This window comes from Balearica regulorum, chromosome 6 (genome assembly GCF_011004875.1).
Source record: "Balearica regulorum gibbericeps isolate bBalReg1 chromosome 6, bBalReg1.pri, whole genome shotgun sequence".
Taxonomy (NCBI): Eukaryota; Metazoa; Chordata; class Aves; order Gruiformes; family Gruidae; genus Balearica; species Balearica regulorum.
The window spans coordinates 34,640,514-34,701,612 of NC_046189.1; the positions used below are offsets into that span (position 1 = coordinate 34,640,514).

Consider the following 61,099-nt stretch of genomic DNA (forward strand, 5'->3'; position numbering starts at 1 on the left):
TCTAATCAGCCTCACCTCCAGCCTCCACCTTATGCTCCCTGCCGGAGGGCACAGAGACTCATTCAAGCTCAGTCTTGGGTCTTCAGTTGTGTCTGAGCTCTGCTGTAGGTGTGTGTGTTGTCCTCACCTTGCTTTCTGGCTTGGTATTAGACCTGGCTTGGTATTAGACCTCCCTGGTTGCCATCACTGGCCCTAGTCCTGATCTGCAGACTGACATCCTGGCTACACCTCAGACCTGTTTCACCACCATGAACTTGTCTGACAATCTGGACTGTTGGTTGAGCCTGGCCACTATCTTTGGGTCTGCCCACCTCACCTCAACCATATACTGTGGGACATGGTGGGTCCCCAGCCCTGCTGGCTGCGTTACTGCTGGTGGCTCTATGTTCCTCAGGGAGCCACTAGCTGTCAAGGTGTCCTCACAGTGGTCTTGCTTCCTTGTTCAAGCATTGGTCTTCTCACTCAGTTTAAGCCATCTCTAATTAATAGGCTCATCCCCTGAGCTCACTGTAGGGTTAGATAAGAGCCAGTGGAACAGAAGGGCTAGGTGCATGCCCTTCAGGTTGAGATAGGAGGGAGCAAAACCATCCCTTTTTGTAGCAGCAGCTAGACAGTTCAGTTGTGAAGTTCAAAGCCACCATCTGGCTTCTGTGGGCTGCCAGATCTTCCTGAGGAACATAAGCAAGGAAAGGAGGTATTGAGAATATTAACATTTTTATTATAATGTCAAAGCAAATTATGAATAGAACATTATGAGACAGTTTATAGATATAGAAAGGGATTTCTGCAGGATATTGTGTAGCCTGTGAGCTATGCTGTACTAGAATATGAAAGATTAATATCTCTGAAAGCTTTCCAGAGAAAGTGCAAATAGCCTATTTTTTCATGCACATGCCTCTGTGTGTGTGCATAGGTACGTATTTATCTAAAACAAATACAGCTAGTGTATAAAGTACCATGTGGACTTTTCACTTTCCTCTTGGTTTTATTACGTGGTATTAAGGGTTATACATGCAGCAGGTTCAACTGCTGCGTCTAGCAGATGGAGTCCTGGAACAAGAGACCGGCTTAGCACGCCAGTTGCAGGACTTCAAGTAATACCCCCCAGAGAAGCGTGAGACAAGGGCCAAAAACCCTGTGGCATGCAAAAAGCCTGGAGCTGGCAGGTCTTGTCCTGGCTATACAGCTCGTAGAGCCGGCACAGAGGGGATCAGCACCACTGAGTTAGTATGCCCAGCTGTGGTGAGTTTTGTGCAGCACAGTATTAGAGTACCATAGCTGACTGTTCTTTATTACCTAATATTTCCAAATAATGCTCCTGATTAGTCTAGCTAAGCTTTAATAGCAAAGTCAAAAGACAGAGAGTAGAACTGCTGTAAAAGTATGCTGATGACTTTTTGCTAACAGAAGCATCATTTCACTATAAAACATTAAATCACACCCACAAGCACTTACTGTCATGCACTCTACAGAAAATACCCCATAGCTAGATTTACTTTTTTTCTCCTTGTGAGTACAAGTGTTTTCTGCAAAATGGTAGGACACTGAGCAGGAAAAAAAAAAAGACTGCAATTTATATGGAAAGTGAAACAAATCTTTTAAGTAACTCCATTGCTATCTCTTCTATCACTTTCTGTTCTTCCTGAGTCTACATTAAGAATGACATTGAAAAAGAGCAGTGCTGGTGCATTTTGTTTTATTGAATTAGAATGGAATTTACATGTAAGAACCAAAAAGCATAGGATTTCTCTCAATATCAAGGTGCCAAGTCAACCAGTTTTGCAAGGGAAGGAGTTGAAAGACTAAACTCCCTGGCCATGAGATCTCACGTTTCATTTTATTAGTCTTGCCAGATGCAATTCTTCAGGTGGCTGTGGACCCAGGCCCCAGGCCAATAAAATAAAGGTGCGAGATTTCTCTTTAAGCAATATTATCTCCCATTGTTGTACCATAAACACAGGTTTGGCATATTACTCATCAAAATTCAAATAGATCAATCTAAATTTCAACACTGCTTCCTTTATAGAACCTTTGTAGTTTCATGCCTTGGCATCCACATTATCTTGGTGGATATTTTTAGCGTAGAAGTCTTGTGCTCAAATTACAAAATTGAGCTTATAAAGCTAAAATTCAGCTAGATCCAGCAGGATTGCAGTACTGACTGATATATTTCAAAACTTTCTTGCATTGAAATGTTTTCCAACCCTTACTTATTTCTTCAGTACAGGAGCAGTAGGAAAAGTCTCCTGTCTGTTTTCATGGTGGAATTTTCTATATCTTTTCATCCTCATTTGGCCAGAAGTCAGTTCCAAATTTATGCAAAGCTTTGCACTGTTTCGGGGCGTACCAGAAATCAAATTTTTAATGTGTAGAGGCAACGTCTTAGTATGTTCTTAATCTTACCAGTGGAATGGGAGTGAATAAAACCCCAAATTGCGTTTATTTGGTACCATCCTATACAGCAGACATAATCCAGCAATATCATCATTCTCTGATGCATCACAGTCCAGCTTTTATAAGCACAGTTGGGTTGCAGGTGATCTTTTCCTGAATATCCATGATAACAGAAGTAATTACCATTGCAGATCATCCTCCTTCTGTTGCTGTCTGCCTCCAGGCAGTTTACAATGTAAATATAAAACAAGAGAATGCAGATGAATACAAATGCTTAAGGAATGAGAAGATAAAAGTTCAGAAGGAAAGTATTTCTATTAGTCAACAGGTAAACACAGGAGCAGTCTAACAGTTTGATTCAGATGGAGGGAATTTTCAGACCACTTTCTGCAATTCTTATGTAAGTCAGTCTTGGGGCCCCAAATTTTTCCATGATGATTTACTAGCTCCGGCAATAGTACATATTAAAATTTCACAAGTCCTTCAGCCTGAAGAAGTACAAACCTAGACCAAAGCATTACAAATCACTTGCTAAGCTACGCAGGAAGCTTTTCAGCATCCTGTTCATTCGGGATCGTTTTTATGCAGTTAATGGCCTGCCCTTGAGCATGCAGAAAGAACAACTCTGTGAATCCATATATATAGATAGAGGCCAGGGAAGCACCCTAAAGTGCAAGGAACAAGAAAAAACAAAAGGAAGTAAAAGTTGCAGGGGTGAAGGAGTTTTGGAAATGCCCAGGAGGACTAAGAATCTGATCTTTCCCAGGTCAGCATGTTGCCATTTCGATTGGTATAAACTGAATTTAAAAGGCAGGTTAATATTTAGTACATTACACTGAATATCCCTTAAACCCAGGGAAAGCTGACAATAAAAGCTAGAGAAACAGCCAAGGAAAATCAGGTCGAGATTATCCATTAGACAATATTCACTTTATTGTAAGTATTATAAAGTACATTGCTTAATAATTTATCCATCATGTTCTAAGTATTTTAATATAGGTAAGTTTTACCAATAATTGGTGGAATACTACAGAGCGCTAAACAAGAAAACATTTATCTACCCTCATATAAGACATATGTAGATTTCTTCCAGGAAGGGCCACAAGCAAAATTATAGTGTTATTGGTTGATTTTGGCATAGCTATAGCAACAGCCATATGGGAGGCATGTAATTTCATGGAGCTGCGCATGGTGAAGTCATGGCAAATTACCAGGATCTCTTTTGATGTGGCTGCTCTCCAAGAGTTCTCACTTAGATCAACTAAAACCATTAACTTTCAAAATATAATTAGTCCAACCATATTTTTTCTTAAATAACAAAATGGGGAAAACCCAACTATGATTCTTTGTACACTGAAACAAAGTATGTGAGGAGAGAGAAACTTATAAACTGGGGGTTATTTGTATCCTTGGACTATTATGATGATAACACCACTATTGCCCATTATATTTGCTAGGAATAACAACAAAATGTGTGTCAAAAGATAAACGCAGAAAATATAAAGGAAGAGTTTGACTGAAAATGCAATGACTTAAATAGGAACTTGATGTTCTGGACAGAGGCAAAATCTGCAAAAGTCATGCTGTCCAGGGAAATGCTGCATTCCTATTTACAGCTCGCTTTTCCATTCAAAATTGTTGATGCTGCTATTCTGTGCTTCCTCATAACAAATACGTCTTGTTCCTTTATAAATCTTCTGTAAGTGAATTAACAGAATGATGGCAGCAGGGGTCCTACAACAGCAAAACAGGATACGATTCTCTGTCTTGCATCTATACTGCACAGGCTCCACACCACCACACCTGGGAGCAAAGAAATAGTAATACATAGCTTGGCCATGATCAGAAAATCTGCTCTCGTGTAATAAAAGCACTATTATGTGGTCTCAATTGTACCTAGTTAGTTTCTTGGCTGGAACAAATGTATATTGCTACCTTTTTCATATGACTTATTATACACTTCAACAGAACTGGGAACCTAAATCTATCACAGCTGTATCTGACTTGCCTTAGCAGTTGTATTTTAGGCGTCAACTTTCATGTTCACCATGTCATGAACCATTAATTTGAGTAAAACCCATGATAACTTGCAAACATATGTAAAACCACTCTTTTTTAATTTAGTGATCTTTTAATTTTTATTCAAAGATGTCATCCACACGCTAAATCAAATCAGTATGTCACTACTTGATAAGTTTGCAGTTTAGCGGTCATTGCAGGTATCCATAACCGACAAGGCTTCCAGCAGAGCACAGAAGCTCACTGGGGTAAAACCAAATCTTAAAAAAAGGGCAAGTATCAGAATAAGAAAAGTGCCAGATCATTGATGCTTAGAACAGAGGATCAAGATGATCCACGTGGGTCATTTCACAAAAGTAGTAGCATGAAGAGTCATAGAGCGTGCAATGGCACCATGCGTTTTTGAGCTATTCAAACACTTGAAACTGCAAGCAATTGAATGTGTAATAGGTAAACAAGTTAGTTTCTGTTCTGAGACACTTGTTCAGAGTTTAATAGATGTTTACCAACTTTTGAGAGGGTTTTGCTGCTAATATTTGACCTCCCATTCTAAATACCTTTTCATAAGAAGATTGTTTAGAAACACTTGTATTATACCTTTTGGGGGTTTTACCTTGTGTTGTGACTTTTGAAAAAAAAAAATATTTTCTTCAGTTGATCCACATTCCTCAGATTAACTCTTAGAAGACAACAGATGTTGTCTACTATATCACAGCTATGTTACTCTTACTGTACTTAGTTCACGATAACATGAGGAGAACGTGGAACTTGCATAGACAGATGTCCTCCTCTGGATGCAGCGGAGTGCTTGAAAGTGGTACCAGCCTTTCCAGTCAGCTGGATATTACAGCCTCCACAGTTCTATTGGCAGAAGCGTGAATAAGCACTCCCTAATTGTCTCCAGACAAAAGGAGACATAACTAAAAATATCCTCTCTGATGGGTTAAATAATTTGGCTGCCTTCTCTCTAGCAGAATAAGGAACGCTCTCTCCAGCAGCGCTGGGGGATAGCAATGAAGAGCTTGTGCAGTATCTTTTTCAATTATCACAGCTACCTGGAGCCCATGTTTCTTGTTAAGATGCATGATTTATTTAGAAACAATGAACAATAACAGTCAAATTAGTCAACAGTGGAAACACTTAAAAAATACTGTGTTAATTTATTTTAATAAATAAATGAATTAATCTACCTATTTGTAATGACAATGCTGCATATATAAAAAATGGAAACAATTTCAAAGCACTCATTCTGAATGCTGGGTACCTCCATACTAGGTTTATTCAGTCTGTTTGGTGATAATGTAGAGCAAGAAACTGTTAACCCATTTCTGTAAAGTTGAGGTTTCTTGCTTGTCCTGCTGAAAGACAGTCGGAAATTCTCCTGAAATAATAGTTAATGGATCATCACAAAGTATAAAAGCTGATTTGCAACTCTACAGTGCTGTGTCGGGATTATATGGACGTCTTTGAGGAAGACCACAATCAATTTGCAAGAACATGCTCTTCGCATGTCTAATATCAGAAATATATCAAAACTAACAGAAACGCTGTATCCAGGCATTTCACTCACTCTACTGCTTTTAAAAAGTGTACTAAAAGTAAACACTGTGGCAAATAATGCTAATGAATATGTAAAATGTCCTATAGACAAACAGATGACATAAATTATGTTAGGCCTTATTGCAAGAATAGGGGTATTAAAATACCTATTTGGAGCACTATATGCTTTTTCAAGTTGGTGTGCCATCCTAGCAAGCTAACCAACTTGACATTTAAGGCCAACGTATTTTGAAACTTTACTATCTGAAAACAATGCACTGGCAAAACCCAAAATCAGTAGCTCTGTCAGTGCAATTTCTCATCTGATAAATTTTCATTTTTGGTGCAGTTTAAGAGAGTCTGCACTGAAAAGACCACAGGTACTTGATAACGTTACAAGGCATGAAAACCAGAAACTTTCTCTCCTGTATTTCCCTGCAGAATAACTTCCAGTTTAATCCATTTGCGTGTTCTATATATAAAACCTATATACACACAGTATGTCTCCCGTGTCAATAATGTAAGAATCAGTATGGGGCATTTGTTCCTTTGCTTTAGGTCCTTCTGATGAGAACACCTGACTTATCTTGAATATTATGCATGCCCAGCAAGGGATCAGTTAACTATTACCATATTGGGCAATACTGCATTTCACTCTGAACAGCACCTTACGTTGCAATGAGCCTCAGTGAATCATTGTGATTATTCATACAGGAATGTGCAAAAGCACAAATATCAAAATCTGTTCTGTGTTCTCCTGAACATACAGGGTCAGATTACAGACAATTCTAACTGTTTAGCTGGGAAAACTGTCTGACTTGACCTTTATAAAGTTGCTTTTATGGGAATATTCAGTGTAAGTAAAAATGCTGCTTAACTCTATGTTAAGGCCTGTCTGGGTTTTTGGATTGCACCTCCAGAGCGAGCAGGTACTCCTGCTCACACGTGCATTTCTGCTAGCTATAGTATTCAAATGACTCTCTATTTGCCCACGTACGTGAAGGTTACGTGTGCAGACCCCTCCTGCATATGATTTTTCTCAATGGCATGGTAATTCTGTAATTCAGAACACTTCTGAAGGTTTACTTTCCATTTACTTTTTCTTTTGCTTGGATAGGCTTCCAAATGGTTTTTTAAATTGTCTTTTTTTAACAAATTATGATCACAGTTCATCTGCTGAAAGTAATTGAGTGATAGCAATTTAGTAATTTTCAGTCTTGAAAATCCCATTGCCAATTAAGATTCCTGTTTTCTTTACTATTTTAAATCAGCAAAGTAAAGAGACTGAAATAAGTGATGACAAGTTCCCCAAACGAGTTGTTTTATTAGTCTGTAATCTTATTACTAGCTAATATTTGCAAGTAGTGTTCAGTAGGAAGCAGAAAAAGCTCTCAATTAATTTCCTACAGCTATGAAAAATAATGGTTGATAAAAAGCTACATTGCAAAAATATTTGTGGTTTTTGCCACTAATACATTTACAGCATAACATTTTTCCTGTAAGTGCTGGTAGTTTTCATAGTAATCAGCATAACTGTAATTCAAAATAATACAGTTTTAAGCACTTAAGTTTCTTACAGCCTTGTCGTAATTAAGAAAACAACTGTGTAACAGCTCAGCAAGGGTCAAAACTACAAAATGTTTGTAAACAGACAAAAGAAGATAGAGAGCAAAATGGAAATTGTAACCATCACAGTCTAACTCATCACATATCCAAATTTTGATGTTTTCATTTCAGCATCTCAAGAATCGGGTCGGGAGCAGGGGAAGGCAGTGAAGATAGTCGAGCAGTAGAACTGTCCCCTCATTCACAAGTGGCTTCATGCCAAGTGGGATATAGGATGCGAGGACCCATCAAGGGCAGTTGAGGACAACTATAAGACACATTAAAACTCAAATGGTGCAAAGAAGGTGACATGGAACAACTATTACAAGTTATATGATAAGATTATTAACCAGTGGGCTAAACCCAAGAAAAACAAAGCATTTTCTTTTACGCCACAAGACTCTACCTAAATGAATCTGTAACAGCTGTCTTAGAGCGTAACTGGGTTCACAGAAGGGATTAGCCAACTTCATAGGTCCATCACGATCTATTGCTATTAAATATATTGCCTGAATTACAGACTTCCAAGTAAGGATACTGTGAACCATTTATTTCTTTTTACTACAAGGATGTGCCATGGAAACAACTCCTCTGTAAGCGCCTTGTTTCCAATACCTGTTTCCCAGGATCCACTACCAGTCATCATGGAGGCACAATTCTGAGCTACACGGACGTTGGTCTAGCAGCAGAACAGGGGAAAACTTTGCTGTCATGCATCCTACGCCAAGTCTAGTCCTGAACACTCAGATTAGATCCTTCCTCTAAGCAGGACAAAGGTTGATCAAAACTGACTTTGTCAGTTACATTTCAATACAGTTTCTTCTGCTGCTTTGTCTTGTTCATCAACATGAACATCTTGTTCATCAAAGATCTGATCCAAATCCTTCTGAAGGAAGCATTTCTCTAAAATAAGTATATTCAATTCCTTTGCAGAAATCTGAGACTTGAGTATTAAGTTTCCTTCTTGGGATCTGATCTATTTCATCCAAATCAGCTATTACGTTCTCGTAAGTAGAACATACGTGAGCAGAAACTAAATTCTAAGTGCAATTTAGCAGGTCTGTAAAATAAAATTGAGGATGTTTTCTCTTATGAAAATATTACAGTGCTGCTGGGAAGTAGATATAATTTTGCTTTGCCTATAAAGTGCTATTTATGTAACTAAAATATTCACAGCAAGAAAAATAAATATGCAATATGTGTGTATTTGCAATATACATTAGCTTTATTACATGTGATTACTCAAACCCTAATTCCTAAAAAAGGAACAGTAAAAAAAAAAAAAAAGATGAAAAATCATTCTTAGAATAGTTTCTTTCAGAGAAGACACAAGATCGTCATGTGAACTTTTACAATAGGAAGCAAATTACTTAGTCAAGAGCTAAAAATACAGGAGTCCTGTAATATTTCTAAGTGTAGAAAGTACAAACTTTTAGGCTTCTGACAATGCTGACCAATTTTCTTCAAATGTTTCAGGAACCACAGCGTAACTGCCTCATCCTGTGATGAAGAGAAACTTGACACTCCACCTTAAGAACCACAGTTTGCCTGCCTCAAAATGTTTAAAATCAAAACATTACCAAGTTGGATTTAGCTGTGTGACCACATTGAGATGCAAACTGCATAGCCTCATAAAAAAATAAAGAAAACTCACATACAAGAAAGGACATGTGGAGCTACACTCAGAAAGATGGTTTTAATTCACAGTTGGGATTTCATATACTTTCCACCGTCAAAGAAGACTGAAGGAAAAAAAAACATATAAAATCAGTGCACGTCCAGGTATTTTTCCATCTCTAGCACCAGCTACTGCCACTCATGGTGGGACAGCACTTGCCAGGGGCAGCAAACCAAGCTGAGCTTTGTTATGCTAGCTTTCAAAGGTGGATTCCGCTTTTCCAGAGCTTTTCTATCACTGCGTGATCAGGCAAGACACAAGAGGCTGAGAATCTGCACCTTCCCTGTCGCCTTATTTATTCTCCCTGTTCTCAAGAATACATGCAGCTTTTTAAAAATATAAAACATTCACGCAATCTTAATATAAATTATGCATAATAATTTTAAAGATATTATTTAGTAAAAGCACTACTAGCTATAAAAAAGTATTATGTGTAGTTTCTCTGTCAGTGTACTGTAGTCATAACTCTGGTTGTCTTCTCAGGTTTCACCGCTTATTAACTAACTGACCTTGGATAAGCCATGTACGTTTACCGAGTCTCAGTAAAAATACTTAGAGCAAAGATGTGCAAGATCTAAGAAATGTGGATGCTGTGAGATGCATACACATTTTTGTAATTACATTTTATATAATTTTCAGCTCCTCCAAATTCCACCGAAAGCACTATTTCAAGAGGACTGCTATTTTCCTGCAGTTGTGTCTAGGAGATTTGTTTTATCTGAAATCTCTTTCCGAAGTTGTAAAGTCACAATTTCATATAAAAGCACTATATTGCATATTTTGGCAATTTGGGCTTCAAGGCAGAAGATAGTGAGGACGGAAGCACAACAAATCAATACAGTATCATTTATAATATATACTCAGAATACATCCAAAAAAGACAGTTTGAACCAAGAGTATAACTCACCGCATTTCCTTGTGTTGTTTAAACTGTAAATGCTTCAGGGTAGGGACTGTATCTTACTACTAACAACCAGTTTTATAAGGCATCAAGGTTGTTGGATATCTCTCAGTGTTACTATATGCAAATAAAAATACAGCTATAAGAATACAATAAAAATACAAAAGTGAAGGCTCACAAAAAAACCCAAACCAATTTCAAACTAAAAGTTCTTAAAAGGTATTTCTTTTCTTCTGAAGAAGTAACTTTTATTTATATACAGGAAATAATTCAAGTCCAACAGTAACACTCACCCAGACATATGATAAGACGTAACAAATTTTCTGTGAGAGATAATGGATCTCTTCAATCACTAACTTGTAGGAAGGGTGAAATATCTTGTTTTATTTCAACAGTTTGTAAGCGTGAATAGCACTTAAACTGATTTCACAGCTATATCATATGTATCACCTAATTACAATTAAATATCATTTACCTTTCCACTCATCCATATACATCACTTACTATTATTTCCTAGCAGTTTTTACTCTAAAATTCCCAAAATATGTAATAGTTGAATTTTGCAAAAAGATGCATTTATGTTAGCAGGTGACTACTGAATAATCTGCAACACATTACATATGCCATTGATTACCTTTAGGTTGGTATCATAAGCTCAGTTCTTAAATGCTAATCAATGCTGAGTTGATTACAAAGAGGTAATGTGGACTACAAAACAGAAACAAGACCAGAACCTGATTTTGCAATTTCATCAAAGCCTATGCTAGTTTATTTTAATCACTATTTTTGGTAGATTTGAGGTTTGCCTAATATTTCCTTTTACAGCTTTGTTAGTCAATAACTTCTGCATCTCAAAATGAAATTAAGGTAACTCTCCTTTAATGTAGCTTATACTTCTATGCAATTTCACTCTTTTATGCTATTAAAACTGTGTTGATAGCAAAGCAGTCATCTATTTTGAGAATTTAATTAGTTGCCACCACTTCGCAGCCCTGTGAGATTTCAATATCGCAGAGTGTAAAGATCACGGTAATTATGAAACAAAGATTCCACCATCTCACTGTATTTTAGGACATTTCTCAAGGGTCTTGCTCACTTTGGTTTTTCTTTCTTCCCCCTTTTTGACAGCCTAGTTTCAAGCTCCATCCCACTTCTCCATCGCTAGTTCTTCAGCTCGTGCTCTCTGCCTTCTCTGTTCCTCCATCTTTTGGTTTCTTTCTTTTTCGATTTGCTTATCTCACTGCCTTGAAAGACTGTACAAACGCGAGGAGACGCCTCGCCCATCAGAAGGAAACTGTTCTCTGTCATAGCCTGGTTATCGGTAACCCACGGCCGATCTAGACCAACAGCCGCGGTCAGCACTGCTCCCCCGGAGCCAAGGCAGACCTGCCCCACGGCGGGGGGATACCCACGTTCCTCACGAAACGAGAAAAAGCTCGGCTTTACGACACTTTTTCCCCTGCCCGCTGGCGGCTTTTCACCATTGTAAGGAGCAGCGACTCGGCGTCCCTCACCGCCCCCGGCCGCCCCCCACCCGCCTCCGGGCCGGGCTCCGCGGCTGCCCGTGCGGGCGGGGCCCTCAGCTGCCCCCCCTCCGGAGGCGAGCCCAGCACCGGCGCCACGCAAAGTGTTTTCAAGTGAGAAGTGAAGTCAAGCTGCGTTACGCCTCCTCGCGGCCCTGGCTGCTGCCCGTCCCCGTGGGGCCAGCGGCCGCTACCAGCTGCACGGTACTGCAGGCACCTCAAGCCTTTACGCGCCGAAACCTTTAGGCTCAGTGTCCGAACAGACGGAAGGGAGGGGGAGGGAGAACCGCCCCCTCAGCAGCACCCAAACCGCCCTCCGGTGCCAGGCCGCGGAGCGGAAGCTCCCGCCGCGGTCCCGCCCGCCCGCTGAGGGCCGGGGGAGGGGGGGGGCCGGCAGGAGCGGCGAGCGGCTGGCCGAGCGGCTCGATGGGGCTGGCCTGCGGGCGGGGCGGGGCCGGGCCGGCGGTCGCTCGCTCGCGGCCTCGGGGATGGATTCTCGACGCGCGGCGTAGCTGCCACCGCTCGCGCACGCCACCATCTTAGAGGGCGGGAAGGACGGAGGGAGAGGGGCGGGACGGGACGGGACGGGAAGCGGGAGGTGCTGCCGCCGGACGGAGCTCCGGGCCCCTTCGCGGCCTCAGGTACCGCCGCTGTCGCGGGGACGGGGCCGCGGCGAGCCTCAAGCGGCTGAGCGCGGCGGGAGGCGGGCCGCGGGTTCCGCGGCTGCTGCCCCCTCAGCCCAGCCGCGCCTGTTCAGCCCTCGCCGGGGATGTCGCGGGCAGGAGGCCTCGCCAGCCCCGGCCCGCAGGGCTGAGGGGGGCGAGACCTGGGCCCGCCTCGCTTCGGGCGGAGAACTTTGTCCCCTCACGTCGTGCGTGGGCGGGTGGGCCGCGCCCGCCCGTGCCGGGCTGGGGAGTGCCGCGGCGGTGCGCCCGCGTCTGTAACCAGTCTCCCGGCGGCCGTTGCCGGCGTTCAGCGGTGGTCGGAGGCAGCCTGTGTCGCTCTCTCCCCTCCGTCTGCCGGACTTCGGCCCCATCCCACGCACGTTTGTGTCAGCGGTGTTGGAGAAAGCGCTTTCCTCTCCCCGCCTCAGCCAGCCGAGGGCGCCCGCCCTGCCCGGGGAAGGCGGGGATGTGTGTGGAGGGATTCCGCTTTCCCGGGAGCGAGCTGGCAGGTGACGAGCTCTGTCCTGCCTCGCCTGAGGTGCGAGGGAGGTTCGAGCTTCCCCCTCCTAGGGCTGCGTCTCTCTTCCCCCCTGCGGTCGCCAGTGTTTGTTTTACGTTCGAGTGCAGGACGGATACTCCTTCTTCCTCCTCTGTGATCCCCAGGGCTCGAGCCATATTTCTTTTTCCTCAGGCATCTCCTTTTTCTGAGTGCGTTAAGGAGATTTATTCATTTCCTTCTCTTTGTTCCTGTTACTTTTCCCCAAAGATACCTGCGGGCAGGAAGGAAGGAAGGAGAAGCCCCCATTCACTCTGAAGGCGCGTTTCTGAACGCGCTGATTTTGCCGATTTCTAGCATGCCTGGAAGGCTCAGCTTTCAGAGGCAATGGAGAGTGACGTGCAGTTTTGAAGGCTGCAGTGCTTGTTCTTATCTGTGGCTGTTTATCCTGTGACAAAGCGTGATATGTTTAGATCTTGCCCTAGACAAGATTAGATGGGTAGCATGTGAAATGGATGTCACTTGTAATTTTTAGCTAATATTAAATGTGTAGCCACTAGTGGCTAAAGATTGCTCTGTATATGGTAACACTTAGAGGCCTTGGCAGCCTGACATTTAAGTTTTTTTCTTCCAGTGTTACTGGAAGAGGGTAGGAAGGAGGGCAATGTCAATACCACTTGTCAACCTTCACTCTGCTAACCTGAAACTAGTGTTTCTAATTCCGCGTGGTCACAGATGTTCATGTCCAACAGGGTTGTAGTCATGCTGGGATGCTCTGTGAATGAACCTGAGAATTACATCATTAGATACTCTGGTAGCTGGTAAAGACTCCTAAGTATGCTGTAGATTAATATTCTGCATTACTATTTTTGTATAAGAAAATGTTTGAAACTTTGTTTCATTAATTTTGAGTAAGTGCTGAATAGGAAGTTTTCAAGTGTTCCTCTTACTCCTTAGATACCAGAATCCAGCTGTGCCGTGACAGTTTGCTACTATGACTGTTAACATTGTGCACTGCCAAATTCCTAAAATGTCCCTTTATGTTAAGCTAAATTCTTTTATTTTGGTACTAAAATTAATGTGTTTTCTGTGCAAACTTTGGTCTTGTATAACTTTTTATTTGGCTAGGAACAGTGATGTTTACTTGCAGTACTCAGTACTGGCATGGAAAACTTGGCTTCAGTTTCTTTTTTTTGGGTCGTTTGTTTCACTGTATTCAACAGATTTTACAGGAAACTTCCCTTGAGTGAAGCTTACAGGGCTGTAGTGAATATAATTGTTATGTTGCATAAGGCTCACCTTTCCATCTCTTGTGAGGATTCTTGCTTTTGCTCTCATCCTGTGATACCCCTTGAAAGTTGAGGGGAGGTCAAAGTTGTGTTAAATGAACATTGTTTTAATGTACATTTCCAAATTTAGAAGGATGAGTCTCAAATGTCACTTTCAGCTTTTTTTCTGATTAGAGTCAAAGCAATGTCTCTGTGTACCTTATCTTGAAAGGGATCAAATATGAAATGAGAATCACCTGATGACATACATGTTAAGGGGAGGGGGTGTTGGATCCCAGAACTTGTATTATTGGAGCAGCCGGTATAACTGGAAAAACTAAAACCATTTCTTCTGTGTGCAAACCTTATCTTGGTATGTTGTCTTTCAAATTGTATGTGAAATAATCTTGAGTAAATATAAGGAAGAATTTCAAGTTGATTTGCACCATGGTTTGTGACTGAGCTGCTGTTCTGGGTCTCTTGTTATTCTTGTTATGATGCATTTCGTTTTGAGGGTGAGTTCCTCATAGAACAGCTAGAGGCAATACTCCTGTTTTGCAATAATTTGGGAGTTCTCTTACTCATAAGGCTTTCTTCCCTAATTGTCAATGTATTAAAGGTTACTTGATATTTTGTGAATTTCATATGATTTTCTCATTTAGCTTTGAACTTTTAATGTGAAGAAAGTGATAATCTGCACAAAGAAACATTTAGTGCTATAGAAATAAGATTGCACAGGAAGTGTCAGTGGTAGAGTTGTGACTACTGAGGGCAGAATGTATTTATTGCATGTTCAGAACAGTAGAACTAGACAGGCTATTGAGCATGTTGGCTTTAGCATAATCAGCTAGGGGAACATACATTGTAGACTATGTAGTGAGACTATTTTTTACCTTTTTGTGTGTCATAAATTAAAGTGGTTAAGTGATCTAGGATACTGTAGTATTTTAAAAACAAAATACAGTGTCATGACGAGGAACTTCAATTCTTTTTCATCGGTTTTTGCAGAAGATCTTCATGTAACTGGCTGAAAAATGGTTCCACAAGATGACAGCTCCAACTCTAACACTGTTAAAATGGTAAATAAAATAAGAAAGACTTAAAAAATCTCCATGCTATTTGCTGAACATTATAATGATACTAAGAAATGCCTTTTAAATTAATATTCCTTCAAATGTGAAATTTCAGCTGGTACATTAAATATGCTTTTCACATGGTATAACTTTTATTTCCTTATAGTGGAAACAAAAGGCAAACATACACTGAAGTTTCTGTTATATTTAATAGGGTAGAATATTGTATTTACTTTTATACCATCATTTCTATTTCAGTGTATATGTCTTCTGGTGGCTTAAATTTATCATCACTCTGTGCATTTGGTTTAATTAAATGTTTTGTGAGGGCGAAACCGTGCTCTTCCAGAGAATTGTCTTGTACAGTTCTCATTTTAGGTGTGAGATGTTATATTAATATGCTGAACTTTTATCCTTAACCTGAAGTGGGTTAATTATTGGTAATAAGCATTGAACAAGGTTCCATGTGATCAGATCCAGTCAGGACCACAGCCCACAGCAGATCTTGCATGCTGATAGAGGGTAAGATATATGTCTTGCATGATAACTGAATTAAGGTACAAGTTCTGCACCTGGTTACTTGAGTATAGCTAATATGGATTAAGTCGAGGCTGAAAGTAAGCAACTTTCTCTTAGTGATATTTGGCTTAGTGTGCATGGAGAGAGGAATTTTTAAGCATCTTTTTTGCTTTCTATTTATATTTTTTTATTGTTATATTTTGGGTGCCTAAATTAGCATGCACAAACCGTTTCAGCTTTATGTGAATAAAAGTCTTCTGGTTTAAGTCTTGGTTATCTGTAATACTGATCTTAATCTCTAATTAGGTTGCTAGTGTGAGAAAAATATGACCAGCAGCTACTGTTTGTATGTGAGGGCCTTGAACTGAATAGGTGTTCAGGATCTACAGTGAGCATAGACTTTGTCGTATGCAAGGTGGATAACCACATGCCTGTGTTTTAAAACTACATCTTTTTTTTTTTTTTTTTTTTTTAAAAGTAATTTGGCAAACTGTGTAGTAAAGGACTTGGACTTGGTGGATGCTAAGCAGTGTCTAAATCTTGATGAGTTCAGCAGAGGCTGAATCATAGGCTTGTGTGGTCCATCTTTATAGTCTACCTCTTAATCTAATTTGATATAGGTGGAAAGCATCAATTTAACTTTTGCCTCCTATTCACAGTTTATAAACTTTTAGCCATGCTTGATGGGTAAGCAAAGGCAAAATTTAGGGTGAACATTTAGTTTTGCCCTTACTGCTACCTCTGTTTTATGCACTAATTTGTGACTCATTAATACAGGGTATGGCTCCTGTTCATACAGGATATCGTTAAACCAGTGTTTAACAAAGTTTCACATGAGTAAGAAAATTTTTTTAAAATTCCAGCACTTCTGGGCAATAAAACCGATGGCTTTATTCTTGATTGTCAATTCCAGTTTTTTTGTGCCTTCTTCTAGAGCACTGTATACTGACATATACTTGTCAGCATCTGGATTTGCAAATAGTTGCAGATTAGATGGACTTACGATACGTCTGATAGACATTTCTTTCCTGAAGGCCCTTATGTATAATGTTTCTTTCCCTATATAACAATTTTAAAGTGGGTTTTGTTGGATGTCTTTATAGGATCTGAGCTTAAAATTAAAAGAAAAAAGTTTTATGTAAGTTTTTATATCTGTATATCCCTAACATTTAGGACTTGAGCTGTGGTAGATACTTGTTGAACTTGAAATTTTAGAAAATACTTGGCAAAGGTAAGTGCATAATATACACGTGCACACAATTTTTCAAACTTTGGGGTTTTTTTGTTTTTTCTTTTTAGGAGCCTATCTTCACTTTGACATGATGTGTGAAGTTTGTTAGCCAGCTTTTTTTGTTTGTTTTTTTACAGTTATTGTGGAAGGTAGGTATGAGAAAAGTAAATCTTGTTCTTTCTATGTTCATTTTTATCAGAGCATGCTGCTGTCAATGTACAGAAACGAAATATAAAGAAATGTGTGGAATTGTATTTCACTACAAGTTTGTGAATACTGAGGCTTTGTCAGTAAGTGGGATAATGTGTCTGTCTAAAACATCTCAAAATAGTAGTTTCTATCTGTCTTCACATTCTGTGTGAAGTTTTACAGGTATTAATTCTGTCTAAAAACTTACATACTAAGTTTTAATAGGGTTCTGGTTTTCTGCTGAACATTACAGGCATTTTAGTATTGCCACTTCGTAATTTTTTTAGTCAGCTGCTAGCTTGAAGGTGCATCTTGCTGCATGATAAGACTTTGTAGTCACCCTTTCTTAAGCTTTTTTTCTTTGTTATGGAAAAACCAAGCAAAGGGCTGTATCAGGCACACAGAAGTGCTAAACAGACGCTTTGCAGTCAGATGAGAAAGTAATAGCTGCTATTACTGTAACATATAAAAAACTTCAACACATAAGTATGAGCTTTTTAATTAGAGTTTTAAAATATTCTTATCATAGGCAGAAAAGAAATTGTGCAACGTGTGCTTATATTTGGAATACCTTCATATGTAACCTCTTATCTAGGAAGTACTAGATATTTTATCATCCTTTACTTCCCTCGTGCTGAGGGATTTTAAAGCAAGGGATTTGTACAAGCCTAATGTAGACGACTACAATATAAAGTAACTACAGAATGCTATAGGCAGTGCTACATTAATGGTTGGTCTTGATGATCTTAAAGGTCTTTTCTAACCAAAACGATTCTATGATTCTAATGTGCATGATCTCTATGCACAACGTGTATGTGCTGTGAGCTTTGGAACAATTTGTTGTGAGAACAGAAGAACTAGGAATGCAAGCATGTGATGTAGAGATGTCAAATTGATCAGGCTACTGTGATTCCTTCCTGTCTCCAGCTACCTCTCCCCCTCCTACCTGTAGCACATAACTGGTGGAGGGCTGAAGTGTTTTCCATTTCTGGTATACCTTACCACTTCACATGTCGTGCTGTAGCCTGACAAGGAATGAGATTTCTTCTAGCTCCTTTGGAACTCTTTTGTGCTTGGCTTCTGTTTTTTGCTTTATATTACGTAAATACACGAGCAATCTGTAGGCTATATATAATATAACTTAATATAATGGCTTGCAGTCTATTCGTCATAATAAAATGGAGGCAAAGTTTTTAGAGTATAATATGTAGTATCTATTAGACCAATTCATAAAAACTGAAAAAACCCTTATAAGCTTTCAAGCACGAAAACCTTTCTGCTAGCTTACTCAAGTTTAAGATAATATCCCTATTTATTCTCTCTTTGGGAACAAATGGGTTTTCCTTTATTCCATATGAAATAAAAACTGCCATTCCTTGCTGAGTCTTTCATATCTTTGCCCCTCCCTACTTACAGACTTCTGCTTTCTTTTGTCAATCCAACCATTTTATCAGAAAAGCGGAACAATAACCCAGACCTGATGCCCACACATGGAATATTTCAGCATAGATCCAGTGGTATAATTATACTTCAGGAACTGTGCCTGTTTATTTTTCTTTGGAAAGAAGCCCTTTGAGAAATGGAGGAAAAATGGCAAGATTTGAACATGGCAGAGACTGTATTACAAAGGAGAGGCATGAGTCACAGACAGGAAACAGTGTAGTGATCTGAAATGCACTTCTGCATATCTAGGCATTTAAATTATTAATCTTAGGAACAGACTAGTCTGGAAAAAAGAAATTGTGTAGCTTCCTCAGTGAAGACATTGTGGCACTGTCTTCTTCATAAATAATTTATAAATAATGAAAAGGCAGTAAGTGTTTTTGTATGTTAACGTGTGTGGAAAAAACAAAGTGTAATTTAAATTCACCAAACTGTATTAGCAAAGCTGATCACCTCTATTTACTGGGAGAGTCAGGATTTGCTCCATAAAGGTGAATTGGATTTCAGTTCCTTGAGGAATTATCTCAAAGGTAGTGAGTGTTTGAGTCTATTATGATAAATAGCAAGGTACGTTCTGTATTCTGTAGCAAATTAACTCTTAATAAATTGGTTCTTAAAATACATACATAAATAAGTATTAATCATAGAACTACCATATGCATATCTTACTGAGGTTCATTAGAAAGTATTTAAAAGATCCTAGTACGAGTAGACCAATGAATGAGACATCAGTCTCTGTCACTTGTATTTGAAGCTTTCTAACCATAAAATTGAAGGTTTTCCTGTATTTAGGTCTTCTAACAGGTGGTCGTAAAGCTGTATCTCAAATCTGAATCCCCTTCTAGTAGCATTAGTGGATATAAAAATGCTTGTAGGTCTGATATGCTCGTGATTAGCACTTGTTTGGAGCAGGTCCAGTGAATCTTTTTGAGTTAAAACACAACATTTTTAAAACACAAGCTTGTTTGCCTTGCCTTTCTTATTTTTTGGAAAGTGCTTTAGTGATCTCTTAACTTTTAGTGTTTTCAGGAATTTTAATACTTATTTTCAGTGAAAGTTGTGCAAAGTCAAGCCCTCTAAAGTCACAGTGTACCGCAGTTTTGACCAACCCAAACAATACCAGTTCTGTTCTCTTGCGTTTACTCTGTGCATTGAATAGAGCAGAAGTACTCTGCCTACTGAAAGAAAAGGAAAGCAAGTTGGTCATGATCTATTTACACACTGCTGTACAGCTCATCTCCTGCATAAATTTTAATGCTTTAACTGCAAATAGTCTTCTTCCTAATAGGAATTTTTTCAGCTCAAGCCATATCTTCAGAATTTTCTGTTGAGCAGTATACTCTTCCTTTTCCAGTATGTAAAAGCAGTTGGCTATAAGCATTTAAACCCAGCTGTGCTTTTCTGATAATTCACTAGAATTGCTTAAATTGAGGTCTTTCTATTACTGCCTTGAACAAAGACTTCTAGGAGCTATGAGGCGTTTATATGAAAAGGAAAATAGGTTTGTGTGTGTCAAAATCTGAATTTGTTTATGCTGTAATTTCTGGCAAGTCTGCCTGAGTTTTGTACTAGATGACAAGCTTAAATCTAGTTTACTGCTGTAGTTTTGATTTCTCAGAATGTGAAGTGTTCTTAATTGATTATTCCTATGTGTAATATATTGGGGCACAGTCAAAATCATTATCAATGTTTTGAGGGTTTTTTAATAGGCAAAGCTTTCTGTTGCATATATTATATACTTACTCTTAACTTGATAGGTTTTCACTAGAATTGATGCATGCCTGTATTTCATAAATTACCAAATAGATATATACATTTTTTTGAGTTCAAGTGCATGCGTAATCTGATTTGTAAGTTTACAATTAAATATTCTTGGGGTTTTTTTCCCACAAAAGCTTTATGCGTTGAGGGATCGTAACTTACCCAAATGTATTGCAATGTCTTCAGAAATGTTTACTGAATGCTTAAGTTTAAACATGTTTCTGACTACCTTTAGTAGAATTGTATTTGACACAACACATCCAACTAATTTCTACTGTCAGCTTAGAGTATGTGAATTTACCAAAACGTAGTGGTTTCAAATTTTGCAGAACACGTAGCATAGAAATTAAAAAAAAAAAGGCATTGTATGTTTTATCTACTTTTGCTTAGTTCAGTGATACAATAGTTGATAAATTCTTGAAAAATCTAGATTTATTTTCTAATTGCTGCTAATGTGTCTGAAAATCTCATGCCAGATCTGTCAAAGATTGCTTTTTAATAAACATAAGTGTGTGTTTCCTGGCATATTAGGTCTATTTCATATATATGAAATGCTTGCCCCCGCTGTTTTTCTTTTTTTTGTTTTGTTTTGGTGGGGTTTTTTGTCACTGTTTGTAATCTTTTGGGTTTTATTCATCAGTCTTGAATAGGTTACAAATGGTGTGGGTTTTTATCATGAATCGAATGAGCTCCCAGAGCAGTTCATCCACTCAGCGTAGACGAATGGCTCTAGGAATTGTCATTCTTCTCCTCGTTGATGTGATATGGGTTGCCTCTTCAGAACTCACTTCTGTAAGTATTGTTCCATGCATCCTAAAAGGAAAATGAAAGCCTATTTAAGAGAAAGATGCAGCAGGAACATGGTCACTCAAACACTCAGTGGGTGTTCTAGTGTAATGTTTAACCACGTTTTCAGTACGGGCAAGAAGATATCCTTTGAGTTAGTGAACTAACTGTGTTCACTAAAAGTTATGAACAAGCTCAACTTGGTGACTGCTGTTTTCAAGACAGAAGGTGTTATTGGTGATCTTAAGATTAAACAACATAAGCTCCTAACTGTACTGTAATTAGGGAATTCATTTGATTAAAATAACACCCATATGTTTCCCAAGAAATAGTAAATGAGCTGTAATATTGCAGGCTAGGTGGTACAGTAGGTTATAGTTCAGGACATCTAGAAGTCTCGGACCAGCAACTAGGGTCATGGGAGTTAAGCCCTATAATTGCAGACAAGTTTGTCGTAATCTAGTTCATATATTCACCATCTTCAAATTGATCTGGTATTTACTTCAGGTTAAGTTTTAGGACTTAAAACCACTTTGGTAATTGAAATTGAGTTTTTAATAAGTTCTTGTCACATTCAGGTTTCTGAACTGTCATTAAGTTCTGTATCACTTTTGGTATATAGAAGCATATAGAAATGTTTGTGCTTAACATGCTATTTATAAAAGTTTTTTTCCAATGAGCTGATGGAATCACTGTTGCTACTGAAATGTTACTTAATCAAAGTAGTCTTTTCTAATTTGTGATTATGGTGTTATTGCTTATAAAAGTGATCTTTCATTTAGAAAATATTTGTATGTAAATGTATTTTCAGTCCTATTTGAGTTCAGTGGCATATCAATATGTTGCTTGGTTAGATACAAGTAATAAGGTGCTTTCCTCTGGCGGCATTGTAGCTTACAAAATAGCTCAGTGCCTTCTTGTTGGCATTTAAGATAGCTTGGGCAAGGGTACCCCCAGAATAAGTGGGGCCACTTGTGTCTTTTGGTCATACATGCCAATACTCGCAGGACTGTCATTTTGGGAAGCAGACTGTTCTGGGCTATATACTTAAGCCTGTTCGTTCATTTTGTGAATTCTCACCTAGTTGGTAATTTTGGATACTGCAATTATTTTCTTTCCACAGTATGTTTTTACAAAGTACAACAAACCTTTTTTCAGTACATTTGCAAAAACATCCATGTTTGTTCTATACCTGTTGGGATTTATTGTTTGGAAACCATGGAGGCAACAGTGTACTCGTGGGTTTCGTGGAAGGCATGCAGCTTTTGTAAGTATTTTAACTTTATAAATGTTTTGATATTTTTGAAGTTTGTACAGAAAAAAACTCAAGATAGGGACTAGAGAAACGCAAAGTTTACATATTTGTGAAATAGTGCTTTCAGAAAAGCAGTTATAAACAATCACAGCACAGGCAGACATGGCAATCGTGATAGTAGTCTTGGGAGAGGAAGGAGAGAAAAGAAAAAGCAATATGAAATGTGTCGCGAATCGTAAGAAATGCTCTACTGGTCCAGACTGCTGGCCCATCCAGCCTGGTATTTTATCTTGGACAGTTGCAGAGGATAATTCTTTTTAAGAAGAACTTTATGAGCTTCTCCACTGTTGGTTCCCTTTTATTTCCCCAGCATCTGTAACCAATAGAAACAGTATTTGAACTTTGTAGTTGATTTTTATTACTGACTTTTTGTCTCTGGCAGAGCTATGAACTGTTTGCTAAGAGGTTTTGAAGTTTTAAAAGTCGTATTTAGGAAAGGTGGTAGAATTATGCTTTTGTTGTTGTTAATAGTGTATTTTGATAACCTTTATGCACAAGTGACTTTCTGTTGCCCATTCTAGAACTAGGCATAGTTTGTGCTAGTCTAAAATTACTGTCATATTACAGAAATACACAGTTTTTTTCCAAGGAAATTAGAAATGCCAGGAAGAGCGCTTGTTCTGTGCCAGTGTTTTAGAATGCTGAACAGCAGGACTCAGGAAGCAGTAAGGCATTTGGCCTGATATTAATCTCTCATTAAAATAACAGAAAAGGTGATCCAAGAACATGCTGTTGATCAACATGTCTTTATAGAAAATAGTTTGTATGAGAGGAACTGATTTTGGTTCTTCTGGATATATTAGACTTCACTGATAGTGACAGTTGTAGATGTAACATACTTAAATAACTGAAGTGTTACATGGTGTTAAGCCAAATAAGTTTTATTTAAAAAAAACCCAAAACAACAAAACACCCCAAAAAACTAAGCCTTTTGTTTTAAAAAAAAAAAAAAAAAAGTTGTGTTAAACAGAGAACATTTTGAGTTGGCTGATATCTTGAAATAATTTTTGGTAGGTTAGCCTTTAATACCAAATGTCTGTGCATAGTATGGCACGTGTTAGACTTGATGCTGTTCAGGATCTTCATAAGATCATCAGGAAACAGAATTTACAGACTTTTTACTAGCAGTAATGAAAATAAGAATGATGAAAGCGCTAAAGGATGATTAGTTGTACAGAGCAATTATACCGATTAAAATGTATTAATCTGATCAAATGAGTAGAATAAGGGGCTATTGCCTAGTGTGAATTGCAGTGGTTATAATGACCAACTGAATCTTAAGCAGTGTCAAAGAAAGAGGTAATATGAACTCATAGGAACTGGACAGCAATGAGTAAGAGTGCTGTCTGTCACATTGGTGTGTGGCAGTCATGGTACCACTACTGGAATCTCACTATTTTTTTTTTCTTTCTAATCCTAGAGAAAGTAATTTTTTTAAATAATTTGTAGGAAATACCCATTACTTTTGATGTTAGCATATTTCAAAAGAACAGTGCAGAGACAGGACTGTGGTGTCCGGTCAGAAGTAAGTTTGGGGTTTTTTAACCTTTTTTTTTTCCCCCCCTAAGGAGTTTTGTTAAATATTCAACGGTATAATTATTACAAGTGCTTTTAAAATGTCTTGTGTGTATTAATCTGGAACAAAAATTACACATTTATAGATTTTTATTTCAATAATGATTGCTTAGGTAAACACTCATACCTTAGTTTCAAGCCCTCTTCTACATCAGAGGCTTTGCTTAATAGATTTCTTACCAGCATGGTAGAACAGCAAGCTGCAGGTCAGGGTACAGGGATAGCAGTGCTTGTTAAGATGCAGAATGGAAGAAGAAAAATGGTACTTGACGTCATCCTAATTTATGTCTTGTTAAAACTAAGGCAGAGTCCCAGGTTTTTATGCAAAGGAACTTTGCCTCAATAAAATGAAGAAATGAGGCTTGTTAATACATGCACAATAATTTAGTGAAGCAGGTCTCACTAAGACTGAACTTTACGGGTTTTGACATTCTAGCAGCCTGATTCTGTGTTGATACCTGGGTAGTTGAGTTCAGTGGGGTTCTCCAAGAGGTATGGGGAATTACTGAAATTATTTACTGAACGTCTAAGCCGTATTGTTTCTTCAGGAGGAGGGCTGGAGGAGGAGAGGGAATTAGAATTATGGAAAAAGGCATTAAAAAACTTGTTCTCAAAAAAATTACAGTTAATAATAACTCTGCCTTGATAGATGATTACATTTAAGGTTCTCTAATTAGTTTGCAGATGCTGAAGGTTATTTTGCTGCTTGTACAACAGATAACACTGTAAACAGTTCTCTGGTAAGTACCTTTATTTGTGAAGGTCGATATTTTGTAGTAACATTACACCATTATCCTTACTTTTTGTTTTTAAAAATGACGGTCTTAAATGTAATAGTTTTTGGCAAAGGGGATTGATAACATATTAGTAATAAGCGCTGCAAATAATGGTGTTGCTTTTTATGAGAAATACAGGTTCTCAGCACAATAAAACACTTGAATGTTTCTGTAGTACTTTGTGAAAGAAATATTTATGTCGTACAAAGGAAACCTTTACATATTCAGCTCAATAGCTGCCAAAGCATAAACATGGAGGGCTAGTGGTAAAGCCAAACAGTTTTCAAGACTAAAATGCACAATGGAGTCATTCAGTTAGTTGACTAGGTTGTATACTGTGATCCTGCATTGCATTTTGAAAGAGAAACGGACAGCCTTCTTCCTTCCAGCGGACAGAGTGACTGCTATTTACTGAATCAAATGTCAGTACTGGTATTCTGCTGATAAACTGCATTGCCAGATGGCATTTTTGTGGTGATTTTCATCATCTATAAATGATGGTTTGTTATAGCCCTGTTGATCACAGATTGCCGCTTAATCTGCGTACCTAAATCAGAGGCCACATGCAGAAATGTATCCAAAACACAGAACTCTTTTCAAAGTTTGCACCATCTCTGTAACAGAGCAGGGGGAGGCAATTGAGTGTTGACAAACTACCATATGTGTATTTTATACTGAATAGGGAGTTGAAAAGAGGTTTTTCAGAGGTATTCTTCATTTCATTCTTTGTTTTTTCCCAATTTTATCTACATTAAAGAATAAAATCTTCTTAATCTGCTCAATTCATTAAAATCATCTGACTCTAGAAGCAGGATTCATTGTTAACCTTGGACAATTTTGCATTAATGTAAACATCCACAAAAAATCTGGTCCTAAACAAGGAGTCTAATGAAAATGCAGCTACCAGATCTTTTTTTATTACTTCACTCTTACAGTTTATTAATTTAATTTAAACAAGCAGCTTAAAACTTGTCTTTTTAGAAGTATTTTAAGCAATTAAAACTTCTGCTAACTGCCTAAGTTTTTTGACTTTTGGTTCTAGTTCATGAGCTTTTAGGGTCATGGGAGGAAAATAAGTATATATCCATTTTTGTATATGTATTGTGTGTTTTATGTTTCTAGTTTATCATTTGGACAGAAGCTATAGATCTAGTGAAATGTCTGTGATTTTGATGAGTTATTTTTTAATTTTAAATGAGTAGGTTTAAATTTTCTAGGGATGAGTATTGTGTTTATGAGGATATACACAAGCACACAGTTATTTTTGAGTACTGCATTTTACCAATATGTTTAACATATAGATTGTATATGAACATTTTTGACAAGCCTATCCATTGTGTGCAAAACACCTTTTGTTAAATTTGATTCTCTTAATACTTAATTTACCACACTTTTCTTTATGTAGTTTTATAATTTGCCACATGAATCCTACTGCTTATAATTTAAATATCCTGCTTAACCGTATTTTTACTTATACTGATTCATTTCAGAGCGAACCTTTATATGTTCCTGTAAAGTTTCATGATTTGCCAACTGAAAAAAATGGCAGTAATAGTGATGCAGAGAAAAGTGAGTAAAGACTTTTGGAATGCTGAAATGCTAGTTCTTTGGTGAATGAATTACTTTCCTCTTTGTTGGAATAACTGCTGTCGTGTTGCAGGACTTGCCCTTTTTTTTTTTTTTTTTGTCCCCTCCTCTTTTTTTTTTCCTTTTTTTTTTTTTTTTTTAAATCTTCCTTAAATCTCTTATTGCATGAATTGCAGTCTCATATATTTACTTTCAGGTAGAGAAAACATAGGCCTATCGTTCAGTTTACCTTTCTTGGTCACTACAGATCCAGCCTATGTTTATCTCAAGGGACCAACTGGGTTCAGTACTTGTGATTCTTTCCTTCTGGGCTTGTATGACCAGCAGCAGTGAGTCAGCCTCTGGAAAAACAAGCTATTGTCCTTTTTAGAGCAGGAGCAAAGCAGTCAAAGTAAGAATTTTAACAGTCTATGTGCATTCTGATTTTATTTAAGCCTTACTATCTTGTGATAGTAGCTGAAACGGGCCTAACTGTCCCAGACAATTACAGAAAAGTTGCCTGTCAAAGAATCCAATTATCTGATCCTCAGCAAAAGAGTCCCTGCGTATAAAAGGGAAAGTCTCTTTGTTAATTTCTAGATGACGCCTGTTAACCACTTTGGTAGGCTCTGCTGTCCTGTGATAACATGCACCAGTCACTTCAGGGTTGTTTCAGCTGTAGCTTTTCCCTTTACTTTTTTTTTTTTTTTAGGAAATTAGGTATTGTTTCATACTGAATTAGGCTAATATTTATATGTAGCGTGTAATGTTTTCTTTACACAGGAAACTAATGATACTTACAATACCCTTATAAATAACATTGATCATGGTTTGCAGATTAGTTAGTGGGTGGATTTTAAATGAGCAAGTGACCTTATGATCTCTGCTAAGCTTTGAGGTCTGTTGGACACTCTCATCCTCTGAATGAAACACTGTCCTTGCAGTTCGGTGTAGTTGTGTGCAGTTTTTGGCTGTTTGACTATTAAACATTTATTAAACAAAACCTTATATGTAAAATTTATCAATACAGAATAATTCCTACCTAAAAATTCGTTGTTACCTTGTGTGGATTTTTTTGACAGGGAGGAGGGGTGGTGCTTTTCAGTGAAGTTTTTGTGGGTGGACAACTGCACTGATTGAAAACAGTAATTGTGCCTTATCTTATTAGTGGCCTATCAAATAGCAAAATACTGGCTTAATAAAAATAAGGGCATGTCTTCTATTTGGATAAAACCCTGTTATTTGTGAAGTATTGTAATCAATGCTGTATTAGAACATCATAGTTTTATTTGCGTATTGTGTTGGCTTAAAAAGTTTAACGATAATACTCAGCCTTTTACTTTTTTTTTCTTTTCTTTCTTAAGCTCCCAAAAAGCCTCGTGTAAGGTTCAGTAATATTATGGAGATTCGACAACTCCCATCGAGCCATGCATTGGAAGCAAAGTTGTCTCGCATGTCATATCCAACGGTTAAGGAGCAGGAATCAATATTAAAAACTGTTGGAAAACTCACTGCAACTCAAGTAGCAAAAATCAGCTTTTTCTTTTGCTTTGTGGTATGTGCTCCATTCTTTCTGAAAACTTAAGTATAAATGCAATTAAAACTTGTATAATAATAGTAAAACAGTATTTAGATGACTTGTATTTTTTTATGCCTCATTTTATAAATATAAGTAGTAAAACCTTCCTCGTGCTGGACACGAAGGTGCAACTTCTTAAAGGGAGGATAATAAAAAGACATCCTGGGTGTGTAGTTAACTCTAAGGTCGGTTCTGAGATATGCCATGATTTTATGCCATGTTGTCCAGTGTTGGGTATGTGTGGTACTGCAAAATCTGGGGTTGTATGTATACAGGCTGTTAATAGCTGCAGTGAGACTGCATGAAGTAGGTAAATGTCACTATGACTTCTTTCTGGGCCATCGCAGAAAGAGTATCGTCTTATGTCTCACTGTGGCATTGTGCCCTCCAGTAGTATGAAGTTATCGTCCTTCAGCTCTGTGGAGGGCTGCAAGATTTACTTACAAATCTATTGGTTGCTGGTGTTTCTGCATTATGCCTCAGTTCTAGGGGGGTGGAGAGAGAGAATGGTGGCATGATTTTTGAGAGATAGTAAAAATGAGGAGAGCAGATCAGTGACAGCTTTTCCAGAAGTAGCTTCACTGGTACTGCTGAATACGTGTTATGTGCTGTGGACCCACCGCAGCTTTTCCTCAGGAAGTAGTGCTCTTTAAACATGTAAATAATATTAATAGTAGAAAAATGAGTACTGTTGATGCATGGACCAGAAAATGGTGATGTAATTTTCTGTGTGTATATGTAAAGAACATGCACACAGCAGCAAGAGAATAATAAAATAATAAGCCACTCATCAGTGATTTTGGAAGGAGAAAATAGGTTTTTTTAAAAAATATTTAAAATCCTGTGTGTCTGAGTATATTTTTATATATATACATATACACACACACACACACAGATTTTCTAGGGTAGAGTCCTCATGTTCAAAACAAATCCTGTTTGTGCTGTTTGTGGATGCTGCTAGCACTGGCATGTATATGTATTTCTTCTTGGACTGTATAAATACTTCCACCTAAGGCTTTAGAGAGAGTGGTAACTTCCCTAAGGATCTATCTGAGATCTTATTAATGAGATACCAATCAAGAAATGATAAAACACTTGATGTTTTATTCCTTTATGGAGGAATTAAGACATGAATCCTTACCAAATATTTTTGAGGTATTGAATGTAAGTGATGCTTGCATTTTAGGGTGGAGATGTGTGCCAATTTTAAGTACTCTGGTTAGCCAAATGAGGGTTTTTTTATGTCCTATGTATCTCTGAAATTTCTTTGCAGCCCTTGTGCAGTTATCATCTTGAAGCACTTGTGAAACAAGTTAAAAGTACCTTTAGTTACTATAGAATAGCTATCATAATGTCATTTTAATTATTTAATTATTAATAAGTTTTGAAGTATGTAATTTCAGTATTAAGCATGTAGTTGCATGTGGTTGGTTTGGGCCAGTTCTAATTTTGCAGTTGTCTTTTAATGTACCTGCCACTTTAATAGAAGTTGGAAATCTATTTGAGATAAAAGTCTTGTTCTGATTTTATTTTTGGATAAAAGGTTGGGTTTTTTTCTTTAAGTAGGATTTTATTGCACTGAGAAACTTAAACTCTGCTGTTACTATCTATATAATCACAAAATTATTTTTCTTTTCTCCCAGTGGTTCTTGGCAAATTTTTCTTACCAAGAAGCTCTGTCAGATACCCAAGTTGCCATAGTTAATATCTTGTCTTCAACCTCTGGTAAGTTTTATTTACACCATGAGATGCTCTTTATAACATAAAAATATTTTTGGTTACAGTGGACTTGTGTAATGATGTACCTGTGGTTTTGGATGAATAGTAATGCTTAAAGCCATTGAATATGTGCATTTAAAAATTTCATTATGTAATTGCAGGAGTTCAGGCTATCTTCATAATTCCCCTGCTTTTTACTTTTCAAGTTGGTGTGTGTGTACTTCTGCAGTTATGTCTGTGTATTAGAGAGATACATGAGTGTAATAGGTTTGATGGAAAGGTGGTATAACGTTTTATCAAAATAGATACAATTCAGAGTAAAGTCATCTTGCTAATTATTGGTTTTTAAAAAAATGGGTTTAGGAGTAAAGAACTTAAACCATATCATAAAGCATATGACTTGCTTTCCAGGTTTTATGCAAGGCTCTAATATGAACTTTATTTAAATTATGTGCCAGTCCATGTTTTGAGGAGTAACTTTTGTTATTTTATAAAATCAGTTTTAAAAGCACAATTACGTGATTTTTCACTGACTTCTCAGGCTTATTACAGTTCATTTTGTTAGTATGTCCGGCCTTTCTCAAAGTTGAGCATGTATTTGCTCACCTGAGGATTCACATCAGAAGGTGTTAGTTTCATAATAGTTCTGATTGAAATCAGGCATGCTAAGGTCAAGTAGTTAAGTATGTAAAATACAAAGAAGAAAACGTCTGTGCAGTTTTCTGAACAAACTAGTAGCAAAACTTGATTGTATAAACTCTTCTTAATTTCTCTTGCAGGGCTTTTTACTTTAATCTTAGCAGCAGTCTTTCCCAGTAACAGTGGAGATAGGTTCACCCTGTCCAAATTATTAGCTGTTATTTTAAGGTAAGATAATGGAATAGAACATTTGGTCAAAAACTCACTGATACAGTGAGAGGACAACTACACCTCCTATACCTGTGGTATCTGTGACAATATATGATACACTTGGCTTTCTAAAAAAATCCTTGTTTCACAGGTAAATTGAGCAAGTCTTTTTACATACTTCTTCATATCATGAACAATTACCAAACCTCATGCTCCTGTAAAATTAGATTAATCAAGTTTCTGTTGGAAGGATGTGAACTTACTTTCTTGTTGTTTAATTATGGTTTCTTGATTGTTGTGTAGATGGGAAAAAGGAAGAGGCTCAACATTCAGTGTTGTTAGGCTGTTTCATTAAATGCCTAGTGCATCATTCAAGGAAGCTAAAAGTGGGGGGGGGGTTTGGTTTTAGCTTATGATCAGGCCTTAGCAATAGAGAATTCCTTTTGGCTTTTCCAAAAGTGAGTTTTGATTAACTAAAAATACCTAAAAATAGAACTGTATTTTTGTATTTTGCTCTCCCTTTTTTTCTGTCTTTGTAAAAAAATTCGTGAGTTTAAGTAGCGTTTTGCATTTCTTTTTTGCTAGCATTGGTGGTGTGGTACTTGTTAACCTTTCTGGATCTGAGAAATCTGCTGGAAAAGATACAATAGGTATTTACTTATTTTTTTTTAATCCTACAATATGCAATGATGAGTACCATCTTTTGACAATACTAAGTAGGTCATCTAGCAAGCTATGTATTTCTTACTCATGTAACATTTCACAGTCTGGCTTTTTAGTTTCAACTTCTGAAACTGGATGTTTATGATGATTCCCCCCCTTGCCTACACCACCCCCAACCCCCCGTGTATATAGCTTAATCGTGAAAGTATTTACATTTCTGAGCTTTTTGCATTTTTCCACGCTTTTCATGTAGTAATGGATTCCGTAACAGTTTATCTCTGATCGTTTTAGGATAGATGTATGTTTAGGAGAGTTGATTCTAGTTTGTCATGTCTTAAATGCGTGCGTTTTTTTCTTCTTTGCAGGTTCCCTTTGGTCTCTTGTAGGAGCAATGCTGTATGCTGTGTACATAGTAATGATAAAAAGGAAAGTAGATAGAGAAGATAAACTTGACATACCAATGTTCTTTGGTAAGACTAAAAATAACTCTACTGAAAGTTTTAATTCAGTGGGTGATTAAATTGTTTGTTTTCAGGCACTGAACTGTATATGAGCGGTAAAGGGGCTCAGAAAAGCCAAGGAAGCAGAGAAAGCCTATTGTTCCCATGGTTATGAGTACTTTAGAGACTGGGTGTGTTAATTGTCTCTTGTTTACAGTCTCAATGAAAGATAACACTCCTGTAGGAACGCAGGCAGCCCCTTTGACTCAATGAATTTTATTTTATTTTTTAAAAATGTTTTCCAATTTCAAGCCTGTAAATATCTGATGTAATTGTTGTTTGTGAATTTCAGGTAAAGTTTCTTATATTCCTCTCCTTTGAAAGAGTTAAAACATTGCTTTGTTGCTGCTTTTATGTATGCATGTTGTCAAAATAACAGAGTTTAGCTGAGATTTTAGTTATGTTGAAGGATATTTATTATGATTTACTTAATACTGTTTTTATACTCAGGTTTTGTAGGGCTGTTTAATCTGTTGCTGCTGTGGCCAGGGTTTTTCCTGCTTCACTATACTGGGTTTGAAGCATTTGAGTTTCCCAATAAACTAATATGGATGTGCATTGTCATTAATGGCCTTATTGGAACAGTTCTGTCAGAGTTCCTCTGGTTGTGGTATGTATTGCATGCTTCATATATATTTCACACTAATTGTTTTACATGTGTTCTCAAATGTTGAGATGTCAAATTGTCTAGGTAGGATTTTTTTGCCCCCTTTTTTTTTAATTTTTTCTGTCCATATATGCAGTTTGAGACATAGGATGTCATTCATCATGTCATAATGTCTTGTTTAAAAGCAACAGCTAACTTTAAAAAGCAGGCGATGTAGTCTTGTAGTATTTATTAAGATACCATGCACTTAGCTCGTTCTAGAAGTAACATTTTAAGACAAAAAGACTTTGTGGTGCAGAGTTGCAGTAGTAGTAGGAGAACATGAATTTCTGTTGTAACAGTTCTTCAGTTTCCAAGGCCTTGTGCATGATGGATATATATGAGTCAGAATCCAGTATTCTGTAGTTGACGTATCTGTTTAAATCTTCAAAGACTTAATGAGCCAAATCTCATCAGAATGCATTAATCATGAAGAGATGACAATTCATAAATTAGCCTAGCTTTTGTTTAGCAATTTAATTATATGATAGTCTGGATAGGTTAGCAACAGAGGATTGAACATAAGACTTGTAGATGAATGGCTCAAAAGCTTTAGCAGACTTAAACCTTTGGGTAGCTGTTAAAAGGACGGTGTTACTCGAGAACTGTTTGGTAAGTCAGGGTTCCCAGCTTGAGAGAATTCTGGGGATCTGAGTTGCTTCTGGGCCAGCATTAGGTTAAAATAGGGGTGTAACAGAAAATTCTGCAAGTTGAAAAGTCCCATTTTATTCTGGAAACACTGAAGAAGATCTTCCCAAAAGAGACCCGCTTCCAGTGCAGTGTGGTTGCTCAGTGGAGGATGTGAGTTTCAGTGGTATGTTTTTGAATAGGTGTGGCAGTTTGAGCTTTTGCCTGAGGACCCTTGGCATGCAGCCTCTCAACTCTGGTAGAGAGACTGGAAAACCTCGTGGGATAGCTACTCTGAAACAGACACATCTGTAATTCTAGGATCCTAGATTCAGCAGCAATAGTACAACAAAAGATCTAGGTGGAGTTCCATGAAAACATTTTTGTGGGGTTTTTTGTTTGTTTTGGTTTTTCCAGATAAAGTTTAAAGTTTTGTAGGAAGCTTAATCATGATTTTTTTGGTTTATTGGCAAACACTTACACCAGTCCTAGTTATAAATGCATTGCAGCATATGTTCCTCTGTAATTTAATCTGTTTATTGATGGAATATTTTTGTGATGTTAATGCTATCCTGTAAGATTAGACTACAGTTCAGTATTAGTTGGTAAAAAGGTTAAGTTTAAACATAGGCAAAAATAACAAATAAACAAAAAAACCCCCAAAACCACCAAACTTGACTCTTGTCCCAAAATCAAATACTAGCTTAGGGTTAAGTACATGGCTGTGCACATGCTTTTTTATACACATGCTATTTGTATAATTATGCAGAATGATAATCCGTCAGAGCTATTTATATTTCCAGTTCCTTTTCCCTAGAATTTTGGACTAGGACTAATTTCAGAGTTTGTGCTGACATCATCCTTTTACCTCTTCAGCGTGCCACTAGTGTGGTCCTCTACTCTTTCTTTGGGACTAAATATCATCTAACCTACTTGTTTACTCCACCCAATCACATACTGCCAACTAAATAATGCAGTGGTAGATGTGTGGGGTTTGGGTTTTGTTTTAACCTGCTCATAAGTTTTCATTGGATTCTATACTGTTTATTCATTTGACTGTGGTGGGTTGTGCCCGCCAAAGCTGCTCTATCACTCCCTTCTTCAGCTTGACAGGGGAGAGAAAATACAACGAAAGGCTTGTGGGTCGAGATAAGGACAGGGAGAGATTACTCACCCATTACTGTCATGGACAAAACAGATTCAACTTAAGAAAAAAATAAAATCATCTAATTTCTTACCCATAGAAACAGAGTTGAATAATGAGAAATAAACCCAAATCTTAAAACACTTTCCTCCCACCCCTCCCTTCTTCCTGGGCTCAACTTCACTCCTGATTTCTCTGTCTCCTCCCCATCAGCGGCACAGGGGGACAGGGAATGGGGGTTGTGGTCAGTTCATCACACGTTGTCTCTGCTGCTCCTTCCCCCTCAGGGGGAGGACTCCTCATACTCTGCCCCTGCTCCAGTGTGGAGTCCCCCTCGTGAGAGACAGCCCTCCATGAACTTCTCCAACGTGAGTCCTTCCCACAGGCTGCAGTTCTTCACGAACTTCTCCAATGTGAGTCTCTCCCACAGGATGCAGACCTTCAGGAGCAGACTGCTCCAGCATGGGTCACAAGTCCTGCCAGTAAACCTGCTCCAGCCTGGGCTCCTTTCTCCACAGGGCCACAGGTCCCTGCCAAGAGCCTGCTCCAGCACAGGCTTCCCATGGGGTCACAGCTTCCCTCAGATGTCTCCACCTGCTCTGGCGTGGGGTCCTCCGTGGGCTGCAGGTGGAATCTCTGCTTCACCATGGACCTCCAGGGGCTGCAGGAGGACAGCCTGCCTCACCACAGTCTTCTCCACAGGCTGCAGGGGGATCTCTGCTTCGGCGCCTGGAGCACCTCCTTCCCCTCCTTCTGCACTGACCTTGGAGTCTGCAAAGTTTCTCACATATTATTCCTCTCTCTGGGTGCAAAAGCTACTATTTTTTTTTTTTTTTTTTTTTCCCCCCCCCTTCCTTCTTAACTCTGTTGTCCTAGAGGTGCTACCACCATCACTGATGGGCTCAGCCTTGGCCAGTGGTGGGTCTATCTTGGAGCCAGCTGGCGTTGGCTCTGTTGGACATGGGGGGGAAGCTTCTGGCATCTTCTCACAGAATCCACCCCAGTAGCCTCCCTGCTACCAAAACCTTGCCATGCAAACCCAAACCAATGGTGTTGTGGTGGACAGGTTAGTTCTAATTCAGAAGTAGTCAGTGCAGAGGTACAGAAGTATTCTCTTATGGTATAGAAGGGGATTTATAATACTGGGGAGGAAGTTTGCAAAAATGTAGAGTATCTAAAATGCTTTGTTTCCTTTCTGTTCCTTTCTCATCTGCATACATTTTTCTTTGTTTTAAAGACAGAACAATGCAAAGTGATTGCAAATATCCAAACTAGTAATTTTTGCTTGGCTGAAAGTCAGCCTTATGGGAGGACCTAGTGGCTTGGTTTAGGAGTACTCTTCTAGTTTAGAGAAACACATGCATGAAGTAATGTTCCAGCAAATGTTTTCCAAACGTGTGTTCAAATCTTTGTGTTTAAAAGGTTTTAACAAACTTCTGTGAGTTGAATTAGAATAGTATTTTCTTCAGTGAGTCATATTTCATGAATATAGTTTCAGTGATGCTGCATCTGTTTAATTTTTACAGTAACCAGAATAAAGATTGAGTAGGTAAAAAACAAATTTCAAAATTCTAACAAAAATTGCAACTGTAAGATTTTTTTTTTTTTCCCTCCTTTAAAATTAGTTGTGTGTGGAACTGACTGCAGTTCCACAAAAAAAGCATAGCATAGCTGGTACTGTTTTCAGTATTTGTCAAGGATGAGAATTGCCTTTATCTTAATAAATAAATAAATTCTGGATTCCTTTTGAAATAAGAGGCTGACTCAGTAGCAAATTCAAATTCAGCATTACTGAATTTGAATTGGGTAGATACTCCTTTGTATTTATTTTCTTCATATAATAAATAGCCTGTTTCATAGAGGAGTATTTGCTAATAAGCTTCACTATGCTTGGTAACTTTTGGCTTGGTCAATCATAAAATGGGAATTGCAGTTTTTTATATTGGATGTTTTGCTCTTCACGTGGTATCAAAATGGCTCAGGCTAGTCATGTTTTAATATAAACCTAAGGCTCTAAATGAAATGCCAAGGATCTCAAGAGCTCATGTGTTCTTTTAGGTATGTCCTACATATATTTTGAGGTTGTCTATTATTATTTTTTTAAAAAAACTTCATTCAGTAAATCAGTCATTTGCAAACTAAATATGACTTGCAAAGGAATTTGGAAAAAAGGGTCAGTTTTCTGTGGCTCTTTGAGTACTACTCTGACATATGCATGTAGTTTTGTTGTAATAATTACAATAAATTGTAATGTCTTTTTGTGACTCAGTGATCTAGAGAAGTCTTAACGATTTCGTTCCTGTTTAGGAAATCTGATGAGACCACTTGTAGAATGTAGAGAAGTCTTACTGAGACTCCAAAGAGTGATTTCAAGGGTGTATTTTTAGTGAGATTTAAAAAGCACAGTCTATTAATTTAAGAATTTGTCAATTTGTAAAAAGTATTTTTCTTTTTGGGTAGGATTTCTAGACATCAGTAACCTTTCCTTTTTAATTAACCAGATTGGGGCAAAACATTTAATTGCTCTAAGATGGTATTAAACTATTTTAAAATGGAAACAAAATGCAGATTTTTCTAGGTGAAGTCACTACATGTAAAGTAGTGAATTTTCCATCATCTCGAAAGGTTTGCATGGGAATTAAACCTCGCTCCAGAAGACATCAATAGTCTAGTTAAGAGTTCTCTGGAGTTTTAGAGATTTATGATAGTTTGTGAGTATCTCAATTTTTGATTATTAAAACAAACAATGACTAACAGTTAAGCTTGATCAAATACCATCTGCAGTTTGATGTATTACTTTAGTTGTCTTTTAACTTTTAAATAAGACTTCTATTGTTATTTTTATTTATCTTCTAGGGGCTGCTTTCTTACCTCATCACTGATAGGCACACTTGCGCTAAGCCTTACAATACCTCTGTCCATAATAGCCGACATGTGCATGCAAAAGGTAATGTGCTACTAAGTTTTGAGCATTATTAACAGAATTTCTTTGAATTCAATGTCAGTGTTATTTTTAATGATGTGTACATATATGGGAGTAGAATTATGTGCCAGGTAATGTGTTTTCTGGGCTGAAAATAGTGAATTGGTCAGCATTTGAGCACCTTGGCCTCAATACAGTTTGTTACTGAAATGCAAGAAGTTCTTTACTCAGATGATAAATCTTTATATGAATTAGGAAGCAGTTTAATCATGTAATAGTTTGTCTGAAAATGATATCAATAAAAATGGGCAAAACTGGCCAAACTTAAAACTAGCTATACAATACGTCATCTGAAATTTTGAGTAGACTGGTGGTCTTTTTCTTCCAGCTGCTGCTTGCTTACACTGCTTTGATGTTCTTTTGAGTCTTGTAGCAAATGCAGTTATGCTTAGTTTGTAAGCTCTGTGCAAATAGAAGTGCGAAGTATGAGAAGGGAAAACTTCTGACTGCCTAGAGCATAGGTAAATTGAGCATTCTCTGAGTAATAGCTACACTGAAGCAAGTGAGGTTCGTGCATTATCTGTGGTGGTTCAATTTATGACTTGTTTTCAATCATTATATTTGAATTTTTCTTTTGAGGTTTGTACTTGTTTCTACAAGACTGACGTATATACAGTCTTGCACTTAGAATGTTTCCTGCCAAAAAGAAGCTTTATTGCTCAGTGTTTTCACAAGCAAAGTGTAAATTCTAATGAGAACTTTTTGACTTCTGAAGTTTTCTGGCAGGCATGTAAAAATAGGGAAAAAGCCCCACAGAACTTGTATTTTACTTTCACTTAATGTCACTGCAGATTTTAGAAAATAAAGTGGAAAAAATAGAAGGTTAAAAATAAAAAAGGAAAGTCAAATTGGAAAATAAAAGGAGAGTCAAACACTGAATAAATATTTGTGTAATGAACATGTGAGATACAGTATGTTTCATATTAGCTGAATATTTCAACATGGAAATACTGCAAAACCTTACAGTAATTCCAACAATAATAAAGCATTCGTTGGTAAGATAACTGTATTTGTGTTGCTGTTAAAGTATATGCAATATATACTTGGGACATAAATTGTAACAAGAAAGTAAGTAACTAATGAGAGCTATTGAGGAGACAAGGGAAAGAAATCTATAGACTTCTGCCCCAAAAATTTACTTTAGTAAGGTGGAATTAGGTTTATATGAGCTAAAGCTGCTAGCAAAAAATAAGAATTTTGTATGTATATATGTATGCATCTATACATATTTAATAGATGTACATGTCTACATGCAAATATATTTTTAGAGATACGTGTGTGTGTGTGTATATATATAGTTACGTATATCGACATATGAAAAGCTTAGGTTGTCTTCTGATTCATCTAAACTGTCCCCTGGAATACATTGAAAAATGGAATATGCTTTTCTAATTCTTAGTAAAGTATTTCATCTGTAGGCTATTTAATCTGAGTAAACACAGATTTCAGAACTTTTAAAAATATATTCTTCATGTACTCATGCAATATCGAGGCATTTGCAATAGCAGAAACATCTTTAAGGCTCTGTTGGATGACTTTCAGTTGATGTTGGTAACGCAAGGGCAAGTTACATGTCTCATTTTTTTTAAGAAAGAAACTGCTAGTATTAGAAGCACAAACGAGTGACCCTAATTAAAGGCAAACTCCTGTAGACTTTGAGGTTGGTTGTACAAGTATATTTGTGCAAGTATGTTTCTGTCATACAAACATCAAAATATCCAAACCTGAGCCCTGTGCTCACTGAAGTTTCAGGTATCTGAGTTAGGCTGATTGAAATTTAAGCTTCCAACTTCAAGCTTTCCAGTTAAGTGTTTCTGGTCAGCCTTATCTTTACACCATATTTCAGCTTTCTTGAAAGGAACCTACATAAGAATGCCACTGGCATGGCTAATAATGTAAAGATTACAATATGAATATATGCAGTCTTTATATAACTGTCAAATGGTGTAGTAATTATACAATATGCAAAATTACTAATGTTCTGGGTCTTTATTATTCTCTAATAATCTGAGTCTTAAGAAATTACAACGAAATTTTTAACAAGTATTTAAATATTTCTTTTGGTAACTTATCTGTGTATGAATTTCCATTAGAAATCAGCAAGGATAACATAAGGCTCTAGCAATTGCAGTTTATCAGATTTTTGAGAGTGCGAGGTATCAATACTGGATCTTTCTTCTCTTAAGTCTTCAACTTTGGAAATTTTCTCCACGAGAGGGAGCAGTGCTTATGGGTCATTGTTCTGGTCTTGTTCTTGCACCCTTGATTTCTCTAGCCTTCTGTAATTTTAAGCATTAAAGTCTCATATGGTCACTTCTGAATGTAGGACTAGATGGATACAAGTAGTAGTATAGATACAAGTAGAATTTAGTTTAAATTCAACAAATAGTGTGCCCTGCTTTTTTTTTTTAAATTAAAAAGAGAATTATTGTAAATTTCCTGTAGCATAGTCTTTCTATGGGCATTGATTTCAGAAGGTACCGTTCAGTGACAGTATATTCAGAGTGAATAAACAAGTCTTTCAGGTGAGATCTCTTTTTCAAAATTTTTGAAGTGTCTGGGTGACTTTCTCATTGGTACCAGACAGACAGTTAAAAGCTAAAAATGAGACTATTTGGAAAAAGCAGTCCTCACCTACACTCAGCGCAAAACAAACAATATATTCCATTGTAAAGAATGGATCAGTGAAGAAAGGTTATTTGTTTATTAGAAGTACCAGTGGTTATAGAAATTGTACCAAATAACTTAGAGAAGAATTTGTAGTATTTCACCCAATTTAAAAGAACTGAAACATCGTTTCAAAGTCACAATAATAATTATTACAAATATACAGTATCCAATTTTTTTTTTTTTTTTAACTTTTGAGTGAATGATGTTTGTGTTTTAATTCCAGGTGCAGTTTTCCTGGTTATTTTTTGCTGGGGCAGTTCCTGTATTTTTTTCTTTTTTCATTGCAACTCTGTTATGTCACTATAACAACTGGGATCCAGTGATGGTAGGAATCAGAAGAATTTTTGCCTTTATTTGTAGAAAACATCGAATTCAGAGGTAGGGGAGTCACAAAGTATAATCCTAACTCTTCTTTAGCCTTTCCAATAGCCTATACTCTTTTATAAGCCACAGTACACATGCTGTATTTATTTTTATCTAATTTTATGTTCAAGTGTATTGAGGCGTACTGATTTCTTAATAGTAGTAGTTGCCAGTCCATTTACTAATCTATGTAATGCTCAGAAAATGGAAAGATGTGAAGTCTGTTTGCCTTACAAAAGAAGTTTCCTAGTGGCTGTAACAGTTTTCTCTTCTTTTTCCCTTAATGCCTCTCTGATAATTGCTGTAGCCCAAACGTGCACTGAAAATTTTGCAAACTTGAGTATACTTTATGAAGTTCAGGGGTCTTTTGTATGTTTTTAATGGCTGCAGTTCAAACAACTAGCATACTTAGTATTTATGTTGGCTTCGTAACAATCAATTTAATAGGACTGTATAACTTTTAAATAAATTTGTTTCTTTTAAGAATGCCAGAAGAAAGTGAGCAGTGTGAAAGTCTCATTCCTATGCATAGTGTTTCACAAGATGGAGACAGTTGCTGTTCATAGACAAAAGGTATGCTTAATAAACTTCAAACGAGAGAGAAAAGTGAGGATTGGTTTTCATGGTGGCATTTCTGTTCTATAAGCACACATGTTTACAGAGCATCCAGTTAATCTTGTTCCATATTGATGGATAGTTTTGAACAGTATCTTCAAAATAATAATTATTATTATTCATTATTGCGCATTATTCTCCCGTTGATACAGTTTAAGCTTAGTCAATGGTTTTGAAATTTAAAGTAGGTTTTTTTTCACTTAAGAGTGTTACAACATTCATCAAAAGTTGGACCTGAGTCAATAAACCAGAAGTGCCATGCAACTTCTTGGTATGTATGATGTGTGTGGAAGAGATCTGAAGTAATTATTTCACCCTCGTTAATGCTATTGAGGTCTCGGTTTGGGCTATTGCAGTTCATGAAAAACATCAACCATTGAAAGAAGCTTAGAGGACATGACCAGACTTTACCATTATGGGTCTAGAAAATGGGAAGGAGTCCTTGTGTTTGTCGTTGACAAGAATTAAGTTTTTAAATTGCATTATATATTTGGGAAAATATTTCTCATGATAAGGATAGGGAAACTAAAGTAGAATAGCTAGGGAGTTTGCAAAATACCCTCTAAGAGGAGGTTACACAAGCCTCTAACAGGCACATTACGTGGTTTGTTGATACTGTCTTGGAGGATAAAGATAGATGTAATTTGCGACTCTCTGAGCCCTATGCTTCAGGGCTTTAGTTTTCAAATAACGCAGAATTGCATGTTAAGTATATTTTTGTTTTCCAATGTTGCACAAATCTAATAACAAAATTAAAAATATTCTAACTAAAACAGTAGCTGTGATGTCTTAAGCTTAAGACACACAAGTTATTTCCTTAATTATTAAGATGGAAACAAATACAAATGGTGATACCTTTTTTGTAATCTTTAATTATGTAGCCCTGATAATTTTTTTTCTTTTTTTCTTCTTAGTTTAAAAATGGAATGATGCCCAGCAAAGAGACAATCTTCTGGAAAAGTCCCTAAGGAATCATGTTTCAGTGCCTATTCTGAATTTGTAGTAAAAATAAGAAGTTTCAGTTCTTTTGAAACTCTAAACTTTTCCTCTTTCTTGCTTTCATCTGGTTTTATAAATGAACAAATTGACTACATGCCTACCACCATAGGGAGTCTTAGTCCATCTGAGCAACCAACCTGCCTTATAATACTGAGCTGGCGAAGTTACTTGACAAAATCAAGAAAACAAATGCTGTTAAGTGATTTCTTTCTTTTTTTAAATTCACAATTTTGTTAAATGCTGGACAATATTATTTTTAAAAAATACTTTCAAATGAGTTATGTAAATAAGTTTGCAGGTCATCAAGTCTTACAGGCTTTCAGATGAAAAGCTAAATAGATATGTTACCTGTAGTAGGTACAAATTAACTTTTTTATGTTGTATAAACTATTTGCATATTAATAGAAGAAAATAGAAAAATAATTTATTAAGTACATTCTTGTAATTATTGAGGCAGGATCTTTGTACGGTCCTGGAACACTACATATATATTGGTTTATGCCATTTTGAGAAGCCTTGTAATGGCAATGGGTGCCAATGTTTAAAAATCTTTTGTTACCTAACAATCTGGAATGTTTGAAGTTTTAGAGAATGGTAAAATATTTTTAATTATAGTACAGTTGGGTGTACATTCTCAAAATCAATGTTTGTTTGAAACAGACTGATTCTGTAATCCATTCTTATTCCCAATTATCTAACATGGAAAACTAAATTTGAAAATTTTCACATGTATAGCTGCCAAGTTATAAAAGAGATCAAATTAATTGTGAAAGTTTTCAGTCAATGGGTTGGCGCTACAGTAATCTGCTAAACAATCTGAAAGATAAAGGTGTTTGCATTGATTTCCCAGTTGCATTAATAAATTTATTCTAAAATTGATCATTTTCCTTATAACTTGTATCTTCCACTGTAGTGCTTCTTTCCTATTTGATTCTGAAAAGTTATGAATAATTATATTCAGGAATATTTGAAATTAGTGCCATTTTCCAACTTCTGGCCTATAAGACACATTAAAGTTAATTTTGGCTTTTGATGGATTTTAATTTTTTGTAATGAATGTAGGATGGATTTTCAGCCAACAGTATTCTCTTCAACATGACAAGATTATTAATAATGTAAGGTACTTCTACTATCCTTCCACACAAATACAGAAGGATGACGTAACACAAATGCCTTTTCATGTTTTGACACTCGGTAATGATCCTTCCAAAAGAAATTTTGGTGGTTTGCTGATACAACTACTAGACAAGAGGGAATGCAGGAAAGCAATATGCTTAGCTATACATTTAGAAGGATTGATTAGCAACCAGCTAGAATTTAATGTAAAAATCTGTAAGTAGAGAAAGAAAAAAAATATTAAACCAGGGGCTATTCTGGTCAAATATTGCACCTTTATAAAATTTTTCCTTCCAATTTTTAATACTGGCTTACACTACAAGTTTCAGTGATCTGAGACATCTCTTTAAGATGAGATAGTAAGTCCTCCTTTGGATACCTGAAATAGGAATAGAAAGAAAAAAAACCCCAAACCCACAACAAAACCACAAACCCAAAACAAACAAAAAAGTTTATTAAACTTATGTAGGCATTTTGAGAAACATCACATTTCAATTCTCAAACCCCACAAGTAGAGGGGATGAAAATGCAATATGTAAAACTAGTTTTACATTTGACTTTGGTAGAATTTGCAGGATTTTTTGGTAAGTGGAGTTTCCTTAGCTGTTGGGGGTTTTTTATGGATTTTTTTTTTTTTCTTCTAAATTATGACAAATTAGAGGATGTTAGCTTCAACTTTTTTTCCAAGAAGTAGTGTTAAGGCCTAATAGCAATAAAAAACTAATGTCTGTTTTCAATTAATGATATGTTTCAATGAGATCATACCAGATATATAATACCAGGCATTAATTACAAATTTGAATCATGTGGGACTTGTGACATCAGCAAACTAAGCCTGGGAAAACTGAGTTTGCTTTCACATGGGCAATTACAGGGGTTTTTAGTGAAATAGTCTACTACCGTCTTTTGCAATTGGTCAGACTGATAGAATTGGAGCTGGAATGTATAATGGACAATTGCTATTCATATTTGTGCTTACATTCATGGCTTAAAGTGAAACATCATCATAGTCTCCCATGTATATGACTTCTGTTAACTTGCATTATTCATTAGTTTGAGAGGTTAAGGAAGTAAGCATTAAGAGAATGTTTTTCTGTGTCTGACCCCAGGAATGTTGAAGAATGTTTAGTAAGCTCAAAGTTAGGGCTTTCCCACTGGTTTTGTTTTTTAACAAAAACGTGTTAGGTTTTTTTTGGTAGATATTTAATATTTTAATCTCATGGCACTAGGTAGCTTGAGCAGTCTTTTTGCATTAAATTACAGTTCTTTAAAGAATAAGAAACAAACTGTCCTTCCTGAAAGGATTTTTAAACAGTGGTGCCCCTGTAGTTACAAGAAATGTGTTACAGTTTTAATTACAGAAGCTATGACATGTAACATTGTTCCTGCATTTAATAGAATGTGATGAGGTTTTTTCTATAAAATCTTGTGATTTTTAGTACAATAATATTTTATAAATATAATGTCTAATTTGAAATGTAAATTGCGTAGCTCTCTAATGGGTGCTTGGTAAATGCACAAGAGATTTAGCTTTGATTCTCAGGTACCTCTGACGTAATGGAGACATGCTGGGTTTTTCTTTCTCATTACACAACTGGAATGTGAAGGAGCTCTCTCGTAAATGCGTTACCTCTGTGTGCTAGCATAAATTGTCATTGCTCTAACTATTTCAATTTGGGAATGTCTTTATTCTGATTCTTGTAGGAAGCACATACACTTTAAAAAAACAGTGAATTTTTATTTCAAGCATTTCTTTCAATGTCATTAGATGCTTAAGGAACAGTGATTTCCCATGCCTACAAAAAGGCAAATGAATACTACATGTGTTGCTCTGTCAAATAGTTGAACTAATTCCTGTAATCCTCTGAGACAACCAACAATTTCTTCTGTGTGTGATTGAGGTTTTGGAGCTGTTTGAGTTTTATATATGGAGGAAATTATGATTATTTGCCAAATGCCATGTAGCATGCCTTCACTTTTAGGGTTTTGGCGAGTCTTGCGTAGTTTGAAGTACAGGGTACTGCACTCCAGGACAAAGAGAAAGAAGGATTTCAGTTTTTCTGTCTACTTTCTGTTAGGTTTCAGTCATGCTGAAAATGTGTTCATTATGAGGGGCTGCTGTAGATGTAATGCTAATTCAGCAAAGGACTGAAATACGTGCAACATCAGTACTGAACAATTGCTTAGAAAGTACGGGGCACATGAATGCTACTGAAGACACCGAGGGCCCGACGTTTCTGTGGCCCAGTGTGTGCTGCATCTTGCTTGTTGGCTTTTGGTCTGTGGAAATCCGTGTAAGGAGGTGGGGGCTGTAGTACATGACTGATGTGGCTTGTCATGGGCTGGGGCTGGAGTGGGCTGCACACTGTGACTCAGAAGCAGGGAGGCTAACGCACTGCCCAGTTGTCTCACTGTGGCGGCACAAATGCTTTGCAGAAATAGGGTGTTAAGCAGGAGTATTCTTCAAATGACAAACGATGGAGCCGCATGTGATACTTGACCTGGAATGCTGGTATATGCATTGTATACCTCCTTGGAATGTACTAGCAAAAATAGGAGAGCCTGCAAATTACTTTTCTTAGTGTGTGCTGTTGTAATTGTCATTCTCTTTCACGATACTCATTGTGCCTAGGTACAGCTATTCACAACTATGATTGCTTTAAATAAGGTGGTAAAATGATTTCTTTGTAATTCTTGGTTCCATCTCTCTCTGTGTTGAATGTTACCATTCCTATTCCCTACTAAAAGATCCCCCTGTCTTAGAGAAATTAAGTTACTGAGCTAAGCTATCAGAGGAGAGGGGAAACCAGTTGAATTTTAGACATAGTTTATGGACACACTCTCAAATTTCATACGAAAATAGGCTTTGGTAAGGCAGAGTGTTTGTATGTTTGTAAATGAAGTTAAGAAGCGGCATACTCAAAAATCAAGAAACAGAAACTAATGTTAATATCACAGTGTTGACTTATATGGCTAACTGTAGGATGGTACTTTTAATCAGTTTTCTTTATTTGGGATAAGTTTTGAGTTGGTTACCATTTCTGTTATGGCTGTCATATGTAGTGTCTGCAATTTAATAGTTATAACTGCAGTAGTATTTAAGTCTTGGTTCATAAACAATTGTTATGCATGTGTCGTAAGGTTTTGGGTTGTTGTTTTTTTTTTTTTTTTTTGTATCCAGGATTGCGTTAATGCTGTATTTTGTTTTACATGGTTATTGCAGGGCTTGATTTCTCAGGGAAATACGGATGATACCATGCGTGGTGAGAGCTGATAACTAGTTCCTGCTTTTAAAATTGTTACAAACATTTTCAGGTTTCACTCGAACATTTCACATCATGTAACTTTCATGTTGAACTTCCTTAGGCTTATCAGGTGAATCACGATGAGAATGTTAAGAGCTTTTAAAGGTGTTAATAAAATATACTCTGCCCAACACTTTGTTACTTTTTGGACAAACGTCCATTCTAAACTGTTGCTGCAATCTGTGTGTGGTTTTCTATTTATTGTACTATGCACCATACAACTTGTTACCCTGCTGATTTTGAAGCTGCAGTTCTGGCTTGACAGTGGCATTAACTTTCAGGGTTAGGCAATGCTATAGTAATGCATAATCTGATTCTGGGGTAGAGTACCAGCATATATCTTCTAACATTATATATATTCATTTATATCATTACATTTTTACAAAATCTGTTCACTTTGGGGATTTTTGTTTGTTTTTCCAGTAACCAAAGTTACTTTGGCTAGACAGGTATTTAATCCAAAGCCCGTGAGAGTCATAGACAGCATTAATAAAGTAAAACTTTATTGAAAAGAAACCCCGCAGTCAGGTTGACCTTTATGCTTTTGCAGTATTTCTGTCTGCAGCATAGATTTGGAGTGGTTTGCTTTAAGACTTCAGTAATATAAATTTGAGGGACTTTAGTGGTGGTAAAAATGGTAAACGTACCACTATAACTGGTCACAAAAAAGTATTTCCCTATAGGCAGCATGCAGCTTAATTATTTAGAAGGCGAATTTGTCTTGCTACATGACTTTTCTCATGCTACTGATTTTAAAGAAATGTTAACCACTTCACTTAGTTGTATAAGTCTAAGAGATTTTTTTTTTTTTCCAATAATGAGAATATGTGATCATAGTCATCAGCCTGGAGGATCAACTTCCTTTTGATGATTTCTGATTTGACATTTCCATTCACTTTGCAAAGAATCCAACAGGGCATTTCCTCTTTAGGTAAAGCTACTGTATTTTGACTGCCCTGGTTCTCTATTGTTAGAAATCCAACATAAAACATAAATGTAACATACAAATGTGACTCTTAGTTATCTGTGTTCTCACTCTCCTCTGAGGTTAAGTATTGCATCATTACATCTGGTATTAGTAGGTAACCAGACCGTTTCTGGAATGTCTACCATGATGTGGAATGCATCCAGAATTTTATCTAGTTTTCACTTCCTACTTTTTAAAAGCATAAAAGGCTTTTCTCTGAGGATTTTAGTAGAAAGCAGCTGTTTAGTTCTACAAGTGCAGAGTTCTTTAAGTCCATCTCAGTTGATAAAGTTGCATTCAATGTTCTTTTTATTTTTTAATGAACTTTTGACTGTTTTGTCAGGTAAGGTGCACAAAGTTTGTATATGTTCCACAGAAGAAAAATGACTGGACACTGGAATGGCCTCGGAAATAATAATTCACAGATGTTTCTATAGTTCTTCAAATATCTTCCTGAAGTTTTTCCATAGGTTTGTTTTTTGGTTTTTTTTTAAATCCCAACCAAACAAACCAAAAAACCACACTTATCAAGCTGAAGGCAATTAGCCATTTAGCATAGAACTAATTTTATGCAAATGACTGTTTTCATTAGAGATATCCTTCAATATATTACTGATGTTGCCAGCCCACAAGTCTTTCCTTCCTTGTGTTACAGGTGATGCTTCTGTTCTACCTAAATCTGACCTTTGCATGTCAATTAAACTAGTTCCTCTACTAGCATGCGTAATTTCTAAAGTATTTTTAGAATCTCCTTTTTCTTCTAGTTAGGGGAACAGCAGGGGCTTTCCAGCCAAACAGTATCCCTTTCCTACTGGAGAAGGAAAAAAAAACCCTTTAAAAAAAATAAAGCAAAAAATCTTAATTGAAAATAAAGAATCTTACTCAGCAGCATATGGGATGAGCTGTAAAATCATTGGGCTAGTTTCTTACATAGCCTAATTACATACAGGCAATAGTGTACTGGATTGATCTCTCGTTGATCTTGATTTAATATAGAATGTAGCTATTTTAAATAATCATTTCATACTGAAGCTCAATGCTTACATTGAGCCCTGTGATTGTTAAAATACATATTTGGAGAGGGTACATACTTGAGGAGTTTCTTCTGGTTTTAGGGGGTTTTTTGTGAAGTGTTACAAAGTCCCACATACAGTCCAGTTACAAATGAATGCTCTATTAATTGAAAATCATGAGAGACTGTTTACACAAAGCTATATTGAAAGCTTAGCCAGTTGTTAATATTATCTGGATGGAATTGGAGAAGTGTAATGAGTGCGCGATACAACTTTCAGCATTGTACAGCTGAAAGGGTCCTTGTAATGACTTAAAATTTGTATAAGTTCTCTTTGGAGTGGGTATTAGTACAACAAAATTGTTTATGAAACTTTTTGTTTAGTTGTTTAATCAGATCCATCTGTGAAACTTCTGAAGCTTGTGTGCATTAAAAAATGCACAAAACCAATTGTTAGTAGTTTTGATGGTCTTTTTGGCATTACAGTTTGTGCTCAATTTCAGTGAATTCTGAATAACACTTTTAAAGCAGAAGCTGCTTTAACCGAAGAACTTTCAACTGAAGAAGACTTTTGTTGGCATGAAGTCTGTACGGTTTGCTAATAGTTTGGATGTTCCGAGAGCACAGCTAGTTTCAGGTATATACCCTCTATGAAACATCTTTATGCATAATCTTTTAACCATTTTCCTTAGTGAGACCAGAACGTGAATTGCTGATGTGTATTGCATTTGCACTTAAATACCTGATTTCAGAGAGTGTTAAACCTTGATCTATTTTTGATAAAAAAGAAATGTAGCATTTTTATCTAATTTCCATTTAATGATAACTATATTCATGCAGAGAAAAACATATAATCATGGCTTGATGCAGTGATTTTAAGCCAAGAAAACAGCAGGATGGCAGTAGTAAATCTGAAATGAAGATGCATGTCTCTTCAGAAACTCTGGCTTCTGCTTTCTTCCTTCCTTCTCTTTACCAAATTGGTGTCTCCATTATTCCAGAATTACATAGGTGAAGCAAGGACCAGAACTTTTACCCTTCATTTTTTAAAAGTGAACATTGGCTTTTGCCTGGAGTGTCTTTGTCCTGTCATTTCTGAGGCAGGGGTCGGTTAAATGAGGCAGGGGTCAGTTAAATGAGACATATAGAATAAGTATTTTTAATTAAAATCAGATTTAAGCTATTAATTACTTTGAAATTCTCTATATTAATAGAGATCTAATGAATGGAAATTAAAGGCCTATATTGCAAATATTGAACAGTTCTTATATATTTTTGACAAAACCAGTATATATATATATGAATATTTGAAACATGCGTAAAGGTGAAAATTGGAAAATTGTTCTTGTGTTGATAGGTTTATAAGTTGAAATTCTTAATATCCAATACCAAAACCCTATCAAAGGGCTAATGAAAAGAAAATGTAATGTATTCTGGTGAACAGCCTGTGTAATACAATTGATGGGTGTGATTTTTTTTTTCTGTATTATATTTATTGTATGTAAGTAAACAATAAAGATTCTAAATCTTACTTTTCTTAACAGGAATTAGTATTTGGTTGGGGTTAATGCTTAATGTGTTTTATACCATCAGTTAAGAAAAAATGAATGGTCACTAAGGGTGGGCTGCCTTGGGAGAGTAGCGTAGTGGTAAAAAGATCTTGAACTGACCCACTTAATTCCCTTCTTCCGCCCTTAAAAGTGAGTCTCAGGATGTCTCATTTTACCTGAAGTCAGCCAAGATGCCAAAAGGTTATAATCTGGTCTCAGATTGGTCTGGTAATTTAAGTAGTAAAATACCAATTTTTAATCAATTTTCATGGCTGTAGGTGATTTTTACTTGCTAATACGTGAATTGTACAAGAAGGCTCCTTCATCAGCAGGGGGAGCTACTGCAGTGTCCATCTATCTGTTGCATTCCTCAACGCCAGCATAAGAAATTATGTAAGCGGTCAAAAGACAATTAACTTACCTGTTTATCATCCTTGATTCTTGGAGTTAACCAGGACTAGATACTGACCTTCCTTCATGCGGCTGAACTTTCAGTGTCTTCCATAATTAAAAACCTCTTGGGGATGATAGGCATTTACCGAAATACTTCCTAGAAAAAGTATTTTCCTACCATAGGTTTTTCTGAGTGTTCTGGATTACCTACAGCTGAATTCTGTTTACTGCTATAATCAATGTTGCTGCACAGCTGTAGCAAGAAGCAGATTTTTATACCAAAATGGAGGTACATGCTGCGGCATATCTGAAGTACGTAAAAATGAAATACGGTGTTACTGACAATGCAGGTACCAAATAGGCCAATCTTAAGTTTTAGACCAGAGTTTCTTAGAAAAATTATAAAGCATAGGCATAAACCCATCATGCCAAATACAAATCACAATGTGGAGAAGCAAGAGTGTACTTCAAACAAATGGCAGTTCAGTGGAGGACTTGGGATGATGTAATGCACGGAGGACTCCTGTCTGAGCCATCTTCACAAATCGACTGGGAAGAGCCATGGGTTTACTTGCCACTGCTGTGTCCTGATGTCTGAAATGAAAACTTGTAATGAGCAAGGATGATGTAATCAAAAGAGTTATTTCACGGAAGCTGCTCTTACAATGAGTTGTGAATGTTCCAGGACCAGGAATAACAATTAAAATCAAAGAATAATAGGCATGTGAGGGGTTTTTGGTTGTTTTGGTTTGGTTTTGGTTGGTTGGTTTGTTTGTTTTACAGCAGGCTAATGAATTGTGGTAAGAAACTTGCTTGCTTAGTAGCTTTGAAAAACATTCCTACTCTAAAAGGGTTTATAAAAAATCCACTGACATTGGCACACAACAATTTATTCTTGACACCAGATGGACAAGTATCATATGTCCCATCCCGTCCCCCCGTCCCCCCCCCCTTTTTTTTTTTTTGCAATTTGGAAAGGTCTTTGTTCTATCTTGGCAAAGAACTTTGAGAAACATTTAATGTAGCAAAATTTCTTAGTCAAGCCTGTAGCACACTTCAGTACCTACAGTTTTGGAGGGATGTTTTAACTAACTAACGTGGAGTTCATCTCATTGTGTTCCCTGACAAGCAACAGGAATTCTGGAACTCAAGAATTTGAAGCAAGTTGGCTTAAAAAAATATATACTTGCAAAGGCAACTTGGCAATAACATGCCTGTTCTTTTTTCTAGTGTCCTAACTGATGGCTAGAATCCCAGTCATTGTGTGATCCCTCCATTTTAAGTCATAGAGATATGTAAAATGTGCATTAATTTTCCATTTTCGGCAGGTTCTCTCCTTAAAACATAACCTAAATTTATCACTTGCTTAGGCTATATCAGTACTTCATGAGTTGTGCTGGGTGGCCAGCTGGCCTCATAAGTGGCCAGGACAAGTGGTCACAAAATCATACGAAGTAGGCTTTTCAGTGGAAGTTTGGATGAAGAATTGTGGAGGCCCCTAAGGAATGCTGGAAGTTGACGACAGTTTGCCATCTTAGCTCCTGAATGACCGAGAGGAGTTGTTTTGTGGGTTGGGGGGGGTGGTGGTGGGGTGGTGGTTTGTTTGGGTTTTGGTTGGTTGGTGGGTTTTTTTTTTCTTTACCCAAAAGATAAATCAATCTATTTTTATTCTGTTAGGCTAGTAAGATCTAAGCTATTTTTTGTGATATCTTGACACCTAGTACTTTTCTATATACAGTGGGATAAGCCAGTGCAGCGAGCTAGATTGCTTTCAGTCTCTAGGATGTAATTTGTTGACATATTATCTTATTCTACTCTGTATACTCTTCAGTTTTAGGAGACATTTCATACATGAAACTGCCTCTTGCCAGAAGCTTCCAGGAAAGATTATTTAAACCCTATTTTCAAACTTCTTCTATCAATAGTATGTATGTGGGAGACATTCTTGGGTTTTATTTATATCTGCAACCCAAGTATATCCCATTTATATCGATTTTACAAAACTTGACAAAGCTTAAGGTTTCCAAAGAAACAGTGGTTTATTACCTTAATGTGAACTTTTAATCCTTTCTTCCCCTCATTTTCCTTCCACTGCTCCCAACCCATACTGCAAGCTTAGGTGAAAGAAAACCCAGATAGATTGTGGGTTTGTCAGCTTTCAGGACTTTTTTTGGTAGTGTTTTCTACTGTGTTACAATTTGCAGTGACATGAAGGTGTTCATATCATAAAGATTCCTTAATTACCTAAATAGGCTCTTATTTGTGGGAACCTTCCAGTGTTGTGTCATTTACTAGGCTTCTTTGATTTAACTACTAGGATCATGCTGCTAATGATGATGGAAAACTCAGGATTACACAACAAGTGTGCATTTACACAATGCAAAGAAGCTTCATAAACATAAAGGAGCATTAGAAAGAAGCTTATCTGCCTGTAGATCTATTTTTTTCATCCCATTGGAAAGAAAAAATAAATACATAAAACTTTCAAAAATTCAAGTTATAAGCAGATGGCTTTTGTGGCTGTGGTGTTGCAGGCAAACGGGCAAGCATTGCCCCAAGAAAAGAGGTTTCTGGCTGTGGGGCGTGTGGTGATCTGAGAGGAATGGGAGATGAGGAAGTCTGGTGCAAGGACCACTGATGAATGGAGTTTTGGTTTACACATACCTTTTTACCTATTTCCTTAAACACAAAGGAATGTACAGAAGACTGTTTTCACTAATTGAGAGGACATCATTAGTTCATAGTATAAATATTTAAAAATATGGAAGTGTATTAGTAATTTAACAAACGTATTTTGTTAAAAACACATTTTGACAAAAGTGCTGACGCTGACTTCTACCTCCCCTCTTCACTGTTAGGTAAAAGCTGATATATTTCCATCTGTCATTTTTTTGCATGTGACTTGTTCCCCACAATTTGTGTACGATCAGCCACCAATGAATGGAGATATGTCTTAAGTAGCTGGTGCTGTTTAATTGAAGTGGCTTACTCTTGTAAGCAAGAAGTGCTTAAAAATGAAGCTGGATTCATTAGTCTTCTCCAGATGTACGTTGGCTATAGTGAATTTCAAGTGTAGGAAGAGAAGCTCCTGAATAATGTGTTCCCAGAATAGGGTAAAACGGTCTCACCAAAGTCGTTTTCTCAAGGAAATGATTATGGACTAAGCCAGTGTCCTTTCTCACATGCAAAGAGGCAGTCAGGGCCAGCCTAACCTAGAGAAGAAAAAAAGCAGAGTGATGATTTACCAGGAGCTGATAGAGAGACATGGTAAGGGAATGAACAGCACTTCAGAGATAGGTGATGCATAATGATTTCCAGTAAATGAGGTATACCTGAGCTCTTGCAAAAGGAGTCAGCCTGAGTTGAAATTATTTCTGTCCTTCTCTGTTCCTTTTGTACTTGAGGGTAGGGTAAGAGGTGGAGCTGTTGATAAAGCTTCGAGACAGAACAGTGTTTTGAAAATCTTAACTGTTCTGTGAATAGTGGATAAATAAGCTTCACATTCTCATGGATTAAAAGTTTCAAAACACCCAAAAACTTAAATGGTAGAAGTGTTTCATTATTTTAAAAAACACTAATTTGCTTTTGGGGGTCTAACTGACATAAAGGTTTGGTGACACATAGAGTCTGTCATGAAATAATACTAATGTCGTGTTGGCTCTCTGCCAAAGTAATTCCTCAAAACATCTAGTTAATGCTTTTAATGATACGTCTCTGCTTTCTGGCTCTGGTCTGCCATTATACCTGCCAATCTACCTCCTCCCTTTGCAAATGATTTCTAAAACTGACACATTTATGTCTCCCTTTATAAATTCTTTATTTTTCCTTTATTTCCCGGCCCCCCTCCATTTCACAGGTTTAAAAAAAGACTGTTCAATTCTAAATTGTTTGCAAAATTGGCAACAGAGACATCCTAGCAGTATAATGAAGAGGCACAAGTACAGAGGAGTTGAGAATACTGGCTTTCCATATTTTTCTTCACATACCAGACTGTTTAAATCTGAAAGTGTACATTGGCCTTGAAGTATATCTCCAAGAAAGCTCTTAACAAAGCTGCTTGTTTTCCATAACAGTATTTGGGAGCTTGCTAGTCTACATTTAGAAAACATTGTACTTTTTGCTTTCAGTAGAGGATAATAGTTTTGAGGTAAAGGTTTTATGTGTAAGCTCAACACAAAATGGACTCTAAAGAAACTCTATAGTCTTACAGTCAACTCCATAGTGTTCCTTCTGAATGTGACCTGTACCAAGGATTGAATCTTTTATGTGATGCTTTGAATGTTGAGAGTTGGCACAATACTGCCTCTTCCTTTTCCTCATTACTGATTATACTTGGGGAAGTCCCTTCACCTCTCAGTGGTTTGGGTTTTCCCCTTCCTAAAATCATGGTAGTGATTATAATTTTATTTTTTTATGAGGTAAAAACATGATAACAAATTGTTGGCTAGGTTGTTGTGGGGCTTGGGCAGAAAGCTGTATTTCATACTTCCTTAAGAATGACTCAGTTCTTAAGGAAGTAATAACTACAGTGTCCAGCCCAATCTTTTCTCTCATATTCCCTTAAATCTCCCTAATTCCTCCTGCCCTGCCCAACCTGTGCTACTTAGGCAGTCAGTCCTCTTCCCAAAGTCCTTAATCAGTCCTCACTAGAGATGCCGACAGCCATAGATCAGTGCTGGGCCAGGACCTTTAATATAGATGCTGCTAGAGAGACAGCAATGAAGATTAACTAGTATTTGTTAGATTTCTAAAGGAAGTCTTTTACCTGTTTAAAAAGAGAGTAGGGATTGCTCCAAATAGCTAAAAGACTTATTTCTTCAATGTAACAAATGTCAGTTTATCTCAATTGCTGTTACTACAGAAGCTGTGCCTGTATCAAAGGGACCAGTGTAGCAGAGTCACAGTAATGGAGATGTAGAAAAGTCTATGTCTGAGATTCACGGTGCTTGAGGAACTGACTGAGGCTCCTAAAAAAACCCACGTCTGTAGGAGACTAGGAAAAGGAATAAGCCAAGGAGGACAGAGGTAAATAGAGTGGCACAAATGCAAAGTGAAGGCTGTTCAAGTTCTTTCCATCTGCTGATCTGTAAATTCTGCCTCTTTAGGTAGTTATTGGTAACTCCTGAAGCTGGAAGGGATGGATCAGATTGAGCCCAAGCCTGAAAGCTCCTTCATACATAATCTCCATAGATTAACTTGACTCTGATGAGGTGATCCCCAGAGACACCAATATATGGAGAGAACATAACATTTACATCAAGTTCACAGGAACCTAACAGGTCGTGTTACCATGTTGAGATGAAGTTAAGGCACTCATGGGTGTGCTGAGCAGCAGTCCCCATCAAAGTGCAGTAAAGCTGACCTTCATCTTCAAGTTCTGGAGTTAGCCAAATGCTGTAATACCAGTTGGACCATGTTGACCGTGGTACTCTTGGTTTTAGCTTTATGTGCAGAGATACGTCTCATTCTGGAGAGTCACCTCAGCATGCCCTTCTACACAGCTATGCCTTTAATGCAGCAATGTAGGACCTGTAACAACAGATTTATCCTAGTATGAGTCCACCTACTTAGCTGCTTTCATAGCCGGGAGATAACTCACAGAGAACATGACAAAAACAGGCCCAGTCTAGACAGAACATTTTCCATGTTTAATTATTCTATGAGCTATTTCTTTTTAAAGCAGTGAAATCATTTTTATGTTCAGTGTCCCCTTAGCCCAGACGTACCTTGCAGCATCAAAACACCCAAGAGATATCTGCATATTTATTTTTCTGTCTTGGAAAAATCTGTATATAGCAAAAAACATTTTGAAAACATCCTAGTAGCAGTAATATTTCATCAGTCTCCACCCACAATCTATTGAGACTGAATGTTTGCTTCCTCTGAGCCACTTCGTTGCCTCTAAACCTATTCATGTGCCTCTAAAATGCTTTTGCTGCACTCTGCAAATCACCAAGCTCAGGTTAGGTGGGAGAAATTCCTCCACTGGTAAATTGACTGATTACAGTAGTACCCTGGTATGGTTTTTATCTATTTTTTTAATCACATGGTAGTCCCACAATCCTGCTGCATTTTTCTTCTCCCTGTCTTCGTATGCACAAACTTACTCCTTGGAGCTAGCCTAGCTTCCAAAAGTTGGGAGTCTGAAATGTGTGTCTTTTACAGAAGGGATAATTACTTAGATGTAAATTGTAGTTCTCTGAAGATATATCTAAAAAATTACCCCTCGCCCACATACTCACCTCTCACTGAGCTGAGATTTCTCTGCATTTTATGGGCTTTAAAAATAGGGTGTCCCTCCCCCACCCTTCTTAATTTGCTGCTGTATTGGGAGGGTGTTTTACTTTCTTTTGCAGACAAAGCAGACTTTTGGAGAATTCAGGATAGCTGAAACATCTCAGCAGGTGTGGTGTGAAACTGCTTGCTGTGAACACTGACTTACAACTTTGAGTTCAGAGGCATCCCACTGAGTCTCTGTTCAGGTGAACAAAATCCCACTTCTTCCAAGAATGTTACAGGCTGTATCATCAACTGGGACAAAAAGGCATGGCCCCAGTTATTTGAACGGAACTGTGCTAATTTACATCGATTAAAAAATCTGATTTTAAAGGAAAATCTGCAGATAAGCCCTATAGTGGGTAAGTAACTGTTTCTAAATGTGGTCCTTATTGTGCTTATTTTCTGTTAATTTGATTTTGTAACTTTTCTGTAGATTTTTTTGTAGCAAATTAAAATTTATATGACTGGATGGGGGAGATGTACCTGGGGCTCATTGTTACGATGAAAGTGGGAGAGCAGGAGCAACAGAGACTTGTCTTTCTCCTTGCTGATCGCATGAGGCAATGTGGATCACATGAATTAATTCTTCAGCATGGCTTCTTTGTTGCACATCACCCGAAAAGTAATACAGAGTTTTAAATTTGATCTTTATATTTCTAACTTAATGACTGCCTCAGTTCTTCTCTGCTCTGCATTTGGAGTGGTGTCTTTTAATAATATTTTAAAAAATAGTTTGTTTTATGAATTATATTCATGTTACAATAATCATATTATTGCTAATCATTTAGCATAACTGAAGTGCATAGCTTCTTGATTTTAGTAGTGTCACGGCTACAGGCTTGTTATAAGCAGGAAAGCAGAAGGATAGAATGCCCTTTACCTTTATTAATATTGTCATTTTTCCTGTAGGGACTGGTTCTAATGTCACTAGTCTTGATCCTTTTGTAAAGTAGGTACTTGCTACTATTTTAACATTTCTGTCTGCAGAGCATCATTTTAAGAATCAGTTGGGTACACTGGAATAATTATTTACTCTTAATTAACATGCTAGTTTTATTCATGGCTATTGATGATCCCTTACTGGTAGTCTGTTCTTTTATTTTAAATCCAGAGCTGGCAAAATTTCTTTGCCTGCAGTTGCTTGACAGAAAGGTATACAACTAATTGAACCCCTTGGCTCTGGTGAATGGCTGGTAAACGTCCATCTCGCTCAAACAGCAGTATAGGATTTTCCAGGCTGGCAGGCTGGTTTGGCATTCAGAGTCTAGCTTTATTCACTCAGTTCAGTTATCATTTGGCCCTAGTGAAAGAAAGGTGAAGATACCTTGTAGCAAAGTATGTTGCAAGAATCAGGAAGCTGATTCACTCTTCAAGCGTTTAGTTATCAACAAGAGATCATGTTATCAAATATACACTGTATAAGTTGATTTATCTAAATAGTGATATCATATTATGCACAATTATTAAAATATTCAGACAATTACAAGATAAATGTAGGAAGCCTAACCTGATAGCTGACACACAACACAAGACAGGGAGATCACTTACCAATCATCACCCTTATGGGCAAAACAGACTTAACTTGGGCAAAATTAATTTAATTTCTTGCTCGGGCACTGGGAGTGCCTCCTCCTCAGACCTGGGCACTTGCTGTTTCTCACACTTTTTTCCTCACTCCCTCAGTGGTGTTTTGCACTTTCTTAAATAAGTTTTCCCAGAGGTGCCACCGGCATTGCTGATGGGCCCAGCTGTGCCCTGCTGTGGGGCTGTGGTGGAGCTGGCTGGAACCAGGTGGAACCGGCTGGAACCGGCTGTGTCCGGTTCGGGGCAGCCCCAGCCTCTCCTCATAGAGGAGCCCCTGTGGCCAGCACCAGGACACGCACACTTGGTGCAGCAGGATTTCTGGGTTGTGGTCTTGAATCTGGTACGTTTCTCGAGGATTTTGGTGTCGGTGGCTGTGGAGAGGGAGCCCCAGCGTCTGCACCTCGGCTTCCTAACACCAGGAGGGCCAGGTAAGCTACTGTCATGGACCCATCTGTGTGGGTATGGGGGGTTTATAACGCAGTTTGGAGTTATGAAGCTGGATCAGCTGTTGAATAGGTATCTGGCTCTGTTAGTTTATTCTTCCCCCATGAGGAAACGTCTTTCCCTGTGTCTTTCCATAACCTTGTCCTTTGGTTGCCTCGTAGTCATGACCGCACACTCACGGGTTCTTGCCTGTTGCCAAAATGACGTGAAGTGGTTCTCAAGGACCTGCCAAAATATGGCCTTGAAAACATAATCTTATTAACATAAGCTCATATTGGTGCTGTTTCTTTTTGATCTACTTATGCGGTCTCTACAGACTTGCTTTAACATTGTCTTTGTTTCATCTGGGCATTTACAGTGTGACCTGCATAAATACCTACTAAATAGATTTTACCACTGGCTTTCGTGGGATACCATCCCACACAGCTGACATGCTGTGCTCATCAATGTGATCATGTAAATAAGCTCAGAAAAACACTACAGAAATCACTAGTTTGCTTAGTAATATAAGTAAGCTATATTCCTTCCATATGCCCTGCAGCGCCTTTGGCTTGGCATGGTTTTGTTGCACTGGGTAGTTTGCAGGAACGTGCTTTCTTTGCGAAGTCTGAGAATTTACCTCCAGCACCTATTCCTCTGGAGACGGCAGCACATCTTGGCTTGGTCAGATGTTTGGTGGGCAGCAGGTTGCTGGCAGAATGAAGCTTGGCCCTGTGCTGGAAAGGTTTTAAGGCTCAGGCTGAAAGTTGCAGGTAGAGAGATTGCCTCTGTGCCTAAATGTGTAAGTCTGGATCTGGGTTCAGTAAATAGCGCCTCACTGGGTTAAGCTCCTGTGCAGACATTAAGAGAAAAGGCATTCCCTGGATGAGGTATGCCCTGTGCGTTCCCTCACTAGTAGTCCAGCCTGGGGTTCAAATAGCAGAGACAAATGGATGACAGATCTCTCTCCGTCCTGCACAGTTGCTCCTGCTCATATTCTCTGACAGCCTAGGTAGAGCTCAGTGTCCCAAAGCATGCCTTTTTATAACAGCAAACAATGTATTTGTCTCCTGTGTTCTCCGATTTGAAATTTAGTGTACAAATGCATATTGAATTTTAAAATTCAAAAACTCTTTGTCATCCTTTAGAATCATAGAATGGTTTGGGTTGGAAGAGACCTTAAAGATCATCTAGTTCCAACCCCCCTGCTGCGGGCAGAGACACCCTCCACTAGACCACGTTGCCCAAAGCCTCATCCAACCTGGTTTTAAACACTTCCAGGGATGGGGCATCCACAACCTCTCTGGGCAACCTGTTCCCGTGCTTCACCACCCTCACAGGGAAGAATTTCTCTCTAACATCTAATCTAAATTGACCCTCCTTCAGCTTAAACCCATTACCCCTTGTCCTGTCACTACACTCCCTCATAAACAGTCCCTCTCCATCTTTCCTGTAGGCCCCTTCAGATACTGGTAAGCTGCAATTAGATCTCCCCGGAGCTGCCTTTTCCCCAGGCTGAACAATCCCAACTCTCTCAGCCTGTCCTCATAGGAGAGGTGCTCCATCCCTCTGATCAGCTTCACGGCCCTCCTCTGGACTCACTCCAACAGCTCCATGTCTCTCCTGTACTGGGGACCCCAGAGCTGGACGCAGTACTGCAGGTGGGGTCTCACAAGAGCGGAGTAGAGGGGCAGGATCCCCTCCCTCGACCTGCTGGTCACACCTCTTTTGATGCGGCCCAGGACACAGTTGGCTTTCTGGGCTGCAAGCACACACTGCCAGCTCATGTTGAGCTTCTCATCAATCAATACCCCCAAGTCCTTCTCCTCGGGGCTGCTTTCAATCCATTCCTCGCCCAGCCTATAGTCGTGCTTGGGATTGCGCCGACCCAAGTGCAGGATCTTGCACTTTCTTGCAGGACATCGTGTTGTCTTGCAAGCCAGGCCTGAGGTGACTGAACGTGATAGCATTTTGTAATTTTTGATTGAACAAGTAGACTCTGAAAGTGAAACAAATCTCATGGCTCCAGTGGACCCATGGAAGGAGTCCATGATCCATGGGTCATGATTTTGTGAGGAAGAGACCTTGGCTTCTTTGTCCAAATGCAGCAACTTTTTATGTTAGTAAGAATTTTTGCAGATATGAAGAGGGGAGCTAAAGGACCTGAAATATAAACTATTAAATACAAAATAATTTAGCAATAACATACATATTTGCATAGTCTTTTTTTACCAAAAAGAACGTGTCCATCACATATGATAGTCTTTCAGATAGTATTAGCAGTAGTATAAACTGCTCTTCTGCATAAAAAAGGAAGTGAATTCAAGTGGCCAGAGTTGCTTTTGCTCCAAAAATTATCTTTCTTGAAAACTTAATAAAACAAACATATAGAACATGAAAATAAATATTTCTTGTCTAGAGGTAATTCTCACTTGCAGCCTCACAGCTGAAGAATTACAGAGACAGCAGATAGTCTTAGCCACTCAGAGACTACAACTTTGCATGAGAGCTAGGGTGCTTTAAATTGTTGCTTTTCAAAGCTTCTTTCCTGGCCCACAGCTGTCAAAGACACAGGCCTGGCAGCCTAAGCCAGATTCTCATTACAGAAAAGGGATAACAGTAAGAAGAGTAGTTTACAGAAGGAAAAGGATACACATCAGTGAGAGGACAAAATCGGGAATTAAAAATCCATTTACCTGATGGTATGTGGGTTGCTCAAGCTGATGGAGATAATATTTCACGTTATTTCATCTTCTGTGTCTGGTCAGGATTTCTTCAAATACCAGTTCAG

At 37.6% G+C, this 61,099-nt stretch overlaps 1 protein-coding gene across 7 annotated transcripts; it reads left to right on the plus strand.

Moving 5' to 3' along the window:
• Positions 1–12,204: 12,204 nt before the first annotated feature.
• On the plus strand, positions 12,205–48,716 carry SLC35F5 (solute carrier family 35 member F5). 7 transcript variants are annotated; one of them, XM_075757165.1, is made up of 17 exons: positions 12,205–12,300; positions 15,097–15,167; positions 16,854–16,911; positions 20,955–21,096; positions 22,214–22,357; positions 24,658–24,720; positions 26,247–26,325; positions 27,687–27,877; positions 29,545–29,626; positions 30,400–30,487; positions 31,055–31,119; positions 31,498–31,602; positions 32,083–32,242; positions 36,906–36,996; positions 39,926–40,080; positions 40,550–40,638; positions 41,595–48,716. In XM_075757165.1, exons 4-16 carry the CDS (start codon positions 20,962–20,964, stop codon positions 40,629–40,631), a joined length of 1,440 nt encoding a protein of 479 aa, XP_075613280.1. In that variant the 5' UTR covers positions 12,205–12,300; positions 15,097–15,167; positions 16,854–16,911; positions 20,955–20,961; the 3' UTR covers positions 40,632–40,638; positions 41,595–48,716. The 7 variants fall into 7 exon arrangements, with proteins under 7 accessions (XP_075613280.1, XP_075613276.1, XP_075613282.1 ...); XM_075757161.1 differs by lacking the exon at positions 16,854–16,911 and adding an exon at positions 16,980–17,060; XM_075757167.1 differs by lacking the exon at positions 12,205–12,300 and adding an exon at positions 12,586–12,862.
• Positions 48,717–61,099: the final 12,383 nt, after the last annotated feature.

Bases quoted from the DNA above. Each gene is read 5' to 3' on its own strand.
- SLC35F5 (XM_075757165.1), top strand. From the start codon at position 20,962: ATGGTGTGGGTTTTTATCATGAATCGAATGAGCTCCCAGAGCAGTTCA. The intron at 31,603-32,082 runs GTAAGACTAAAA...TTTTATACTCAG, and splicing joins TGACATACCAATGTTCTTTG to GTTTTGTAGGGCTGTTTAAT. The intron at 32,243-36,905 runs GTATGTATTGCA...TTTATCTTCTAG, and splicing joins TCAGAGTTCCTCTGGTTGTG to GGGCTGCTTTCTTACCTCAT.